This window comes from Lissotriton vulgaris, chromosome 3_1 (assembly GCF_964263255.1).
Source record: "Lissotriton vulgaris chromosome 3_1, aLisVul1.2, whole genome shotgun sequence".
NCBI classification, from domain to species: Eukaryota; Metazoa; Chordata; class Amphibia; order Caudata; family Salamandridae; genus Lissotriton; species Lissotriton vulgaris.
Window position 1 is genome coordinate 345,821,669 of NC_141689.1, and position 72,089 is coordinate 345,893,757.

Here is a 72,089-nt window from a genome sequence, read left to right on the forward strand (position 1 = left end):
AGAAAGAGGTTTTTTAACTTCTCGTGGCGCCAAGATACAGCATGGTCCCCTCATTCAAGCTCTGTTAGAAGCAATACACTTACCTACATCCATTGCCATCATGAAGTGCAAAGCACATACGAAAGTCACAGACACTATTTCCCAGGGTAACGACCTGGCAGATCGAACAGCTAAACTCACAGCTCAGACTCAAACAGACACTCCAACGGACACAACAAAGACTGAAGTATCAACACAGACACATTGTATGACAGTGAAGGATCCCACTCTAGATGTACTCGACTTACAGACACATGCCACTCCAGACGAAATCAAGAAATGGACTGAACAAGGAGGGATCCAGACAAATCAGGGATGGATGACGAAGGGAAGAGCCACATGGTTCCTCCCCGACTCTATGGTTCAAATTATCATTAATACAGCACATAGTCCAGCACACTTAGGAGAAAAAGCAATGTTAGACAGCATTCAAAACCTCTGGTTCAACAAGCATTTACGTGCAGCAGCAAAACAGAAAGTGCGTACCTGTATGATCTGTTGTCAGTTCAATCCAAGCAAAGGCATTCCAGTGGAACAAGGTGGATTTCATCCTCCTGACCACCCTTTCGAAGTCCTCCAGATGGATTATATCCAGATGGACCGATGTAGAGGATTTAAATATGTCCTCGTAGTTGTATGTGCCCTTTCCAGATGGACAGAAGCATATCCAGTCCCAGATTACACTGCCGCGACCACTGCCAAGCAGTTGGTTCGTGAATTCTTCCCGCGATACGGCTTGCCCCGTGTCGTGTACTCAGATAATGGACAGCCATTCTCGTCCAAACTTATGAAACAGGTATCACTCCTGTTAGGTTACCAGTGGAAATTTCACTGTGTACGACACCCTGAAGCAGCAGGTCTCGTTGAGAGACATAATCAAACTCTGAAAACACGTTTAGCAAAGGTCTGTGCAGAAAAAGGTGTAGATTGGATAGTAGCCCTGCCAGTTGCCCTCTTCTATATGCGCATGGTAGCTCATTCTAGAACTGGACTATCTCCTTATGAGGTAGTCTTCGGCCGACCTCCCAATATGTGGGGAACGCCTATGCCTCACAAAATCACTGATGTCGACAGTAATATGCTGACAGATTACCTAGCTTCCTTGATGTCTGCACTACTATCTTGTCGTTCACAGGTCGCGGCTGCCTTCCCGGACAACACCCAAGTAAAACCGCATGAAATCGTTCCTGGGAATTTTGTTTATGTCCGCAACTTCGACCGCTCAAGCCCTCTGGAGCCAAGGTGGAAGCAGCCAAAGCTGGTGTTGATGACAACGAGGACCGCAGTAAAGCTGGAAGGTCGCAAGGGGTGGCTCCACTCTAGCCACATGAAACGGTTTTATGGATTGTGTCCAGAGACTGAAATAAAAGACTGCCCCCGCTCAGACACTGACTCTAAACTCCCCCGTTAGAAAAAACTCCACAACAGGAGTACAGAGCTAAACTGAGGTCTAGTAAGTCATACAGCGTTTAATTGTTTAAGTCCCCCTCGGGTGAAGCGGTTAGACAGATTTCTGACATGAATAAGATAGACCCAAGTAGTCAGAGAGATAGGCGAATCGAAAAGAGAGAACAATATTGCAAAAACTTGCATAGTAGATGCATCATAACGTTAATTTTCATGTTTATTCTGAGCATTTCGATTATATGTATAAGTCTCATGTTACATGATTTCTTTCCTTCTTTTGGTTCACATGCACATAATTCCTCTAATGACTCTGTGGAGCACACTTTCAGTGACTTGCCCCCTCATGAATTATCCTATCGATTAGCAATGCGCAACAATACATTCATTCGTATGTTACACCATACTCACCAAACCAGCAATGCCACCAATTGCTGGGTATGTGGCCGACTCCCTCCTTATCAGAAATACAAGGGAGCTCTGCCCCTCTTTCCCTACCCGTTTACACATAATGGTTCATGTGGAGCATGGTTTGCTTTAATGTCTTCTTTAGACAGTAAGTCCAAAGTTTCCCAAGGCAATTGGATATGGGGGAATCTGAATACAGTCATGAATAAAGCATGTTTCCCAGACGCAGATGGTCTTCCCCAAAGGAGAGGGACTGATCTAGAAAATGAAGTGTATGAATTAGGTAACTTTTCCCTCAATCTCATGATCCTGAACGTCCAGTCCGAGACTAATTCGAACTTGCCGTTTATAACAGTTTTGCCAGTGAAGGGCGAATTATGCGTTAAAAAGAATGGTTCAGTACATCTAGGACACAGTGATTGTAATACTGTGGTCGAATTCAGCGATAAAGGAAAGTATACTTTCAACGCCTCTCGTCATTCTTATTTTATTTGTGGTCATACCGCTTATGTACATCTGCCCCCTGATTGGGATGGGACGTGTTACATTGCGTTCCTATTACCACCTGTTTTCCTAGCCCCACCTGATTATCATCGAAATTCACGCCTTGTGCATGTAAGACATAGAAGGGAGATCAAGTCCCCAATTGTCGATCAGACTGAGACAACATGGGAACAATATACAGATTTCAATAAAGGATTCTTTTTCTTTGTAGGTCCTGTCCAAAACAATAAATTGATACACAGGTTAACAAGAACTCTTGAAGCGGTAGTGAACGAAACTGCTTCTGCTTTAGGTAACCTGACTGAAGAGCAATCTGCTATGAGAATTGTTGTTCTTCAAAATCGCCTTGTCCTTGACGTCATCCTGGCCGATAGGGGCGGGGCTTGTAGAGTGATCGGATCCAGTTGTTCCGTGTTTATTCCTAATAACGCGCCATCCGTGTATAAGGCCATAACACGGCTTTACGAAATTGCTCACCTGATACACCAGAATCCAGGCACCTGGACTTGGTCCGGTTGGCTCTGGAGTGTAATGTCCGCCTGGGGATGGAATTGCTATAATTCCTAGGAATAATACTACTTATCCTATTCAGTTGTTGTCTCTGTCTGCAATGTGGGCCAGCGATTTGCGGCTTGTGCGCCACAGCTTGTATTCCCAGTCCAAGTTCCCGTTCCCGAATGATAAAAGATGAACAAATGATGTTATATGAACAGATAGATGGTCTTATGAAAATAGATATATCGTGAATGGGTGTAGTAGGGGCCAAGGAGGGAATGAGGAAATAGAGATTTTTAGGTAAAGCTATGTGTCCCCCACTCGCACCCTATCTATACACACGTGTCCCATATATGTCGTGTAATTCCTTTGCCGTGCCTGCTAGAAAGACGCATATGCATTTGCGTCCAGCGTTAACATGTCAGTTATACAGTTCTTCAAGAAAATCACGTTAATTAGGCTTCTAGGCCTATGGTGCCAACGTCTTTACATAGTACACTTTTGATTCTCGCACACGTTTTCTCCATGTTTTCTGGCCCAGTCGAGCCAGACCCTTAATCGAGGCTCCGAGTTCTTTTCTGTCTCTACAAGCTGCAGTTTAGTTATGCATCCCTGACCTCTGCCTTACATCCTGCTTGGACGAGCGGTGCCCGGCTCGGCCTGGTCTGCTTGCCAAGACGATGTTTTACCTACAAGTTATCTGCTCAGCCTCCTCGAAAACACATTCCAGTCTAGTGAAATAGGTAAACATGTTTCCGGCTGCAGAGCAACGGGCCCTGCCTTCCCGTCTCCATGCAAGTAATTTACTGCTCCCGTTACCATGGTAGGCCCATGGCCCCCGCACTCTACATGAAGATCCATATGCACGCACTAGCATTCAGTGATGAACGGCCTCTGCCCAAAAGACCTTTTACTCCAGACACTACATCCTCAAATCACAAGATAACAGATATGCCATAAGTGCAGGTCGTTCTGACACCCCAGACATTAGTCTCCTCTACTAGTGCTAAAGTCAAAGCCCCCAGCTCTCCCCAGTTACACGTCATGCTCAGTTGCGCGCGCATGTATACCAAAAGTTATCTGCTGATTCTGCAAACTTTCTCTAAGCATCCACCCACATGTGACGTTTCTTGTGATGATTCTCTGACATGTCAAGTACACGCCCATGTGTACGCCTTCTTACACGCCTCCTGTTCGCACATGTGTTCTTATCTCTCTCTTTTCACCTGTTACGCCTACTGTATTCATTTCAATTATACTGTTTTACTATATATAATGTGTGGTGTTAATAAAATGTTGAATGTCCCTTCCTGAACCTTAGTGGTGATGGAACCCGATGTCCCATGCCTCGAGGCATTTCATTAAAGCCCGTATGACTCTGATACCACGGACTCTGCCTCTCACTTGATTGAGCTATCCTTATTGTTATTTAATGTAATCAAAAATTGCCCGGTAATTTATTTACCACATAATAATGAAAACATGTTAACATATTTGTCTCCCCATATTAACTCTTTCGTGGCCATAGGGATGTGCTGTGCCACCTTCTCCCGCCTCGAGGGTAATGAACCCTCCCCCGCCATTGGCAAAGCGAGCTTACCCGGTTCAGCCGTTGTTCCTGCCGTCTTCTCGTGACCAACTGCAGGTCCTACCGCTGCCTACTGTGGGGAAACAAGAGGAACATTCGCCTTTGCGGCATCTCTTGACTGCCGCAATTGCTCGATTAGTAGTCTGGCCTCTTTGGCCGGGTCTCCAGGGGCCACTGCGCCCCCTGCCTTCTTCTTGAGCCATGCTGCCAACTGGATGGCCAATTCGGGAGGCATTTCCTCATCATTAGCGGGAGTAATCACAACCGGGATCGGCTGACCCGCATCTGGGTTTGGTACCGGGTTGTCTGCCGGCGTGACGGGGGCGACTGGGGATACCTCAGGAACCGGGACCTCCCCAGAAACCGCCCTCCTCTTGACCCGCTTCCCCCTACCCTCGGGAACGACTCCCGGCAAGGCCGGGCCTATTACCTTCTTAGGGCGACCTGAATTGCTCAGGGCCGCCAACTGTTTCTTGACCTCCGACAAACCTCGACCGATCAAATCAACTTTTCCGAGCTTTCGGTCCATGCCAGCCATTCGGTTCGACAACAGGCGTAATACCTTCTCCATCTCAGGGCCCTTTCCTGCTTTCTTGCCAGCCATGGTTTCGAGTATTCTGCTCTTGGTCGATCACGAGGTCCTGGATCCTTTGTACTCCAAATAACTGAAAGAGAAACAACAAGATTACAAGTTCTCAAAATTGCTGCTTGTTCCGTCGAGGGCTCACGAGCAACGAGTGGGTGCAGCCTTCAGAGCACAGGAACAAGAGGACGCTTCTTCGGATTCCCACTCTATTTATCCTTCTGCGGGAGGGTGTGTAAGGTGTAGGTGTCTAGGACAACCCCTCTTGGGCGGGAAAAGGCGTGCCCCGGCTACGCCGCTTCGGGCATACCAGCCGAGCCACACCCCCCGCCCAAAATGGTTTCCCGGGGGGATCGGGGCACCCAGCCATACGTTCGGGGGGACCGAGTGGTCGCCCCTTTCCATTAACTCCCGCACTATAGTTCAGAAAATATCTGCCATTTTGTGGGAAATCTGATGTGGTCATAAGACATTCAGAATTACATTTAGTGCAGAGTATGCAATTACAGGTGTATTACCACACTGTTATGAGTTTCCATCAATGGGATGCAGGATAACTGCAGGAATCGGTGTTGCCACCGGTTTTTCCCAGTTATATTCCACCAGGTTTTCACTGGAAATATGTTGTTGGGGAAAATATAAGAATTGCAATTTTTCCACACAACTCATAACTCATTTGGGCACAGGGGATGGGGAGGAGGAGGGTGCAAGATGTTACACCCCCTATTAAATGTATTCTATAGCAATAGTTGGGTACAGGTACTTTAACACCTTGGCTGCTAGGCGTTTTCCCCCTCCTGTGCTTGGAATTACCATTTTGCTGTTTCCATGACAAGCTCAGCTCGTTATCAGCACACGACACCCGTGGGTGATGACGAGCTGAGCTCGTCATCAGCATTGAAAGGGTTAAGGTGGGTATAGTGAGGTGTTTGTTGGATTCCAATTGGGATTTATACACACACACCCACACACACCGTCCCACACACGCTCACACATACGCACACACGCACACACGCACATACAAACCTTACAAAATTTTGAGTTTTAAGTACCCCTCACGATCCTCACTCCTCTCCCTTCTTACTTCTCCCTAAGCCTCCCTCCTGCCGTGTTTCACATATAATTTATTTTAACCAGCAGGATTATTGTTAAATATGAGTTTTCCACCCATCTACTGACCAAGCTACAAAGTGAAGTAAATACATCAGAAGTGCAATTTCCAGGAGCAAATCACACTGCCGAAAAAGTCAGTGGGTGTTGTTGGTGTCCTCCCAAAAGAATAGCATGTAACTTCTGCAGCGATTACCTTATTTCGGTGAGCACTTCGACCTCCGTGACTATTTTAGTAATTCACCCTTATGTACTTCAGAATTTACGAAATGATGATACGTGTCACAATAGATGCATGCAGCCTGATCATGATGGTTGCTTTAATTAAGGACGGGTCTTCTTACAAACTCTGCTCGTTTACCGTTAAGGAAATTGCTTTTCAAACGCTTCCTGTGCAGGAGAGAGCAGCCCACTGGTTCGTTAGATTCCACTGCACTCTCTTAATTTCCTAAATGAAAGTCAGCTGAATGAATCATTTTTTTCATGTTAAATTTCCCATGCATATAAATCCCATTTATTTATTGTCTGAGCTTCCCGATAGAACAGAGTGCTGCTCAAGCTGTGGGAAATGTCAACCCCTCTGCATCCTGTTACAGTTGCCTTCAGGGCACCTTCCAAATCTGAGCTGCCCGAACCAAGAGCGCGCGCTTCTGAAAATCCATGTCACCTTTCAATGACTTACCTAGGAAAATAAAAGAGAACATACACACTGTCTCGGTGTAGGACATCAATGCTGGGAACGAATAAGCTCTTTACCCCATATTAGAATCTCATATCAATTCGCTATGTTCAATTTCAGGAGGAAGGTCTTGTAACTAAATACCACAGATAAATACTTAAAATCAACCTTGAAAAATAAATCCAATTCACAATTGTCCGAATCACATTTTAATACAATTCGTTCAAATGTTAAACATCTCTAGGAGCACTGAAAGGATGTTTATAGGCCTTGGATGCTGCAACAACAGTGAATGTATTACTTTCATTTATTTATTTACATACCTTTTTTTTCGCATTTATAGAAAACCCTCAGGGCGTCAGAGTATTTTAAAGGCAGTAGATCTAGGTACACCGTTAAAAAAAAACACGAGTGCAGCTAAAAAAAATTAAAAAATGAAACTGTAAATCACATTGAGGTCAAGAGAAGGAACTATACACAACATAAGCAAAACAGATTTAGGTACAGAATAAAAGGTTTGGAAGGAGATGAGGGGTGTGTGTGCAGGGGCGGCGCTGTAAATAGCACAGCAGGTGCAGTGGCACTGGGGCCCTGGAGTCCCAATTAGTGGCAGTTGTTAGTTTTCAAACTACGAGATTGGTACCCAAATTCCTTGCTTTTATTACGGTGCTGAGACTTTTGCTTCTGTGCTGAATGTATGAAGGGATTTCTGCACAGCGAGGTGGAAATACTGCTGTATAAATCATCCAAAACCATATTCAAGTATATTATGAGAACTTGGGAAGACTTGTAATGGAGGAAAGATATATACACAAAGTGGTTGGTTCAGCTAATCAGCTGTCAGGCAAGGAGGGTCTACGGGGAGGCGGGGAGGTGCCAGTGAAGGTAATCCACGTTTACTACTAATCTTTTTTTCCGCTGACTTTGACTCCGCATACCATAACTCCACGAGGTCATTGACCCCGCATACCATCACTCCGCATTTTTTCACAACACGTGTGCATTTACCACGTATGCCTTTACAACGAATTACGTTGTAAAGGCATGTATGGTAAATGCACACGTGCTGTGAAAAAAAACAGACTTCATGAAGAAGGAACCAGGAGGAGAGGGGAACCACGACGAGAGAGAGGTAAGGGGGTTTGGGTTAATTTTTTTAGGGGTGGGGTTTCATGCCGAGGTAGTGATTGTGTAGCGTAGGGTAGTGTTTGTGTAGTGTAGTGTAGTGTTGTGGTGGTTGTGTAGTGTAGGGTCGTGCTGGGGGTAGTGTTATAGGGTTTAGGGTAGTGTTGTGGTGATTGTGTAGTGTAGGGTGTAGGGTAGTGTTTTAGGGTTTAATGTAGTGTAGGGGACGTGCAGGGTAGTATTTTAGGGTTAAGGGAATTGTTGTAGTGATTGTGTAGTGTAGGGTTTAGGGTAGTGTTGTGGTGATTGTGTAGTGTAGGGTGGAGGGTAGTGTAGGGTAGTGTTTTAGGGTTTAAGGTAGCGTCGGGGTTGTGCAGGGTAGTGTTTTAGGGTGAAGGGAATTGTTGTAGTAATTGTGTAGTGTAGGGTTGTGTTGGGGTAGTGTGTTAGGGTTTTGGGTAGTGTTGCAGTGTTTGTGTAGTGTAGGGTCATGCTTGGGTAGTGTTTTAGGGTTTAGGGTAGTGTTGCGGTGTTTGTGTAGTGTAGGGTTCTGCTGGGGGTAGTGCTTTAGGGTTTAGGGTAGTGTTGTAGTGTTTGTGTAGTGTTTTAGGGTTCAGGGTAGTTGTGGTGTTTGTGTAGTGTAGGGCCATGCTGGGGGTAGTGTTTTAGAGCTTAGGGTAGTGTTTGCGTAGAGTAGTGATGTGGTGTTTGTATTAAGGTGTAGTGTATTAAGGTAGTGTTGTAGTGTTTGTGTAGGGAAGATAAGTGGTGTAGGGTAGTTTTGGGGGGTCGTGCTGATTAGTGTAAATGTAGGGAAAGGACTGGGTGTCGAGGGTGGGTTGTGCAGGGGTTCTACATTAGGGTGTAGGGTAGGGTAGGGTAGGGTAGTGTACTCTCACTTACCTTTAAAACGTTTACAATGAGTATACCTTTAACATGCATGCCTTTGCGTTGTAATGGCATGCGTGGTAAAGGCATAGTCGTTGTAAAAGTTTGCGTTGTGATAATTTGGGGGGTGATTGTACTTGCGGTATAATAATTGCGGAGTGATGGTATGTGGGGTAATTGTTTGCGGGAAAACGTCATATATTCACCAGTGAAGGAAGAATATCCTGGGAGCTTCAGCCCTTTCAGCTTTCAATAGTAGGAGGTGATCTACTCGAGAGCTGCATTACACCCAGTCATTTCTTTATGGCTTAATACATCATACTAAATTTGATGCCCAAACAGGCATTGCCAAAAGATAGTTAGGCAGGTAGCTAATCAGGTAACCTATCGACAATCCACATTCAGATTTCACATATCGATTCTTATATGCCCAAAGTCTAGGAATAGCATGGGTCCCATTTCTCTGTGAACATGTTTTTGTCGGTTTGGCCTACAGATAACTTTAGTTGTCTTGCAAACCTCATATTTTAAAACAATACATAGATAAAGGGAGGCTTTTAGTCAACCCTCTTGACCCAATAGGTGTTTTAAATGACACACAAATTATGCTGTCTTATACCATTATATACAGTATGGAACAAGGCATCTGCCCACTTCATCCATTGGATGATTTTACTTTGAGTGACAACATTTTCCTCTGCACACACATCCACTTAAAAAAGAATCCCCCTAGGTCAGACACTTGAATACACTTGTATTTACCAGTTACGACTAGTAACTCTGTATAGTCAGGTGTCATCACTTAGTTCCAAAATAATGAAGATATTCAGCAAAAGCTGCAATGTGGACTCATCATCACCAGCCAACTTTGGCAGATTCATTTACACAATATAAAACAAGCACAAAACATTAAAATATCAAAAGTGTATTTACAAATGTATTTGTTGAAGCCAAAATCCCCTGCTTTGTCAAGGACATTTAAAGCAGTTGCTTTTGATTCAAGAGGGATGTCTATTAACAACTTGAGGTTCTACAGCTTTGTTAGGACTTCAAGCAGCCAGCTCTGGCTCAAGATGGACATCAGGTAGACAGGTAAATACTGCAACAGTGTGAAATACTTTTAAGGCTGCTGTATCTGACTCGAGAGGGATCTGTAGTAGACAACGTGGGGTGCTGAAAGTTTGTGACTATTTTGCAAGCAGTTGTATCTGACTTGGAAGAGCTAGCTAGTAACATCTTGCACCACAACAGCTAATTTTAAGGTAGTTTATTTTTACTTGAGAGGGACATCAGGTAACCACTTTAAGTTGTGCAGCTTTGTGAAATATTTTTAAGCTCACTGCATGTGACTCGAATGAGACCTCTAGTAACTACTTGAGGTACTGCAGGTATATGGATGTCTTGCAATCTTCAAGGTTTCTAATAGAAAATCGTATTGAAAATTCATAAAAATGTATCAAAAGAATGCCTTTCTATACATTTATTTTCCTATTAGTTATCCAGCTGACATTGACATTTGTCCTCTTCCTACAACAACACAGAACAATGGATCAGCACAATTCAAACATGGGGTGGCCTCTCTTTAAATAACTGCATTCTTTGTCTTGCACACTTGTGTAGCACCAGTTAGAAATGTGTCCTGAAAATATGGGTGATCTGAGTCAAGATGGACAGATAATACTATCTTTCAGTACTGAAGTTCCGCAGGACTTCGAATGCAGTTGTTTTTGAGCTGAGAGGCATCATAACCACTTTAAGTAGTGCAACTTTGTGAAAGACTTAGGGGCATATTTACAAGCTCCTTTTGCCACCAGAGTGTCACTTTTTTAAGCGCTCCAGAGGCGTAGAATTATTTTACATATTTACTAGGTGGTGCTAAGCCACTTAACGTGTCTTAACTTCACCTTATAAATATGCCCCTAACTGCCACAATCTCCTGTGACAATAGGGCAGGCAATCGGTGTTGCTGTGGGCGTTCCACCACAAAACCCATTGCTTTTTGACGTTGCTCCAGATTTACAAGGCTTGGGCAGTGCCAAAAGCTAAGGCCAGGTACTACCTGGTCTTGGAATGGCATGCGAGGAGAAATCATACATTTCTTATTGTTTCATGCTCTTTCCATGTGTACTGCCCTTCCTGCACATAAAAAATTACCCCTGCAGCGCAGGCATCCTTGTAACATGGTGCAGGGGTACCTGTGCTGACACTAGGCAGCTTTTTAAGTGCCAGCATTGGGGGAAATGCAGGAGTGCACCATATTTGTGTCAATACAGTGCATCCCAGCGTTTTAAAAATGTTGGAACGTGCCGTTCCAAACTCAGCATTTTTTTGTAAATATGCCCCTTAAAGTTTGCAAATGTCTTCTAAGCTTTAAAGTTTTTTCTGAAAAATCATAAAGAAAATACATACAAAAACATGAATGGAAGGTCTTTTGATGACATCTCTTTAGCCATTAGTTTATTTAACTGACATGAACAGCTTGCTTCCTCCTATCAAATTACACAAAAATGAAAGAGAACAATTCAGACACCAGGTAAATTCACCATCAGTTACTGCAGCTCTTACTTGCACACGCACAGCACCCAGCAAAAAGAAACTGATTGAAAATAAGATGCAGGCACTTGAAATTACCAGTGACTACTTGTGCCAGTGTATGCTAGGGTGTAAATAGCACCTACTTTCATAACAAACAAGACATTCACAAAGGCGTGTAACAGTATGTAAAAGAACATTTGTGGATGGTTATAGACTACTTTTAAATTAAATTCTTAATGAATTAAAAGTTTGTCCTATAGGCTACAATATTGCAGTATTTTGTTATGTTAATTTAGCCGACAACATGTTACATCCTTTTGCATTTCTGTGCACTCTTTGCTAGAGCAATGAACTAATAGTGGTCTTTTATTTTCTTATGAATTGAATTTTTTGAATATTGACCTTTCAAAAATGCATATACTACATCCCTTGCCCATAATACACAACGATGGGGCTTTTCCTCACCGCAGATCCTTCATCTTTGGAATAATGTCACTGACTAAATTCTATGTTTCACAGCTGCAGTAAATGAAAACATACATTTAGTTATTGAATTGTACATGCCACTAGCCCGCAACCTATTCAGTTACCCACTGTACACCTCACAGAACTCTGTCTTTGAGGGAATTACAGTGCATGTTTCTGGAAATTGTTTGCCGAAGAAGATGGAAATTCAGTGTAATGTTCCATTTTTTTTGTGAACTCCAATAGCAGAAGAATGATCCCCTCAAATATTTTCTTCACAAGGTGGTCTTGATAGTGTTAAATGTGATATCAACTTGGTACAGAGACAGGATTTAATAAGCATCAGTAAAACCAGACAAATCACAATTTCCACTGAGCCTGATTGCTTACATCTTTAACAGTACGACAATATTAAAGACTATTAATAGCATTAAGATTTGCTTTTTGTTACTCAGAATATCATCGTTGTGGTTGAAGCAAATTACTCACCCACTTTGAGCAAAATAACCTACATAATAAATATCTTCACTTTGAGGATAAATAAATCCCTATTACTTGCAGTTTCAAGAATGCATATGTGACAGATAAAAGGGACAATCTTGCTATCGGATATATTTTTCTTGGCAGCGGCGACTCCTCCGCTAAGACGGAGGAGCATTTCCCCACTGCTCACAGATCAGTGGAAAAAGGAAAAAAAATAATAATAATGTTATTATTATTTTTGTTCTAGTTCAGGCTACTGGGCCAGGTTAGGGTGAGGGTCACAGGGAGGAGGAGTGGTTAGTGCACCATAAGTGCACATGACAGTTTGGGCGGCCGTCTTGACCCGCCCAACAGTCATGCACACTTAGCATTTCTCTACCTGGCTGTTTTGCAAAGCTACCAGGCACTGTTTGAGTGGTCAAACAAGCCCCCCAGACCAGTCATGACGCTGCTGTCATGCTAGTGACAAATGCAAAAATAATAGTTGATGGACAGAATGCAGAACAATGTCATACATTCACCCCAGTACAGAGATCTGGGCCTAAATCCATCGTTTTTTTGCACTCCACACCACTCCAGTTCAGACATTGCCATATGCAAATCAGACTTGACCCTCTGCCTCATGGGAACAGTCCAGCCCGAAGTGCCAAGCCATGTCTTTCCTGGACCGGAATCAAGCATCCTAGGACCGGTTCCTGGCTATCAGCCTTCTTCAGCCAGGATAGCTTGACTCCAGTGGTGTGGAGAGCATGGGGCTCACGTCTGAGCATACCCATCTCCCTTGGGGTGACAAATGCAAAAATATCAGTTGATGGACAGAATGCAGAACAATGTCATACATTCACCCCAGTACAGAGATCTGGGCCTAAATCCATCGTTTTTTTGCACTCCACACCACTCCAGTTCAGACATGGCCATATGCAAATCAGCCTTGACCCTGTGCCTCATGGGAACAGTCCAGCCCGCACTGCCAAGCCATGTCTTTCCTGGACCGGAATCAAGCATCCTAGGACAGGTTTCTGGCTATCAGCCTTCTTCAGCCAGGATAGCTTGACTCCAGTGGTGTGGAAAGCATGGGACTCACGTCTGAGCATAACCATCCCACTTGGGGTGACAAATGCAAAAATAAGAGTTGATGGACAGAATGCAGAACAATGTCATACATTCACCCCAGTACAGAGATCTGGGCCTAAATCCATTGTTTTTTTTGCACTCCACACCACTCCAGTTCAGACATGGCCATATGCAAATCAGCCATGACCCTGTGCCTCATGGGAACAGTCCAGCCTCAACTGCCAAGCCATGTCTTTCCTGGACCGGAATCAAGCATCCTAGGACCGGTTTATGGCTATCAGCCTTCTTCAGCCAGGATAGCTTGACTCCAGTGGTGTGGAGAGCAAGGGACTCACGTCTGAGCATACCCATACCACTCGGAGTGAGAAATGCAAAAATAACAATTGATGGACAGAATGCAGAACAATGTCATACATTCACCCCAGTACAGAGATCTGGGCCTAAATCCATTGTTTTTTTGCACTCCACATCACTCCAGTTCAGACATGGCCATATGCAAATCAGCCTTGACCCTGTGCCTCATGGGAACAGTCCAGCCCGAACTGCCAAGCCATGTCTTTCCTGGACTGGAATCAAGCATCCTAGGACCGGTTTCTGGCTATCAGCCTTCTTCAGCCAGGATAGCTTGACTCCAGTGGTGTGGAGAGCATGGGACTCACGTCTGAGCATACCCATCCCACTCGGGGTGACAAATGCAAAAATAACAGTTGATGGACAGAATGCAGAACAATGTCATACATTCACCCCAGTACAGAGATCTGGGCCTAAATCCATTGTTTTTTTTGCACTCCACACCACTCCAGTTCAGACATGGCCATATGCAAATCAGCCATGACCCTGTGCCTCATGGGAACAGTCCAGCCTCAACTGCCAAGCCATGTCTTTCCTGGACCGGAATCAAGCATCCTAGGACCAGTTTCTGGCTATCAGCCTTCTTCAGCCAGGATAGCTTGACTCCAGTGGTGTGGAGAGCATGGGACTCACGTCTGAGCATACCCATCCCACTCTGGGTGATGAATGCAAAAATAACAGTTGATGGACAGAATGCAGAACAATGTAATACATTCACCCCAGTACAGAGATCTGGGCCTAAATCCATCGTAAAGCATAACCACTCTTCTTCTGCAATGGAGATAGAGGTTAGAGAAAACATTAATCAAATGAAATACCTTGCATGCACCTCCAATGAACCATGTGACTCAGTTTTGAGGGAGATTTCCCAAAACATGTCTATGCATGTAGCTAGTTCTGTGCCCACAATCCCTAATTTAAAAAGAATTATTCATAGGAAAAAACAGGCAAGTAACCCCAACATGTAACCGCAACTAATGAAACCTTTCTGTTGCACAAAAACAGAAACCCTCAAAAAAGAATACTAATCTTTGGCACCCCCCTAACCTTCTAAAATTGGAGAGAAGTGATATTTGGATGATGGATGGGACGTTTAAATCCACAACCCAACCATTCAGCCAAACATACACTATTTATGCCTACATTAATAATACTGTAGTTCACTAAGGGGGACATTAGGATGACGGGCGGACAAATCGGGAAAAGGGACCGTCCGCCATAAGGGCGGGGGTCCTGTGAGGGCATTTAGGATGCGCCCCCCACAGTGGTGGTCGCATCCTGCATTCCTGTCATTGTGGCCGGCGGTGCACTCAGCACCACCCGCCACAATGCCAGGAAGGCATGTCATGTACTTCCATGCACCACATGGCAGGCACCGCGCGGTGCCTGCCATGTGGTGCATGGAACTGCAGGGGGGTACCATAGGTACCTCCCATGTGTACCCTTCAACCCCCCAGAGTCCCTGGGGACCTGCAACGGGTCCCTGCAGTCTATTCACACATGCCTTTCTGTGGCGGCAATGCCGCCACGGAAAGGCATCTTACCGCTCCCATGGTAATATGGCTGGCGATGTCTAACAGACACCGCCACCATATTAAACCCTTTTCTGCCCGGTCAACGAGTTAACCGAGCGGAAAAGCGGCGGATGGTCTTTCCATCCGCCGCGGTCCCCCCGCCATAGTAATATGGCGGGGGAAATAGGTGGCGGGGGTTGGATCACGGGCGGATCGCCACCGCCATGAGGGCGGTTGAGATCCGCCCGTGATCCTAAAGGCCCCGTAGTGTACAGTTTACTCCCTGATAAGCAAACCTCAACATACACTGAACTTTTAACAGTACTAAAATCGAACACACAGAGCAAAAGTTCTAGAAAAGTAATAATTGATTTCAAATTATCAATGATTAACATCATTACTAAAATGTATCCAGAAACCCAAATTCAATAATGTTTTTTTCACTTTTCACAGGTATATTGGTGAACAATTAAAAAAACATCCTTAGTTGAGGATTACATATTAGACAGTAAACTGCAATTTGAATTTAAAAACCTAACAGCATTGTGCTTTTATCCTCCTGACTGTGTGGATGAATACCACACATCAAATACTGAATCTGACTATTTTACTACAAATGAAGACAGATTGGGCAACCTACTAAATTACTTTGAAGCCACTTGGATTGGCCAGCTAAGCAAGTCGGGTCACTGCCCGAATCCGAAGTTTCCTGTTAAGTGCTGTAACTGTTATACGACCTGCTTAGAGGTAGGAACAAATACCAATAATGCCATAGAGGAACGGCCCAACTCGTGCAATAAATCCATTGGAAATCCATATCTTAACTTTTATAATTTTTGGGAAATTTTGAAGGAGCAAAGTTTCCAAGAAATGAGAATAGCACAATCATTGACTGGTAGTCTAAACCCACATGTTTCAAAAAGAAATGTCCAAGAGACTATTGGGTCAAATCCAACAGTTTTCTTTGATGGTGGCTTCAGACTACTTAGACAATATTGCACACACACTACATTTACTATCACTAACACCTATTCTATCTTACTTGCCTGCTTTGCGATTTTTTAATAAAATTTTTTTTCCAAAAACAATTTTTTACAAACATTAGAAAAACTGGATTCTACCTTTAGTTGTCTTCCTTCTTTGACTCTTGTTCCTCTATGAAAATCCACGGTCCAGCAAGAGTCTGCACCTCCCCAGATATCCAAACTGTGTAACCATAATCCACAATTTGATTAAAAGCACGTGATCAACTATCAAAAAATTCAAAGATTGACGTAACCATTTTTATTTGCAAATCAAATGCTACAAAAAAATCTGTGATAATTTTAAAAAACGCATTCCCAAAAACATCCAGAGAAATCAAAATTGATTACCAAAAACAGTGACAGCAAATCCAGCATTGCAATCCTCTTTCCATCGATGTTCTTTCCACTGTGCGTGAGAAATCAAAGCAAAAAAACATTAACAAAAACGCTCTAAAATTACCATAGGTTTCGTTCTGGCGAATCATCCCATCTGCGTAGTTCAAAATTCCACGTGGTTAAAGATCCATGAATACGCTTGCCTTTAAAAAAAATGTGTTAAAATGTTTTGTTTCTTTTACACTTTGGTTTAAAAGAAATAGAAATACTTCTGTCCACAGAGTTCCCTTTTTTAAACCAACAGTACAAAAAAAATAAAAATTCACTCCGACATGAACGTACAAATGCTACCTGCATAGGAATAACATTGTTATTAAAAACATAAAAACACACTCGAAATACTTACATCTAACTAACTACCCCCCTCCATTCTCCTTGCAATAAAGTGCCTGCCACAATGTCTTTGCAAGATCTAAAAACACCTGTCAAAACCACCTTATCATCTCTCGATTATATTAAGGATGTGCCTCCCAGAATTGCACCTCACTCCACTATAAATTGCTATTCATGCTTTTAAGCCGAAGTCAACAAGATTTCACCTACAAACATTAAACAAATTCAAGACATTCTATCTTTGCATGATCTAAAAACAGCTGTTGATACCTTAGTTATCTCTTGATTAGTCTAAGGATTTACCTACCCCACTAAAAGCTGTGCTGCACACAACAGCCTGCTTTTTAACTTACACCAGAAAAGGTGAGCATATGACCCCTATCCTAACAAGTTATAATTGGTTGCCATTGAAGCCTATGACTCTTCATACCAGCTTTCCCAACCTATATAGCCCTTCACCTAAACAACTAAACAAAAAAACTCAATGTCTGGGGTGGATCCAGAAGACATAAGTCATGATTATAAGTCAGCCAGATAATTCCGACACCTGCGCAAACCCTTGTTTGCTATTGGGTCGGGACTGAAATTAGGTATGTTAAGTTTAGTACACCTGATGATTGCGGAAAGATACTGAGTTTGATAAAATTTGCATCTCTGCTATTTTCACTAAGTTAATCCAGTTTCACCAGCTGAAGTCTGAGCTCCAAATTATCAGATTTTAAACTGGCACTATAATTATTATGTCTGGGACTGCTGTGCTCGTAATCGAGGCCTTAACAACAGAAAAAAGTAGCTGCAACCCCATATTTCAGAACAAGTCTCAGAATTTAGAATACTATCCTAGCCCACATCAGGAATGAGTCATCTTATAAAACACAAATCATCTTATAAAACACAACTGAAAACCTCCTCAAAAACAAGTATGCACATGCTGATCATTATTAGACATCACATTCAAGCCCCAGAACACCTACCTGTGTAGACTGTTATGGCCTGACTAGGACGATGCTGTTAGTCCCATCGATATTCCCCTATTGAGAGGGATAATTGCACTGCAAACAGCTGTGGCCCATGCAGGTAAGAGAAGTTGGGTAAGGTGGAGGGGATTTCAAGGGACAAAGACAAGGGAAAACTTAATAAATAATTCATTTTCCCTCAACAACGTCCATTGAAATCCTCCCCACCTGGCCCCATCGCTCTCACCTGCACGAACTGTGGCTGACTGCAATCAAAATTATCTCTGAGACGACATGATACAATGAATGATGATGTCATTTTGTGAATAGGACTTAAAAAAATAGCAAAGTGTTGAGGTATATTGCACCTTAAACTTTAAGCAAAAGCACACAAGCTCCCCTGAGCCTAGACGAAATGGTGGACTGCTGGAGTGTCTCTTTCACCGATGGTTTCCCTCACCCACCCGTAGGTGGCATGCTTCATCATAGGGTAACCTCCTCGCATTGTGCTCATAAAATTGCATTTTTTCCTATGTTATGTATTTGTCGCTAATAAAACAAAAATCTGTGTTTCTTGTTGCTGCATTACGTAGTGTAAACCCGAATTAGATGATTGCAGTGCTTTACAAGATCACGCTCCATGGTGCTCGTAAGAGATGTTTTAACCTCCTTTATCTGTTGGGACAGTTTCTGTATAACATTACAGCGCCAGACAACTCCTGTAGAGTCTGGGATTGTAAACACGGTCATGTGCCTGTTCTAAAAGTATTTCTCGAGTTTTGTGATTGCAGCCTGTTCCTTCTACTGGCCAGGAAGGAAGGCTGTATAGTTTCAAGAATAGTAAATTCGAAAATTCCAGCTGCTGAGCATTGTTGTCGCATAGCATCAAAGCTTGTCTTTGTGAGCAAGCGTGTTTGGTGAGTTTATGAGACTAGTGCTGCTGTTCTTTTTTTGGACGTTATCTATTATTTTGGAATACTTTAAAATAAATAAAAAACGTTTTTTTTTTCTTTTTTGGTGTGAGTTCTCCACTTTTTAACACCAAACACTTAGTAAGCAGGAAGGTAATAAGACTGGCTTTTTTTCGAACTGACCTTTAATGTGCAGATTGTATTGTTCTAGCACCAAAAACATGTTATATGGTTTTTGTATTTTCCACTGGCCATATGAATAAGCCACTTGATAAATGATCGATACTCTGTAAACTGAAGGAGGACTTATTTACTAATAGTGAGAAGTTTGCAGTTCATATTTACATGGATGTTAAATGCGTTCATATTTATTTGCATACTTTTAACACATGGTATTTTAGCTTAATAATTGCTAAAAGGGGTGTTAGTCCTCCAAAGTAAATGAAACAATCTCCTGTATTTTCGTTGTTATATACTATAAAGAACATCAACTGCACATTCTTACAACAGGCAAATGATTTGTCTAATTTGGCTCACTGTACGCCTGGTATTTTAGCTCATTAATTGCTAAAAAGAGTTTTAGTTATCCAAGGTAATTTAAACAGCCTCCTGCATTTTCATTGTTATATAATATAAAGAACACCAACTGCACCAAGTGCCCATTCTTAAAATAGTCAACATGCACCTACCTAGCAGGCACTAGGTTCATGATTGCAATGATGCAGCAGGTGCCAGGACTTACTGTAACTAATTTGTTACAACATAGAAACTTCAAAGTATATAGCACAATAATTGAAAATATCACAGTGTACTGTTTAAATAAAGGAAAAGTGTAAGCAATAATTAACACAATGCCAATGTCAATGCAAGTGCAAATATTTACTATATGTCTATGCTTATGTTCATGTTTAATTTTTTTTCCCAATAATAAAGAAACTGTGATGCAAAATAAAAGAAAGTTGGTAAGAGAAGTCTGTAATAAAAAAAACTTGCCCATCTCAATAAAATAAAAGTCTCACTTTCAGTGTGTTTCTTTCACTTATATTGCACAACTGCACCCAGTTCCCATGGCAGTTACAATGGAGGCTATTCTGTTTGCTATTTTGTATTACATGGTGATAGTCTTCCCAAGAGCATCTTGAATAGTTTGCAGTTGTACAATAGGAAATACCTTACACTGTATCTTGTGCTTTTACTCACATCCCTTAATTCTGATGCCATCTCATTTTATTTTAAATGAATACTCCAAAATAGTCTTGCTCATTTACTGTGCTGTAGGAAAGAAACGACATACACTTGTTTAGACTCTTTTTATGGTATGGCAAAACAATTATGGTATGGCAAAACAATTATGTGAGCATCATTAGGAAAGGGTCCATGGCTCTGCCCACATGTTGGGAGCCTGGAGTACATGTTTTGATTGTGCAGAAGTTGTGTGCTTCCACAAAAGGTGCCTCTTCTCCACACAGCTGTGATCATTTTGGGCATGATAGTGGGACCGCACCAACATTTTTTCCGCTCACCACATTTGGATGGCGGGCATACGTGTGGCGGTTATAAAGACCTACCCCCACGGATCCGTCCGTTGGAGTAATGCCTACAATGGTGGTGGTGCCTGCCAGGCACAGCTGTAGGCATTACGATGTTCCTTTTCATCAGACTTTTCATGGAGGTGAACCCGCCATGAAAAGGCATGCAGAAAAGGACATTGGGGCGCCATAGCTGTCACCCCTTGCCCCCCTGGGTCTCAGTTTTTTGTTTACCAAAGGTGGCCCCCTACATCTACCTGCACCACATAGTGCAGGGATATGTTTCAGGCATATTTTATGCTCTGCAGCGGGTGCTGCATCCTGCAGCACCTACCACAATACATAAAAAAGACATTGGGACCCCCATGGGGGCAGTCGGATCATTATTTGGACTGTGAGACCACCGACTTGTAGTAGGGCGGTCCCTTTTACAAATGGATGGAGGTCGCACTAAATTCCGACCGCCATCCTAATGAGGCCCTTTGTTTGTTTATCCAATTGATTAAGCTTTAACGTTTAGGCGCACACACATGCCATTACAATGATATTAAAGTGTCTTAAATTAATAGATTATTTACATCCTGTTTCTCTGACAGTGACACAGATGAGAAGAGGATAGTCATTAACGTGGAAAACAACCATTACAGCACAGTCATTACAATGCACTACATTTACAATGCAGTCATTACAATGCAACAGCCTTTACATCGCATGCCATTACAATGCAGCCATTACAACGCATGTCACTACAACGCATGCCAGTACAACACATGTCACTACAACGCATGCCATTACAACGCATTATAAGGTAAGTAATGGGGAATAGTAATTTTTAACTATACACTATCCAACACTTACCCTACACATTGGAGTCGGAATAGTAATTTTTACTGCTACACTAGCCAACACTTGCCCTACTATTGCACATACTGGAGTGGGAATAGTAATTTTTACCCCAACACTATCCAACACTTACCCTATTGTTGCCCTAAAAGTGTTATGCATTTTAATGGAATGCGTTGTAATGGTATGCATTGTAATGGAATGCGTTGTAAATGTAGTTTCTAAAAATGCATTGTGATGGCACGCGTTGTAAAATCATGCGTTGTAACGGATGTTGCAATGCAAATACTGCGTAGTAAAGGCATGCTTTGTAAATGTTTGCATTCTAACGTGTCCTATTCCATTAACATACATGGATTTGTAGGTATGTTTTGATAGGGAATTGATTTGCCAGACCTATTGGCATTACCAATGCTTATTTTTGCACTGAAAGCCACTTGTCATAGTATATTTCCACAAACATATATAACATATCTATTTTCTGGTTACGTCTATAAATATGTGGTGCTGTTTGAACAGAAATATTATTTTAAGCCTTCATGCAGAGAAGCGCTTTCGCAGTTGTCTAATCCTGGTACATAGTCAATGTGACAGCACACATACCAGCTCCAGTGTCAGTAATGCAGCCGCTGTGGACATCACTACTCCACTTAACCTGCATATCTGTCAAATAAATATCATTGCGGTTGGCAACAATGACATCTGACTCAGCTGCATCAACTAGGAGCAGCATTATTGGCAAACGAGTGCAGTGTTGATGAAGTGAAATGTTAGTGACCTAACCTCCACAAAAGGACTCCACTGTCCTGTCTCTTAATAGAGCATTGGGGATCAAATCACAAACATTATTAGCTGACTCTATGTCATGTCAGAAGGCAGTGTTTGATGCAAACACATCTTTTACCACTGTATTATGAAAGCTGATTTGCAACGGTCGTAATGTGTGAAAAGAATAATTGTGCATATTTAAGTAGATACAGCAACAGCACAGCTCCATATCACAATAGCACAACACAATAACACCAATAGAGTAGAAAACATAACACAATAATTCTTAAACAACACAGCAATGAATACATAAAACAAGGAAAGGATGCAATAAAACACCCCAACATAATGCAGCACATCGATGCAACACAGCATACAGAAACAACACAGCGACAGTATGCTACACCAACAGAAAATTACACAAAAGAATACGTTTGCAATTGAGTTCTGCTATATTGTGTTTTTATGTTCTGTTACTATGGTGTGATATTATATGTTTTTGTGTTTTGGTGTCATAGTGCTGTTTTAAAAGTGTGCTATGGTATTATTGTGGTGTATTGTGTTGCTGTACTTGGTATGTCACTGTGTTCTATTGTCATTACCTTTTGGTTTTTAGTGTGTTACCATGTTATTGTGTGGTGTGCCACTATGTTGTCCTTATGTGGCATTTATTGTTGTATTTTTAGGCTGTTTTGCTAAGATGGATGGTTGTTTTGTGTCAACGTGTCATGTAGTTATACATATTAAGTATGCACAGTTTATTGTCTGATTTAGAACATTTTTACACACTCAGATGCAAATTGAGCAATGAAAAATGCACTATCAAAAACATTAAGTACACTAAAATTGTTGAAAATTGACCAATTTACTAGTGGGAAAAGATGAGTGTAGAGGAGTCCATGCAAATGAATGGGAAATGTACAACTTCCTACATTTTAGGGATTCACAAACGTTTAACATGGACATTCCACCCTGGAAGCACTCATTAAATTGACCCTAAGGGTAAAATAACTTTAAGAATTCATGAAGGTATGTAGCATAAGAAGTGAAAAGTTGAAGGTGCAAATACACATTTCTGCTGACTTACTGTTGTGGAATTTTCATATAATAGAAAATTTGCAAGAGTAAATGTTGAACTACAACAGTAATATTGGAAATATGCAACTATATTTATAGTAGTGCCTCTGTCATTTACCCCCCAAATATTTGGGGTCATACCCAGTAGATTTCCAATGCCCGAATAGGAAACTATGACCTCTTCGTGGGAAAAAAGGAAAACTGGCAACTGTCTTTCACTCCTGCACTAATAGGTAAAACCCCTATCAGGTGGGTGTGTTAGAACTCAGTAAAAAATCTGTCTAAGAAACTCACATCTACAGGTGTATATAGAACCACATACTCCAAAAGCACACACAGTTATTGGTATTTTACCTCATATGGTACTTTATTATACACTATTCTACTGAATATGATGTGCATTATAATGCATTATAATGACTGTATTATAATCAGCTCAATAATTATTACATGTATTAGGATATAATATTTCTTCACACATCCCTATTTAGTTAGTCTCTATCCCTACCTATATTTTTGACTAGCTGTTTAACAGCATCATTGTGTAGTTTGTCTAAATATGCTATATTATGTATAGACTCCTTGTGTACCTTATTGGTACTTTAGACCTGAAGCCAAAATTCTGTATTTCAGCATCCCTCCAGTAAGAGTACAATACCACCCTACTTTATATCTTAGAGCCAGAACACTGTGTTATGGTGTCCCTCCAGCACCGTCCGCCTGGTCGGTTAGTAACAGCACCTTCTCATATATCTTCCTTATGCAAGGTGTTCTATGAGGGAGGAGAAGCCAGCTCATGCTTGGCTTCTTGTTCAAAATATAACAGTACACAGAAACCTATTGGTACTTTTCTCCCTTCTTTCTACGTAAAATAATTCACAAGGTTATATTCTCCTTGTAGGTAAATTTCAGCTGTCTTGCTAATAAAATGATCATTAGAGAATAGGAATTGGCTTTCTCCAACATCTTAACGTGAGTATCAGATTAACATGGCAATCAAGCATTTATTTAGCTGCACCATTTAAACCAGAAAGCTTGTTTTCTAGGCCCTGTATGCACATTATGCACTTTAATGCAGTAAGCACACATACAATGACCATGTTAGCGTCCAATCAGACATGTATTGAAGGAAGCATATACAAAGTGCATGTAGAAGTCTTGTCACACATGCCAATCCTGCACATTCTTGTGATACCTGCTCCAAATGTAAGGGATTTAAATTCTGACTTCCAAATGTAGGGCATTTGAATCCGGCCTTTACGGTGTACTTGCATCCAATATCATTGTGGATTGCAGGTATTAAAGTTCTCTCCCTTTGTACCAATGAGGCAGATTTCAAGAATTATTTATGCAACCAATCTTATTTCTCATCAATAGCACCTGATGTGCCTATTGACTATTTGTGATATGTTGGACAGCAAAGATTAGATTTATTTTGAGGTGTCAATCCAGTGAAAAGTCATAATCACTTTAATTTACCCAATATTGGACAATCAACAATCAAAAACAAAAAGAATTGCAGAATGTTTTTGATTTGATGCACTTGGCTGAGATTTGTAATATTTTGGTTCATCGTTCGGTAGATGGTTTAAACATTTCTTCTCTTCAAAGATTTGACGAGTAAGGTGATGAACACTCTGTTACTCTGTTATTGTTAAAATTGCAATTGACTGTTGAAAACTATAGCTCACATCCACACATCAAATATATATATCTCAGTAGTCACTATTATCATGAGTTTGATCGCACATTGGGGTAAGGGTTTTGCAGTAGCATGCAGATTATGTCTGCCACAAGAAAAGCGGTTCAAAAACATGTTATCTCTCATATGGTTCCCAAATACTTGGGACAGAGATCTAAAGCACTACCAAGTTGGCATGATGATCTTGAAATAAAGATGTCATGCCCAACATTTTATTCTGTTTGCAACCAGTGAGTGGAAGACCATGTCTTGCCCAAGGTTTAGAATAATAGCATGAATGAAGCTGTTGCTGGATGCATGCACTGATCAGTTTGAAAGAAATCTTAAAGCGAACAGGTTCTTCAATGTTAGGTGAAGTGTGTGTCAGTTGAAGGGGAGGTCATGATCCGATAATGTTTACTATGTTACTCAACTTAGATCACATGGACACTAGCACAATTGCTAAACACTTGTGCTGGATTTAGGCCAAAGGTGAGTCTCTTTGGCTCCCTCCTGCAAACTTTGAATACTGCCAGTGACGTTGCTAAATAGAGCGTGGAGATAGGCATTATGTGGGACTACTTCCCAAGTGAAGCCTTTTTGTAAAATCCATGCTCTTTCCAAGAGCAGCATCTTCAGTAAAACATGTGCTGGCACAATGGCGCGCTGATCCAGTCATTTCAGAACTAAAGCACAAAAGCAGCTGAGACATGCAGACAAGATGTCAAAAAACTATTATTGTTTAATTCCAGAGTAAAACTACTTCTACTACTGCCTGCCGAACAGGACATTAGAAATTCTTAAGCGTGTACACTATACTGTACATTCCATAATGTACAGTATGTCTGATTTTAATAATTCTGATCTGAGATGCTTTGACTTCTTTTATGGTTGAAAGACAATTCACACCCAGTGTTGTCTCGCTTATCTCGAGTGTTCGAGCGTCGCCCGAGGTTGCTATTTTGTACTTGCCTGGTACAGCGCCGCTGCTATCACGCGCTGATTAGTCCTTCCAGCCACTTCAGTCGCCATATTACTTAGGGGAAGGCTGGCGGTCTAGTTGATCGTCCCTCCCGCCCTCCCAGGTTACTTAAGGGCGTGCCTACAATTGCTCTGTGATATTTGCATTTCTGTTCTTTTCACCTCTGAGGCGGAAGCCGGAGGTTCTTTGCACGCTCTGGTGCAACTCTCATTGAATGCTGAAGAATTGTCATGTTATTGAGGTACTAATAACGTTTTAAACAAACTTTGCAAATATTTTAAATAGCTCATTTTTAAATTGCAGTTCCAACCTGGGTGCGAGACTTGCGTCGCCCGAGGTTGCTATTTTGTACTTGCCTGGTACAGCGCCGCTGCTATCACGCGCTGATTAGTCCTTTCAGCCACTTCAGTCGCCATATTACTTAGGGGAAGGCTGGCGGTCTAGTTGATCGTCCCTCCCACCCTCCTCCCACTCAGCTAATCATGGATAAAAACAATAGATCCTCTCGCCCGCGCAGCGGGCGCGCCGGTGGCGCGCCGGCGGCGCGCCAAAGGCAAGCCCGTCTGCGCCCGTCCGCGCCGGGACCGGGCCTAGGGCCACGACCTATGGCCCAAAACATAATACTCAGCATACTGTTTATTCACGCTCATTTCTGCTGGATCTACGACCACCCCTGGCACCAGGCTGTACCCAACACGACCTGACATTAATTCCAAAGGACGCAGTGCTGCATTGCGCACATTGTAATGAAGTGATAACAAAAGACATGGTGAGACAGCAAGCTAAGATACATATTAAAGATAGAGATATACCCGTAGCTATGGCCCTTATCAATGCTCGCTCTCTCTGCAAACACAGACAGGAAATAGCTGACCTTATAACTGATTATAATCTAGACCTTCTGTTTATAACCGAAACATGGACTGACAATGCTTCTGAACCGGACTTAGTGGTCGCTACACCTAATGGTTATAAAATCTACAGACAGGATAGAATTAGAAAAAAAGGAGGAGGGTTAGCAATCATAGCAAGAGAAAGGTTTGCTATCACAATCTCACATATTCCAGACACATCATGTGAAGCATTACAGTTCAGAGTTAAACTCAGCGCCCTATATAATTTTAAAGGGATACTCCTCTATCGACCCCCAGGGGGTAGGGCAGCTTTTCTATCTGGCCTAAGTACTATACTGGAATAGCTGGCCATCGAGGATTCCTTTACGGTCCTAGGTGATCTAAACTTCCATCTGGAAGACAAGAACCAGAGTGACACCCGTGCCTTGCTCTCGGATATGGACATATTGGGGCTTAGACAACTGGTGGCCTCACCCACCCATGTGGCAGGACAAACACTAGACGGTATATTCTTCAATGTAAAGGGCCTCCAGATCTCAGATATTTTACCTATGCCATGGACTGATCACTACGCCGTCTTCAGTACCATGACAATCACAGCTCCCGAGTATAAGAAAGGCAATACCCAGGCCCCTATTTCTTTCAAAGTCTGGAAGAATATAGATCAGTCAAAACTGAAAAATCAGTTAGATAGTACGCGACCACTGATCTCATCCGAACCAAACATGGCAACATCTCAGTTTTATGACTGGCTTGACCATGCCACTAATCTCCTAGCTCCCACAAGGTTTACATCTAAAAATAGATCTAGGCCAACAGCCCCATGGTATACAGACGAACTGAAAAAGCAAAAACAACACAGTAGGAACTGTGAAAGGCAGTGGAGGAAAACATATGATGCGGTAAGCAGAAAGTGATATAAAGACTCACACACTGTTTATAAAGGAATGATAGTAACAGCCAAAAAGTCTTTTTATTCTGCCCAAATTGAGCAAGCTCAACACTCTAGTAAAAAACTATATGAAAAAACTAAAACATTGTCAGGCAATGTTCCCGACCTCATTCCACCTCCATCATAAGCAATGTGCGATGAGCTCGCTAGCTTCTTCTTTTCCAAAGTAGATGACATTTATCAAGCTTTCGCATCTAATTCCATTACAACTAATCCTACTCTCCTTAATATACATCCCACTAGCTTTAACAGTTTCAATCCTTTACCAATGACCATGTAAGAACCATTGTCACCACAATTAAATCAGGATCGGCATTGGATCCCTGCCCTCTCTCGGCGTTTCGTCCGGTGATGGATGCCATAATACCTATCATCACCCATGTATGCAACTCCATTCTGAGTTCAGGCACATATCACACTGTTTTAAAAAAGACACTATTGAAACCTCTCTTAAAGAAGCCAGGTCTGGATAAAAGCGAACTAAAAAACTATAGGCCCAAAGCCAGTCTCCCTTTTATAGCAAAAGTGGTCGAGAAGGCTATGAACTTACAATTGTCGGAGTATATCGAGAACCACAGTTTGCTGGATGACACACAATTCGGATTCCGAAAATACCATGGGACCGAAACCGCCTTAATTAAAGCGGCAGACGATGTGCGAGCAATCCGAGACCAGGGTGGGACAGCAGTCTTGGTGTTGCTGGACCTGTCTGCGGCTTTCGATACGGTCGACCATAAGATCTTGGTCGACCGTGTCGGTAAAATGGGTGTTGGACAAACAGTAATAAAACTGTTGGCTTCGTTTCTCAAGGACAGAACCCAGGCTGTCGCCTTGGGGACATACCAATCTGCCCAGTTGTCTCTGCCATGCGGAGTACCTCAAGGCTCATCCCTAAGTCCGACACTATTTAACATCTATGTGTCGGACCTTGCTAGTGTCATCAAAAGCCACAGGATGAGCCTAACTTCGTATGCAGATGACACGCAATTGGTACTGGCCATTAAAGGCGACGGTCTGGAGGTGGCCCAACGCTTTCAGAAAGGAATGCTGGACATAGGAGAGTGGATGGCAATAAACTGCCTAAAACTTAACTCGGAAAAAACCGAGGTGGTAATTTTTGGACCACTTCTACCATCTTGGTCTTTAGTGTGGTGGCCTTCTACATTTGGTGCACCTCCTACTCCAGTGGCCAAGGTCAGAAACCTAGGAGTCACCTTTGACGAGGGCCTCACTTTCATGGACCATGCAAATAAAGTGGCATCAACAGCTCACTACAAATTACGCATGATCAGAAAAATAAGTCCGTTCCTGCCAGCAGCTGCCACTAAAACGCTGGTTAGCTCCTTAGTACTCTCGGCACTTGATTACTGTAATGGTTTATTTCTAAACACCCAGGTCAGGGTTTTAAAAAAGTTGCAGTCGATTCAAAATGCGGCAGCACGTCTACTCTCAGGAATTCCAAAATTTGCAGCCATATCTGGAACAATAAAACAATTACACTGGTTGACCATCCAGAATAGGATCGCTATGCATAGTGTACAAATCCTTAAACAACAAAGGCCACCAATTTCTAAAGGACCAGATGGTTCGATATCTCCCACCTAGACAGCTGCGGTCATCTAACCATAACCAGCTAGTGATTCCCCGGTCCAAAACAGTATCTTGGGGTGATCGTCGCTTCTTAACCACAGCACCCAAACTATGGAACACTCTGCCGCAGGACATTAGGCTAAGCCCGTCTCTCCTGCAGTTTCGTAAGAAACGAAAAACCTGGTTGTTTAACCAATAGTTTCTGTCCTGAATGTTTCTGAACGCTGCTAGCCGCAATGAGCAACACTTATGCAAATATTCCTTAGCGCCGAGACGCCCGCGGGTATTTGTCGCGCTTTACAAATGGCAATAAATAAATAAATTCACAGTGATTAAACAATAAGCAGAAATGAATGCACTGTCTGGGTTTCAAATTGGTCAACACTCCACTCATTTAAATTATAATATTGTCACCTTTCTCTATTTTCTTACCTTTACTGAAACCCCAAAACTTGACATCTGTATAAAAAAGGTTTTCATTCATGCTTTTACCCAATACAGGTTTACAGACTTTAAGTTAGGAAATTACAATGCAGTATATTTTCTCAGATTTATGAGTGCAATTGTTCATATCAAAATAAAGGAGCGCGTCGACTGGCAAATTGTGAAATCAAGAGCCAAATACTTTATTCAATCCCAAAATAATTCACATACTGGTTCTCCTCTGCACAAACAGCGTTACATATGAAGGTTAGGTCTCATCATTGTTTCATTTAATGCTTAATATGTACATTCTGCTGCATTATGAAGTAGTGGATCTGGGGATAACAGAGCCTGTTTGGGTGAAATAATGATTAATGATCTGTGCTGGTTCAGTAGACTCTGCCAAGCATCAGTAGATGCACGACATGCTATATATTGCTTGGGTAAGAGCAATGTCACAGTACAAGGTCAAAGCTTTCAAGTACTGTTTCTCATTTTTTCATATTTGTTCCTCTCGTTGCCTAGAAGTAACGTTGGGCACAGTCTTCATTATTAGGTCAAAGACTCAAACAAGACAGCTTTTGCATTCTGGTCAGTCTCAAGTGATAAAAAAATACATATATAAATACATATAGAAATACACATACATACAGTGGTGTTGACCCGTTGGCCCTGCCCTCTTCATCTGTTTGTCTGCTCAATAGTCGGTCACATGTTGTTTGTGCCCACCACAGCTTACAGCATAGGTCAATGGATCAGCCGACTTCAGCCAATGGCACTTGTCTCATCACATTTGATAGCTGCCTAAAAATAGGTGCACTTTAGTGTCAGGGCTGGGAATATGCACTTTTCTTTATAATACTTTTTTCTTCATAGTCTTTATACATGCTTATTTTTTTTTTTCGTAAACCTTGTACATTTAAACTACGGAACCACTCAGAAATCGTATTTAAGTCCTTTTTGTAGCACCACAACAGTGCTAAAACGTTTTACAAAATGCTATTCACAAACGTACACTTGAAGGTTTCCCCTCCACCTCTCCTATCTTTTTCTGTTGAGTGATCTCCAGCCCAGCTGCAAAGTCTGTGCATGTGTACGTATTCATTGTAGTAGTAAATGTGGAAGTGACAGAGAGGAGTGGATTAGAGGATGGACAAATTAAGATTAGGGAGGGGCATTAGGGTACCTGAACCCACCCACAAAAGAGTAAGGGGCAGAACTACTAACATGTGATACAGTGCAATGCAGAAAGACAATTTGCTGCACTGAGTCAAATAGAAAAGCAGGAATGTGCCATAACTAATAAGATAGGGCACACTCCTGCTCTCTCTCTCTGCACTGGCACATTAGTGGCTGCCTAACACCAATGCATGGTGCAAGGTGGGTTGCATTGTAGGCAGGATTGTTTTGGTGCAGGAAGGGATGCCTTACTGTACAAAAACAATCCCCTGATGCTTTTTCCTCTTTCTATGTAGGCAGCAGAATGCAGCACGTGTAGAAAAGAGGGAGAAACGAGGAAAAACAAACATATTTCTACTCGTTACACCTCCCTGGGGAAGGTATAGAATGTTGACGCCTTTCGGGTTTACTATTGTTACGAATGCATCAAAAACCATGATTGGATGAGTTGGAATGCCCACGCTCCACCCATGGAAAGCCTTTCCAGAGTAATGCAAGACAGCAACTTGCACAGCCTTGAGCAACTCCAGATTTACTATGCCACACAGAACCATGCAAGGTGGTACTGCATGGCATAGTACATCTCACTTAAGGGCTTGCGTTGCTCTTCTGTGAACTTGTGTGACACTAGGGCAATGCAAGCCCTTAGTAAATCTGGGCCTAAACATATTGCTATTCACAAACTGCACTTCTAAAGTTACTACAGTCAATAAATGACAAAAAACCATAATCTATTACTCCAGCTCAGAGCTGAAATAAGTCTATCACCACAAATGGCAACCACTGGAGCTGCAACACAATTTAGTTGAAAATAATTGAGGTAGGGACTTAAAATTAAAGCCCATAGAAAATAATGTTAAATTAGATGATTTTATATTAAATAGATAAAATGCAAAAAAATATAATTTAAAGTAAAAAAAATCTACAAATAATATACATTTATTTATTTGATTAATGCGCTGTAATAGAACACTGACAACTGTGTCATGGGATTCAACCCAAGATTTTTGCCTTGAGCCAGCCCCTATCAGCCCTATGGGTGAAACACATGTTGGCTGTCCTTCAACTACACTGATCATCAGATTGTCATTCTGAAAAGAGCAGTAAAATATAATTGGGGCAACATACATACGGACAAGAGCATGTTTTATTAATAACACGGGAGATACTGCTATGTTTCTTTGAACAAGACATACAATGGGGGAATTAAGGGTCGATACCCCTTTGGAGTGAACACACGCCAAAAAGAAGGTATTTGAAATGGCAGGCAGAGGGTGTAGGACCCATAATCAGTGTGTTTGCATGAACTAAAAATTAACCTTGTTGAATATAAAAAATTAGTTAACAATCATGTTCAATAAAACATAATTACCTTATTTTAAATACTTCTATATGTGACTAAATCATTCTCAACGCACAGTAAAACATGTCTTAGTGGGAATTGCATTTTTGATTTAAACTTTTTTATCCAATTAATCCAATTAATATCCAATTAATATATATATATATATATATATATCCAACAACAACTCCAGCATGCATATATATATATTATATTTAAAATGTGGAACAAAAGGAAACATTGCTGCAGGAATATTAACTCAATTTTGAATTGGATTTATAATTCATTTAAATTATAAATACAATTCAAAATTGAGTTAATATTCCTGCAGCAATGTTTCCTTTTGTTCCACATTTTAAATATAATATATATATATATGCATGCTGGAGTTGTTGTTGGATATATATATATATATATATATATATATATATATATATATATATATATATATATATATATATATATATATATATATATATATATATATATATATACATATATGTATATATATATATATATTCACTGAAAAAAAACATAGGTTTCACACCAGTTATAGTTAGAAACTAGCATTTAAAAAACATATTAAATTCACTGAAAAAACCATAGGTTTCACACCAGTTATAGTTAGCTGGAAATTTTACTGACATAAAACCATAGAAATTCCAACGTTATAGTTAGTTGGACTCACTATAACAAGCGCGCCTGCAATGCACTGCTGATGATGTCACATATTACATCACTCATGACATCATCAGTGACATCATTCATGACATCACTGATGACACCAGCCAGTGAATGTGTGTCTTTCTGAAAAATCAATATGTTTTATATATGTATTTGTAAAGGTTGATGGCAGAAAAAATGGTTAAATAAGTGTGTAAATGGATGTTTTTAAAAAAAAAAATTATTGGTTAACTGCCTTATTAAGTGTATCTTATTGAATACATATATTAGCGAGTAACTTTTAAATATTGAAATATATGTATCAGTGTTTCACTTTGTGTATAAGTGGCTGCATGGGTTGGTGACTGACTCACTGCTTGTATGTGTTTTTAAGACAGCATATGTGCAGGACTGTATGGGTGGATGAGTGTGTATATGTGTGTGTTAGTGAGTGAATGACTGTCTCACTATCGTCTTTTTTAGTAACAACATATATTTTAATGTAGTGTATTTGAGATTTGATGTATATAAGTGAGTATATGTGAGAGTAAGAGATTGTAAGAGTTCCTGTTTAAATAAGTATGTGTTTCTATAAGTGATTGTTTAAGAGAGTAAGTATGTGTAAGTTTCCTTAGAAGTAAGGAGGTAGTGTGTGTATAGTTGTATTTGCAAATAAATGTATGTTCAATAGTTTATTTGCATGTGTGAGTATGTGTGTGAGTAACTTTTGGATGACTGTCGGTGTATAACAGGATGTATAGATGTATCACTACATATGATGAGTGAGTATATGTATGAGTGACTATATAGAACTGTTGGTGAATGAGTGGATGTGTATATAGATGGTGGAATAACTGAATTGGTTGTTGTAACTGCTATGGGTATCTCCCTTTTTTTGAAAATGTTAGTTTCTATTTTTGAATATGTGTTTCAAGGGTTACATTACACTAAAAGGAGGTCTGTCACTCTGTCACAAGGATGGTGTCATAAGTGATGTCATGAGTGATGTCACTGACGATGTCATGAGTGATGTAATATGTGACATCATCAGCAGTGCATTGCAGGCGCGCTTGTTATAGTGAGTCCAACTAACTGTAACGTTGGAATTTCTATGGTTTTATGTCAGTAAAATTTCCAGCTAACTATAACTGGTGTGAAACCTATGGTTTTTTCAGTGAATTTAATAGGTTTTTTAAATGCTAATTCCTAACGATAACTGGTGTGAAACCTATGTTTTTTTCAGTGAATTTCATAGGTTTTTTAAATGCTAATTCCTAACTATATATAGGGCCTCAAACCTATGAAATTTAATATTTTTTATAATGAATCCTATATTGTATATTTATATAATACTATATTTATTTATTATTTTTTTTTTTGCCCTGGTGCGCTCCCGGTGTGCGCCTCGGTGTGCGCACCGGAAAGCGCAGTGTTCCGGCGCGCCCCGGGGCGCGCACCGGTGAGCATCCCATTAGCGCTATAGCCGCGAACGAAAACATCATCGTGACGTATCGCGTAGCCGCCTCCGCGTGATACGCACAGCGTAAGCGCACCCGGAAGCACTCAAGCGAATTCGATCGCGCAACGTTAGCATCCGACGCGCTTACGCGGCGCGTCCCGGGGCGCGTCGCGTAAGCGCGTCGGGTCATGTGAAAATAACACTTTTTATTGGTTCAGGACAGTTTTGTTTTCCAAATGATGAAAGCCCCCACCTTTTTTCCTTATTCTGACTTTGTCCTTCGACTGAGGAAGACCTGTTTGGAGATCTTTGAGTAATATTTTGTACTTTATTTTTTATAATGAATCCTATATTGTATATTTATATAATACTATATTTATTTATAATTTTATTTTTTTGCCCTGGTGCGCTCCCGGTGTGCGCCCCGGTGTGCGCACCGGAAAGCGCAGTGTTCCGGCGTGCCCCGGGGCGCGCACCGGTGAGCATCCCATTAGCGCTATAGCCGCGAACGAAAACATCATCGTGACGTATCGCGTAGCCGCCTCCGCGTGATACGCACAGCGTAAGCGCACCCTGAAGCACTCAAGCGAATTCGATCGCGCAACGTAATCATCCGACGCGCTTACGCGGCGCGTCCCGGTGCGCGTTGCGTAAGCGCGTCGGGTCATGTGAAAATAACACTTTTTATTGGTTCAGGACAGTTTTGTTTTCCAAATGATGAAAGCCCCCACCTTTTTTCCTTATTCTGACTTTGTCCTTCGACTGAGGAAGACCTGTTTGGAGATCTTTGAGTAATATTTTGTACTTTAAAATGGCTACAGTAGCAGCAGCAGCTGGAGCATCTGCACCACCACCACCACCAATAGGACCACCACAACATCACATTGGTGGTCAAGAAGAAGAGGAGGAGGAGGAGGAGGGGAGGAGGTGGCTTCCAGAAGACAATACCCCATACAGGCCAAAGCAGCACATTGTATGGGAGTTTTTTTCTATCCCAGAGGGCAAGAAGAAAGTGAATGTGCCAAAGGTGACTTGCCAAATCTGTGGCATTGAACTTTCAAGGGGGAACCCTAATAAGAAATATTCATTTGGTAATAACACCATGATTCGGCACATGCAGCTCAAGCATCCCAACAACTATGCTGCAGCAGAGGTGAGAGAACTGGCCAGTAACCCTCCTCAATCTTTACCCAGCACCTCCAAAAGAAAGCACTCCATCGGGACCAGAGACAAGGGAGATGGTCCCAAACATTCAATCAAAGTTTGGGCAATACAAGATCTCTTGTATTTTTTGTGGTAAGACCATCACCTATGGTGAGCAAAGCATAACGCTCATCAACCGTGCTGGTGACAACCACAAATGCCCCATAAGTCCATAATTTTTTCCTGATCTTTTTTTGCTCCAGTTGAGCCGTTTTAAATTCCCTGTTTTTTGTTTCTCCCCATAAAAATAACAAAAAAAATATAAAATAGTTCATAAAAGCCAAAAAAAGTACAAAATGTTCAAAAAAACATTAAAAAAATATAAAACAATAAAAAGAAGAAAAAAACAGTTCTTTTTAGAACTACCTCCAAATTATAAAAAAAGGCTACATACAAATCTCTATCATTCTTTTTTCCCCATGGTACGCTCCCCAGTACGCACCGCTGTGCGCATACTCGGCGCTCCCTCCGCGCAAATCGGAAAAAAAGAAATAATTTTTGTTGCCCCGCAGGGCCCTTTTATAGCCCCCACATCAAACCTAGGGGGCAGGGGGGGTCTACTCTGCCCCCTTACGGTCAGTTCCCCCTTTTTTTTTGCCACTTCTTGTGTCTCGATCCTACCGAGACACAAGATGGCGTCCGCTCCGGACTGTTTGGAATGTTGACAGACACCCGAGAGCCAATCAGCTTTCCGCGCGCGAACTCGCGTAGTGCGCTGGTTAGCGCCCCGGGGCGTGTACCGGGGCGCGCTTATAGATATATATATTTTTTTAACCTAAATTACTCAAAATCCACTGGAGCACATATCTTGATACATAGCAAAGGCACATCGGGCTACCAGTCCCTACAATTTTGCCAAGTTTTGTGGGAATCCATTCAGCCGTTCTGGCTAAAAGTGAGGTCGACCGCCCCATGGAAATTAAAATGGGGAAAACACGATTTGGGACCCCTTTTATCTCGGCCCCTGCTTGACGAATCCCCCCCAAACTTTCAGGGAAGGACCGGAGCACCACGAGGCAAATTTGGAAAAAGTTTCAGGCAGATTCCTCAACCGGCGCCAAAGTTATTCACAATAGAATGTTGAGCTTTTCTATTGAAAATAATCCTAACTATAACTACCTCCTGGCGCCCGCCAGTAGGTAAAATATATATTGAAATCACAGGAAAGGATGACTGCACTCGCAGGGGGTTAAATCCAAGATGGATTTATTTAACACAGAAGTATATATATATTTTATGTTTAAAGGAAATATATTTTAACGAAAAAAACAGCACGCATCCGACATCGTCAAGCAGACGGAACGATGCTAAGGATATTGGAATGGAGCAAGAGTAAGCAGAAAGCAGTGAGGACAACAAGGAAGGGTTACCAAGACCAAATTTCCGTCTTTCGTAACGGACCACGAAACACTCAAGAAACAAGATGGCGCCGGGTGGAGATATCGCTGAGTAAAGAACAAGGAGGCAAATGCACCGCTGGAAAAAGCCATAAGACGCACAGAAGATCAGTGGGCATTCAGATGCTTTAGACGCATAGCAAAGGCTAGAGTTAACGTGCCGCACTCCCCTGCTAAACCAAAACAAGCACACCGAGCACCACTGAGCAAAACCGAAAGCGAAAACACATCCTGGCAATATTGAAAGAGGCAAAAAGAAAAGAGGAACGCTCAGTTCACCGCCATCAGAAGACAGCAGCGGACTAACAGATAGTAAACGCAGACATAGCCAAAACACACAAGAAGCACAGAGATCAAAAAGGGTAAGTAGGCGCTAACAACAACGCGATAAGGGCCAACCCCCGACCGAACGAGGCGCATGATAACCGGAAGAGCCTCCATCTTACAGGAGGGGCATAGGACACTGGTGGCCCGGGACTCCAGCGAAACAAACTGCGCGCGGTCAACATAGCGGAGCAGGCGACACTGAGCTAGGGATAGCGGAACGGAGTAGGAGCGGGAAGAAAGCAGCAAGAGGACGCCGGGAGGAGAAACCTCTGAATAACGAACAAAGGGGCTAAAATATTGTTGGAAAAAACAAAAAGTGGCACCTATACGCTTAACAACGCTAACGTAAGCATTTCCCCTCCAACACGCCGAACACCGCTAAGCAAAAACGAAAGTAGAATTACACCCCGGGCACGGCCATATAGGTAGAGGCAGCCCCGCCCTAGCAAAGCAAAAGGAAACTGGTGCATCAATTAACGAAACTGAAACCCACAATCACAGGGACGACGTCATCTTGGAAAAGGGGAAATCATAACAGAGCAAAACAGTAAGACCCAAAGGCCAACACCAATGCAAACATAAGGCCAGTCACCAAAAGCATTAGACTGTCCCACGCACAGCGCAAAGAAAAACAGCAAGCCCAAGCGCTCGCAATTGTAAACAAAAGCAACATTGGGCAGCGCCATTTTGTTCTGAAGGAGAGAAAGAACGGCATACACCTTGAATCAGCTGAGGCAAACAACAGAAGAAAGGGGGCCCAAAAGGGGAAAATCACAGCAAAATACAGTAATTAACAAGCGAAAACATACAAGGAATGTACTAGCCGAGTACAGGCCAACAACGGGGAGCGAAGGAGGCCACAGGTGAAACGAAGGAAGAGAAGGCAGCCAAACAACACTGATCACCCGGTCGGACAACACAACAGGGCAAAAAGAAGCAGTCAGAATGGGGGGAAGGGAAGACAAACTGGCCCAACAACTAAAGAAAAACAGACCAGAGAATGGTGCAGAATCACCCATAAAACTAAAGTCAGACATTAGTAGCACTTTAGACAGTATCCTCAAAAAGCTGGCTGAGGTACACGACCTCGCGAAGTCCACAAAAAAGACAACATACAAGATCGAATTAGAACTGGCAGCAATAAGGACAGACATCCATGCAACGAACAATAAAGTTTAAGCGGCGGAACAAAGAGTAAGCGACATTGAGGACAGATCCCTTCTCACAGGGAAGGCCATAGGCAACATCACCAAAGCAATGGCCGAACTATGCAGACAAGCTGCAGAGCTTGAAGATCGAAACAGAAAAGGCAACATAAGAATTCTAGGAGTTCCAGAAGGAGAAGGAGACAATGCCGGATCATGCGTTACTCTAATACAGAAACTCATACACGAACTCACAAAACTCCAATTCGACAGCCCCTTCGAGCTGGACAAGGCATACAGAGTCCCAGCCAACAGACAAGCCAACAGACAAGCCAGCAGAGGAGGTCCCATTCCTATTATATGCAAGCCGATCAGATCGCATCAAACGGACGCCATCTTTGGAGTAGCGAGGAAGAATCCCAATCTGCTACGGAACGGTCACAAAATCATCCTCAAGCAAGACTACTTGAAACCGACAGTGAACATTAGAAAATGATTTCTAGCCCAGAGAGACAAACTGAGAAGAGAAAACATAACAGGCTCCACAAGATTCAAAATATTCAACAAGGGGGCCACACTAACCTTCGAGGATCCAGGAGAACTGTCACAAACACAATACCTACAGGGACCACCGTCACTGGACATGGAAACCTCGGTACCTCGGTTCCCTATGGCCAAGAGAGGTGAATCACCGAACCCTCACACGGACTAAGGCCCAGCGGCCGAAAAGAAAAAGGAGGAACACAATCAATCAAGACGCTCCAACTACCTTTTGATCCGGACTATCCAAGCCAAAGACATGCAACAAAATAGACCTCAGACCGAGGGGACTATTCCTTCAGAGCTATATATCCTTTTAGCGTTTCACATTAAGAGTTTTATGTCAGATCGTAACACTCTTCCTCAGACTCAATATCCCGGGGTAATAACGGGGCAGAGGAGACCTTGCTGTTGCACGCCCAAAATACAATGCAGTAGTATGGGGGTAGGGGGAGGGGAGGGAGAAGGGTCTCGAAGGACGGGGGAGGGGAGATGTCCGTCCTGTTTGTCATGTCTTGTCAAGTCTTGTCCGTCAATTATTATTATTATTATTAGGGAGTTTTGTAAAGCGCCTGGTTTACGCCCAAGGCGTGTCCCCGCGCTGTGGTAGGTAGGGTGTCCGTGAGCAGCCAACAGTAGTTAGCGTCTAAAGAGATAGGTCTTAAGTTTTCGCCTGAACAGGGTTTCCGAAAACTCCATGCGTAGTTCCATCGGCAGATCATTCCACCGCTTAGCGGCCAGGTATCTGAATGATCTACCCCCCATTCGTGTTTTCTTTATTTTGGGGACTTTCAGAAGAATCTCAAATTTCAAGTATCTCCAGTCTATGTCCTTGGCGTAGCCACTACTAATATTGTGGTCAGCTCACCGTCAACACTGAGTACACCAGAGCACACACATGCAGCGAGCCCAAACAACAGACCAGTTAGCTTTAAGATACCTGCAAAGAGAACACACACAGCACACAGCAGTATTAAAAATTATGCAGTCTAATAACAACACACTATCATCAGACCTTAAGATCATCTCCCTCAACGTCAAGGGTCTCAACCATCCTATCAAAAGAAAAAAGATATTAGATTACTTAGCCAAGACCAAAGGGGACATAATCCTGCTACAAGAAACCAAACTTTCCACTGAGGAAGCAAGCAAACTCAGAGCATAATGGATCGGTAAGGTAGCCTGCCCGCCGGCGATCGGCAAAAAGAGAGGGGTCATTACTCTGACCAGCAGTAAATCAAACATTAAGATAGAGAAGGTAGAACACGATAATGAAGGCAGACTTCTGACCACACAGCTTAAAAGAGGTGATGAGACAATACTAGTGATAAACATCTATGCACCAAACACCGACGACACACCATTCTGGGAGGGGGTAGCGAAGAAACTAGAGACCAACAACACGAATAGCATGACGGTTGTAGCGGGTGACTTGAACTTGGCGCTAGACCAAGCGCTCGACAATCAAAAACACAAGCACGCACACCGACGTCCCACAAGACACTAATGAACATATGCAGCAGATTCAACATAGCAGACCCATGGCTGTTACAACACCCCGACACCAGAGACTACACCTTCTATTCGAACCCTCACAACTCATACAGCAGAATAGACTACATCCTCATATCAGGAACAAACACGCACCTAATAGAACACACAGACATCGCTGCCAGAACTATATCCGACCTTGCCTGCATTAGCCTACATCTCACAGGAAGACACAACCAACACACAACCCGAGAATGGCGACTCAACCTAACTACTATCGCCAAGCAATAAGATAAGAACAAAGTACTGAACGCCATTAACAATTACATCAAAAACAATGACACACCAGAGATAGACCCCAAGACCCTGTGGGAAGCACTCAAGGCAACCATCAGAGGTGTATTAATGGAAGTTGAGGCCAGAAGGGACAGGGAGGCGAAGGCCAAACTGTCTGAGCTGGAAAAAGAAATCAAGAGGCTAAAGGCACGACACATAGAGGACACCGCTAACCAAAACACACTGACGGAACTCACAAAGAAGAAATATGAATTCAACAGGATTCTAAGCGAAAGAGCAGGGCTATGGATAAGGAAGTACAAGGAGATAAATCTGTGCGAGGCAAACAAGGCAGGCAAAACGCTAGCATCATACCTCAAGCACAAGCAGAGACAGCACTATATCACAACAATCACGGACACCAACAAGAAGACCCACACCCGCCACAAAGACATCATACACACATTCACAGAATTTTACAAAGGGCTGTACAACAAAGATGAGGACATAGATAATAGAGGAACAAAGACCTACCTTGAAAATCTAAACTTACCCAAGATAACGAACGAAGAAGCACTAGTGATGGGAGGCGCTAGAGGGCGCACACACGGAATGGCTGCCTAGCTGAGTAGCTCCCGTTCCTTGGCCCATAATCCTTCAACTATCCTTTGCCACTGGCGAGTAAAGCCCCACTGAAACTAACCACCTGATGCGGAAAGTCGCCCTCTGCACTCGACCCGAATCTTAGACCGCTGGCGACTTCTGAGCCGGACAAAACTGCCTCGGAGGCCGGTGCTTGCCACGAGGCGGTAGGCCCAACCTGCGCCCTTGTCCTCGGTGCCCGGGACGAGCCTGGTTCCGGTCCATCTTACCAGCGCTGGCTGCGGACATCGCCGTGGACTGCCTGCTGCCCACGCAGGCTTGCCCCGTGTCATTGGCTCATTGCTGGCGGGATCGTTGCCTGGGGAGTGCGCCTCTTACCCCTACACGGTCCGCGTTGTGGGGCAACCCTCGGGAGGGGTGCTGATGCCGCTGCCATGTCCCCCGGTGACACCGAGCAGTGTCGGACATTTGACGCTCCCCCTGCTGCGCTGCACAAGGAACTGGCAGCGTTCGTTTTTATTTTTGGCGTCTAGCCGGTGGCCGGCGGGGAGTGGAGGCGCGGTCCCCGGGACCCTTGCTGAAGGTGGCGCTGCGACATAACCAGGCCTGCACACATCCTGGCCCTCCGGCTATACCTGGGCCCTTGAACACTTGGCAACTCGCCGGACAACCTAAAAAGTGGTCGACACCACACTACTCTGCGCTGCCATTTGATGTTGGGGCTGATGATTGCGCTGACCACATTCCCGCTACGGCGAGGGTGCAGAGTCTACCGCTGAACAGCCTGCACGCTGATAGAGGCGCCCATGGTTGATCGCCAGAGACTCGGAGCTGGTGCTGCCACATAGCACCACTATGATCAGAGCAAATCGCAGGCTGAACGCCAATAGACAATAACGACTATCGACAGCCGTCTGTGTCTACCCCCTACACGTTTCAGCTACACGAACATTGGCTGGCGACTCGGGTGCCCCATAGTGCAACTCTCGATCGCTGTGAAGATCGCTTCCAGCATTAAAAACTACTGAGTGTGTAGGCGAAGGGGCATTTGCCTCAGAAGGTGCCTACTGTCGTGGCTATACCACCCGGCGCTTGGAGCCGTGCGAAACTGCAGTGGTAGAAATCGGGGTGACGGAGAGAGAGCGACCAGAGAGCAAGATGGTGCGCCCTGAGAACCGCCAGACAAAAATAAGCTTTGACAGTGCAAAAAGGGGTACAAAATCGTTGCCTGCTGAACCAGGGCCCAGTGATACAAACTTGACTGCCAATGCCTCTCCCACCAAAGAACTGGACCTGCACCACCTATTCCAGGAGATGAGACAGTGAGGTTCCGTGACAATTGTTAGTGGTGTTTTCGACTCGCACGAATATGGTCGAGTCTGGTATCTATGAACCGCAAATGACGAGTTTAGTAAGTGTGCGCAGTTTCGCTGTACTAACTCAAACCGTTCGTTTGTTATGTGGGTTTTTCATCTGTACCCACGGGTTCCATCTTAGATACGTCATCCATTTTGTCTCTTGCCCTCAAGTAGCCAGCGAACGGACGTTGTCCGCTTCGCGACCCTGGGACTCCCAAGATATTTGCGGAAGACACATGTCTTTTGTAAGTGTCTTTATGATGAGGGGGATGATACTGTAAGGCAGATGGCCCCGCTCGAGGCTCATCTCGCCGTGCTGGTTTATTGTCTTAGCCGTGCATCTCATTAGGCACGTCCCTTTGATGCCTGTATCTCGTGTCTCTCGATACCTCCCTTTTACACCCTTTCCGATTTCCCCACTGTCTCCGTCTTCCGCTACACCTGTTCTTGTTCCTATTTTGATTTGTTTTATTGCCGATTGGAATGCACTAATGTTGGGAAGATGGGTTTTTACGGTTGGGAACCGCCAAATGTTTCCGCACTTATGTTCCGGGCCTTGTGTGTATCAAAGTGACCAAAGCGACCCCTCTGGGGGATAATTATGGGAACCGGGTCATAAACTTTTGTGTTCAATGTAACTCTATGGGATAACCATGTATAAAAGGAGCGATCCGCAGAACCAATTTGAAGCAGACGCTCTGAACTACACTTGTTGTACTTCCGTGATTTCTGTGTTACCCTGCAGCAAATAAACCTTGAATCTTTGACGCCGAAGGAAGTGTCCCGTGTCTCTGTGATTCGTACGCCGGAGCAGGTTACCCACGAAGGTTTCAGGTGTTGTGCCCTGGCACCGCTGGGTTCTAAATAACCCAGTCCTTCAGTTGGCGCCCCACGTGGGGCTGCATCAGTGGTACCGGTCCAAGCCCGACGATCGTGAGGAACTTCGTGTGAAATCTCCGAGGGAAGGTGCACCCCGCTTCATCGATCCTGTTGTCGAAATAAGTGGCCCGAAGACTTTTCCCGCGAAGATTCCCGCCTCCTGACGGCTGCGACGGATTGCTGCCCTGACTGTAGACCTGTTTTGGCGCCTGGCGTAGACCTTGGTAGAGCGAGACGATTGACGGGCCTTCCTGGTGACGCCATCGATCTTTGAGTTAAGTATTTGTGGGTCGCTCCCAGAGTCCGTAGTTGTTGACACTTTAGCGAGTGTTTTTGTTGTTGACGCTGTGAGAGTGTTTTTGTCGATGACACTTTGCTAGCGTATTTTTGTTGTGTTGTTTGACGACTGCAGCCGCCAAAAACCGAGGGTTTTTGCTCTTTGCTGGGACTTGGTAAATCCCGTAACCCTTGAAGTTTGTGAAACTCGGCTAGTGTGCAAGATGCCTAGTCGTAGTACTTTGTTTAGTTGTTTCAGACCTTGCGGTGTGGATTCCCGACTGGAGGACTCGTGTCCGATACCTCCGGTTGGAACTCCGACTTATGAACTGTACAGTAAACATGGGCTAGGCCCGATTACTTTTAATGAATACTGGATTAAATATACGAAGAAGGACGGTGTCCTTAGTTGGCCACCTCATGGTAGTTTTGAGACCCAGATTTTAGACAACCTGGAAGTTAAATTGTTCGAAAGAAAGTCAAGGCCGGCCATGTTTGATGCCTTTCGGTTGTGGCGTAAAGAAGCCAAACAGAAAGAAATCAGACAGACTAAACGAAATCAGCGAGATAATGTTGCTACCATTGTAAAGAAAGCAGAGCAGTTTCAGCGTGATAAGGAGGTTAAGGAAAAGGAAGTGTTTGATAGGCTACAGCGTATGTCTGTAGATAAATGCTATCCTGCTTTGCCTACGGAGTCGGATAAGAAGGAAGAACCAGTTGAAGATCCTTTAATGTCCTATCTTATGAAGTCGCCACCTCCGTATGTACAGGGTACCACAGCTCCTGTGCTTCCCCCTGTACCTGTTCCTGCACCTATTCTTCCTTTGCCTGTTCCTCAACCTGCACCCGTCCTTCCGACTGTTCCTGCTCCTTTGCCTGTCGCAATCCCTACTGCTCCTCCGCTTCCACATACTCCTGCTCCCGCTACTGCACCTGCTCTGTTAACTCCTGTCGTTGCTTCTGTTTCTACTCCTTCACTTGTTAGTCCTGTGTCCTATACTTCTCCCTCTACTCGTAGTCGTAATTCTCCTCTTGCGGCTAGCTTCTTTCATTCGCTCGGACCTGTTCTTGGGTCTGCTGGTTCGGATGGTCCACAGAGACGTAGTCAGCTTCCTGGTAACAGAGAACGCGCTTCGCTATATAATATGGCGATGGGTTGGATGATGCATCCTCTTCGAAATCCACCACGTGTTGTACTCTACACATTTTGTCGATTCAATATACCAACTCAAAGATTTGTGTTCGAGGAAATGTGTAAGGTCCTACGCGATCAGATATCGGCCGACGCACCTGACGAGGTGCTGACCGCTTTGTCTGATCTACAGCTTCAGTTCTCAACTGGACTGATAGTGGATACCAACGTTCGACGTGCTGTTGAGCGGTTGCTATCTTTCCGTCCCACTCCCATACCTCAAGCCTTGTTTGTTGAGGATGTTGAAAGACAGCCAGATGAGTCTGGTCAATTTCCTATGCGCGAAGTTCCACCAGTGTGGATGCCAGGTAATCCTGCAGCTGCTCCCCCGATTCCGCCATTCTTTCAGAGAGTATGGATACATCTCCCATGGAAACGCTCAGAAGTGTTGCAGGTGAAGCAATCTTTGCCTGACCCTCGCAAAAATCCTGCAGGGTACTACAAGGAATTATCGCAGCTCGTAGACGCTACGATAATGAATCTTGCCGATATTGATATGTTGTTTGGCAATGTTGTACCGCAACCGGTATGGGCCAAGATTTGTCAGGAAAACCATCCGAATGAATTAGGTGGTGCTTGGGCTGCCATAGTAGCGGCGGATGCCCGACAAACTGGTGGTGCTAAACCCGAGCAGCTGATTGCTGATCTTCCTCAAAGAATAATAACGTTAATGAAAACTCTTATGCCAGCTATGAGGGTAAATTGGGACAAATTATCAGCTTGTAAACAAAAGAAGGACGAGAGTGTCTCCGACTTCTTTACGAGGTTTGAGGAGGCATTCATTGATCATAGTGGTCAGGATATGAGCACTGAGGGTGGTCAAAGGTTGTTCGTGGACAAATTTGTTTCCAACTTATTGCCCGATTTGAGCAATAAATTAAAGAATTCAGAGAGTGCGTGGGCCGTTTCTACTTCGGCTCAGATATTGGCCACGGCACAATATTATGAGAACAGAGAGAAAGAAGAGAACGACCGCGCTGATAAGAAGACGAAAGAGCTTAAAACTAAAGTGTTGCTTCAGCAAGCATATCCTCCACGTTCGAATCAGAATACTTCGCAACAAAATAGATCACAGCCGCAATCGAACCGATCACAATCTCGTAATGACTCCTCTTTTCAAAGATCGTCATTAGGGTACAATCAATGTGCTTATTGTAGACAGGAGGGACACATTAAATTCAATTGCCCTGTTTTGAACGATCGTAATAGTGGTAATTCGTCTAAAGGAGGTCGCGGTGGTTCGCATCAGGTATCACGCGGTAGGGGTCGTGGTGCTCAGAATGATCGTTCTGATAACTCATCTAATTCTAACAACTGTTTTGATCAACGCGGATCTTCGCAAGGACGATCTGCGCAGTACAATGTAGACGATTATTACGTCGATCAGGGGAATGACGACAGTAATTACTAGGACAGCCAAAGACAAGGAGAGGGAGTGGTATCAGTTCCGGTTGATCAGAGAGGGCCTTACGTCGCAGTTGCTACATCGGGCGTCGTTGAGCCTTTTCTGTTGGACACTGGTGCAGCGAAAAGTTCTATTATGCATTCAAAACTCCCTGGCGCACCTTTGTCTGGCTTAACAAATGTTTCAGTTGGATTCTCTGGCGCCCCCGTTAGCAATCCAGTTTCGCGCCCTTTGCCCCTTAAAATTGGGACTTGTGAGCTAGAAGCACCGTTGATTTTGACTACTGGGTGTGGTGAAAATCTTTTGGGTCTGGATTTGCTTAAACGTTTGTATGCAACTCTGTACTGCTCTCCCGCGGGCGTAAAGCTTACGTTGGGAGAGAGAGTTGTCTCACCTATGTATTTGTCCCTCGTAAAGCTTCCACCGGAATTGAGTTCTCTTCCTGCGTCTTTGTGGGCGACAGGTCCCAATGATGTGGGCCTGCTTGACATTTCCCCTTATGTTGTTCAGCTGAAATCTAACGTGCGATTGCCACGTATTCCCCAGTACCGTATCTCTCTTGACGGTGAACGAGCACTGTTAGCGATCATTTATGATCTGATTGAGAAAGACGTTATTGAAGAGACTCGGGGAAACGTGTGCAACAGCCCTGTACTGCCCATTTTAAAACGTACTGATCCTTCGAAACCACCTGTTTATCGTTTTGTTATCGATTTACGGGAGGTTAATAAAATTGTGATTCCTCAGTTCCCCGTTGTGCCTGACATCACGGCACTACTGACTCTGATTCCAGCTTCTGCATCGTGGTTCTCGGTGATTGACTTGAAGAATGCGTTCTTCAGCATCCCGATTGCCGAAGAGAGTAGAGACCTTTTCGGTTTCTCCCTCGGTGGATGCAGCTTCCGGTTTAAACGCGCTCCTCAGGGCTACTGTGAAAGTCCATCGATTTACAGTCAAGCCTTGAAGGGTCAACTGGATGCGTTCAAGTTGCCGGCTGGTGCGGCTTTAATCCAATACGTCGATGACTTATTGGTGGCTGCTGATACTCAGGACATTTGCAAAATTGCTACGGTGTCGTTGCTGCAACATCTCTGCGAGTTAAATCACAAGGTGTCACCTTCTAAACTCCAATATTGTTGTCAAGAAGTAACCTATTTAGGTCACTTATTGTCAAAGGAGGGAAGGCGGTTGACCCCAGAGAGAATTGCTGCAATTGCACGAATGGCTGTGCCAAAAACCCAAAGAGATGTGCGTGCCTTTCTAGGTATCACGTCGTACTGCAGGCAATGGATTCCTAATTTTTCATTGCTAGCAAAACCATTAGTGGCTCTTACGTGCAAGGATGTTTCGACTCCTTTACCATGGACGGAGGAATGTCAGAAAAGTTTTTCTGAATTACGTGCTTCATTGTGTTCGGCTCCTGTGTTAGGTACTCCTGACTATAGCAAGCCGTTTACATTATATGTTCACGAGAGAGAAGGCTGTGCGTTGAGTGTCTTAACGCAACCTTTTGGTGGTAAGCAACGTCCATGTGCATATTTTTCCTCGACCTTGGACCCAGTAGCTAGAGCATTGCCGAGTTGCTTGAGAGCAACAGCGGCAGCTGCGGTGTCCATCCGACAATCAGCAGGATTGGTCATGGATAATATGCTTACGGTGATGGTTCCGCATGCAGTCGACACTCTTTTGAATCGTACAAAAACTCAGCACTTGACGAGTGCGAGGTTGTCTGGGTACGAGTTGACGCTGTTGGCAAGCCACATTCAAATAAAACGTTGTAATGTCCTGAACCCGGCAACTTTGTTACCAATTAGCTCAGAGTCAGATGAAATAACAGAACACGATTGTTATTTGAGGACAGAGGAGGAAACAAAAGGTCGAGTGGACCTTAAAAACACCCCATTGGAAGACCCAGATGGAACACTGTATGTGGATGGTTCGTGTTTTAAGTTGCCGAATGGCGATGTGACTACTGCTTATGCTGTTGTAACGTTGAATACTGTTGTTGAGACTGCAAGATTGAATCAGAATTCTGCCCAAGCTGCAGAGCTGATCGCTCTCACTAGAGCGTGTGTACTAGCAAAAGGGAAACGTGTCAATGTGTTTACCGATAGCCAATACGCGTTTGGTGTTGCCCATAGTTTTGGACGACTGTGGAGAGAGAGAGGTTTTCTGACCTCGCATGGTACGAAGATTCAGCATGGCCAGCTTGTGAATGATCTCTTAGATGCACTTACGTTGCCTAAGCAGGTAGCGATTGTTAAATGCAGTGCGCATCGTAAGGTGACGGATGATGTTGGTCGTGGTAATGCGTTTGCGGATGAGATTGCTAAGGAGACTGCCCGGAACCTTAGCACTCGAATGTATGTGACGAGTCCGGTTAGGTGGCCTGCAGAGTCGGGTATGTGTGAAGACACTATTGAGAGTGTGAAAGAAATTCAGAAAGAGGCCACCGAGACTGAGAAGACGAAGTGGAAAGAGAGTACGGGAAAGCTGGATGCAAGTGGTTGTTGGATTGATTTATCGGATCAGAAAAGATGGATGTTGCCTGATGCGTATGTACTGGCCGTTGTGACAATGGCACATGGGTTAGCACATATTAGCGCGAAAGGTATTTGTAAACTACTGTTCCCTGTGTGGAAGAATGACGGTATCGCGAAATGTGCTGAACGTCTGGTCAAAAATTGTATGGTGTGTATGATGTACAATCCTGGCAAAGGAACCCCAACTCCTCCTGGCAGTTTTGCTCCTCCTTCATGTCCCTTTGAGGTGATTTAATTGGACTTCATCCATATGGAGCGATGCAATAACCTGAAATACGTTTTAGTAGTGGTTTGCGCATTCTCCCGATGGATCGAGGCCTATCCTCTCAAAGACAATACTGCTTTGTCTACTGCGAAAATCCTACTGAAGGAATACTTTCCTCGGTACGGAATGCCTAGAGTCGTGTGGTCAGATAACGGAAGTGAGTTTGTGGGAAGTGTGATGAAGAGTGTGTGTAAGGGCCTTGGAATTAATCAGAAATTCCATAGTGCCAATCATCCCCAGTCAGCTGGTTTGGTTGAAGGGTATAACGGCACCCTTAAACTGAAACTAGCAAAGATTCAGGCTACGACTGGTCTTTCGTGGCCTGACGCTTTACCTTTAGCATTACTGTCAACTAGGGCGACTGTACACTCCCGATTAGGGCTTAGCCCCTATGAAATAGTGTTCGGTCGTCCTGCTAATGTTTGGGGGGTTCCTAGGCCAGGTATGTTCTGTGATCTTGAGTATCCAATGCTGATCGATTATCTTCATGACTTGACTGCTAAACTGAGGTTAATTCACCAACAGGTTTACGACGCACTGCCGACGCAGACGGAGGGTCCAGGCCACCAGCTCCAGCCCGGAGATTGGGTGGTGACGCGCAACTTTTCGCGCAAGAACAATTTGGATCCGAGGTTCACTGGACCCTACCAGGTTCTCCTTGCCACGAGGACTGCTGTTCGTCTTGAGGGGCGGAAAAACTGGGTGCACGCCACCCACACCAAAAAGGTCCCTATCCCTTTGCCGGCAGACCCGTGGGTGAGGAGAGGCATTGCATCAACTGAAACCGAAGGATTGCCGGCGTTTGTACCTTTTAGCGACGCACAGCCTGTCGGAGAATCCTCAGTGCAGCAGAAAGACACTGTTGAACATTTGTCATCAAAAGACTCAAGACCAGAACATTCAACTGATCAGCAGGACGTTGTCTCTTCAAAGGATCCTTTGTTTGACGAGCAGACACGTCCTGGGAAAACCCGATACTTTTTGCGATCTAGCACTAAAGACTAATAAAAGATCCTGCTTTGCTTTATTGACAACTGCTCTAATCCCGTTTTCCGTGATCAGTTTGAACATTTGTATTATTGTGATTATTTTTGTATATATTCATTGAGCTTCGTTCCTTACACCTTTTTGCTTCCACAGCCGAGAGACATTGTTTTTGCATACATATATATTTGTACAATAAAGGCCGTAGGGCCGCGCGCGTACTTCCTTCTGGTTGGTAGGTCTTGACGCTAGGTTAAAGACCGTCGGTTCCTGGGAACTCCTAGGGATTGACTACTGCTACACAGAACGAAGTGCGTCAAGAAACGTTGCGGACGGTCGTAGGGAATGGCATTTTCGAAGCTGATGGATGTGGAAGAAGCTCAAGCTCGAAGATTCAAGCTGCAGCAACTTAGCCGTACGAAATGTTTTATATTCCAAGTATTTGTATTATTTTTGACTGTTTCTGCATTATTGGCGGGTGGGGTGTATTACATGATATCTTACTTCTTACCTTCTGCCATACCTACTCCTACCCCTGACCCTAAACTCACCTCCACTGCTTCTCCTCATTCTTTTCAAGTCTTACCTGAACACGAGCAGGCTAGACGTGCAGAATTCCGCAATAATTCCTTTATTCAGCTCCTTCACCAGCATCAGTTAGTGGTTAACACTACTAATTGTTGGGTGTGTGGGTTGATGCCACATACTATGGATAAGGGAATTCCATATCTGGTGTTACCGTACAGTTCCCAAGGGTCTGCTCGAGCATTTCAAACAATGTTTCGAAGCGTGCTAGGTTTCCACCCCATTCGAGAACCACGCTCTCCCTACTCTGGTCCTACTTCGTATCAAAAACCTTTGTCTATAGCAATAGAGGATTTAGATAGTGATATCTATGATCCCTCGCTTATTCCTGAAGAAGAGGTACAAGCTTACAGGGTCCTGAGTAGAGGCGAGTATAGTGTGTTCACTAGTGAAAAGCGGCTTAAAAGCTCACCTCCGATATGGGTCTTACCCCACATTGGTAATTTTTGTCTAATGGGTCGTGGTCGAAGATCGAAAACCCGACTTGGAGAGAGTGCTTGCACTGAAAATTACATTCTGCCGATGGTCTCGTCCCCTGTGTTTCTGGCTGCCAAGGGTACATACTTTATCTGCCATGATCGTGCATACGCATGGTTGCCCGCTGACTTCATGGGCTCATGCTTCATCGCAAATTTGTTGCCTCCGACGTTTACCGTAGATGCAGATTATCACAAGACTAGAGTTGTGAGAGGCGTAATTAGCGAAGAGGACACTGCCGGTCAAGAGGCAGGAGACTTTTTCAAGGGTTTCCTCCCGTTTTGGGGAAGAATGGTTAATAGTAGGAACCTGAGACAGTTGACTCGAGTGGTAGAATCGACAGCTAACATTACTGCCAGTGCCCTTGGTAATATCACCACAGAACTTCAGGCGGATAGACTCATGACGTTACAAAACCGTATGGTTTTAGACGTGATCTTAGCAGATCGTGGTGGGGTATGTAAGGTGATCCATTCGAGCTGCTGCATTTTCATTCCTGATAACGCTCCGACCGTTTATCAAGCCATCTCGAAGTTGCATAAGATCTCCGAATCCATACACGTGGATGTAGGGGATTGGACGCTACTTGGGTGGTTTTGGGGCCTGATGTCGACTTGGGGTTGGAAGATTCTGATGATCGTCGGGGTTGTTGTGGCGTTCCTGTTCACGTGTTGCCTTTGTGTGCAATGCGGCCCTGCCTTATGTGGCCTTTGTGCTACAACGTGTATGAGACAGCCGCATGTTACCAAGGGAACTCGGTCGGACAGAGCTATGCTACAGCAACATCTAGATGGTCTGATGAATATCGAGTATGATTCCGACTAGCGCTTGCCTACATGAGGGCAAAAGGAGCGTCTGAGGTTCCGTGACAATTGTTAGTGGTGTTTTCGACTCGCACGAATATGGTCGAGTCTGGTATCTATGAACCGCAAATGACGAGTTTAGTAAGTGTGCGCAGTTTCGCTGTACTAACTCAAACCGTTCGTTTGTTATGTGGGTTTTTCATCTGTACCCACGGGTTCCATCTTAGATACGTCATCCATTTTGTCTCTTGCCCTCAAGTAGCCAGCGAACGGACGTTGTCCGCTTCGCGACCCTGGGACTCCCAAGATATTTGCGGAAGACACATGTCTTTTGTAAGTGTCTTTATGATGAGGGGGATGATACTGTAAGGCAGATGGCCCCGCTCGAGGCTCATCTCGCCGTGCCGGTTTATTGTCTTAGCCGTGCATCTCATTAGGCACGTCCCTTTGATGCCTGTATCTCGTGTCTCTCGATACCTCCCTTTTACACCCTTTCCGATTTCCCCACTGTCTCCGTCTTCCTCTACACCTGTTCTTGTTCCTATTTTTATTTGTTTTATTGCCGATTGGAATGCACTAATGTTGGGAAGATGGGTTTTTACGGTTGGGAACCGCCAAATGTTTCCGCACTTATGTTCCGGGCCTTGTGTGTATCAAAGTGACCAAAGCGACCCCTCTGGGGGATAATTATGGGAACCGGGTCATAAACTTTTGTGTTCAATGTAACTCTATGGGATAACCATGTATAAAAGGAGCGATCCGCAGAACCAATTTGAAGCAGACGCTCTGAACTACACTTGTTGTACTTCCGTGATTTCTGTGTTTCCCTGCAGCAAATAAACCTTGAATCTTTGACGCCGAAGGAAGTGTCCCGTGTCTCTGTGATTCGTACGCCGGAGCAAGTTACCCACGAAGGTTTCAGGTGTTGTGCCCTGGCACCGCTGGGTTCTAAATAACCCAGTCCTTCAACAGGGCTTCGCCACTGTGGTGGAAAAAGTAGACGGGATGACATCTAGGCTGGATGCCCTAGTACATAAGGTAGACCGGCACGAAGAACGTATAACGTCAACGGAACAGCGAATCTCAGATAATGACGACATCACCTCATCCCACACCACGCAATTAGCCCGCATGGACAACCTGCTCCGACTCATAGCAGCTAAGAATGAGGACTTGGAAGCCCGTAGCCGAAGCAACAACATACGCATCACGGGCATTCCGGAATCCACAGACACGGGCAAAATGGAACTCTATGTGGAGAAGCTCCTCAAAGGATCGGTGGGGGAGGATGCGTTTTCACCTCAATTCATTATCGAGCAGGCGCACAGATCATTGGCTCCTGTCCCCAAGCCCGGAATGCCGCCTAGACCAATTATCGCCAAATTATTGAACTATCGTGACTGAGATGTAGCACTGAGAGCAGTCCGGACTCAACAAATCCTACACTACAATGGTATTACGTTCTCCATATATCCTGACTTAACTCCTCTAGTGCAGGAGGAGCGACGCAAGTTCCAAAAGTGCGGAGACTTAATTGACAGGGAAGGGCGCTACGCCCTATTATGGGGGCGGCTGGGCCTTGACACATTTACATTCATTAATTGCTATGCTCCTAACCTTGATATGCCTGCATTCTTTACTACACTCTGGGGCAAAATCTTGGACGTTGCATATGCGTATTCCTGGGTGGGATAGCCCTAGGCCGCAATGGAGGCTACAGCCGGCGGCACTATTGGACAATTTGTTCCGCGTCGAACTAGGAGAGGAAATAGCAGCTTTCTTCCCCAGGAACAAGGGATCAGTAGAATCGGTCGAACACATCTGGGAGGCTTTTAAAGTCACTATAAGGGGATACTGCATATCCAAAAGTTTTGGGGTTCCACAAGACATTCAAAACACTATTCACACACTAGACAGGGAACTGAGGGCTTTGGAACTTCGGATGGTGGATGACGATAGTCCTGACATACACGTGGAGTTCAGAGACAAATTGTCAAAATACGAAGAAGAAGCAAATAGGGAAACAAAATTCCGGGGAAAACACTGGCAGGCTAGAAAGTACTGTGAGGGTGACAGACCAGGAAAGGCGCTTGCGGTGCTGACGCGTGCTCCACGTGACCGCAACATGGTTCTAGAACTCACTGACTGTCAGGGGCACGCAATTAGGGACTCGGAATAACTGCTCAAAGCCTTTACGTCTCATTATCATACACTTTACACCACTGACACTGCTGCCGACGTACCATACGCTGACTTTCTGGGCGATGTAGCACTCTGCTGGCTCAGTGATTGTGATAGAGCCTTTCTAGCAGCCCCCTTCGAACTAGAGGAAATTCGCGAGGCCATCATGTCGCTGAAGAACGGTAAAGCGCCTGGACTGGATGGAATCCCCGCCGAATTTTATAAAGCGTACATAGACATCATGGCCCCTGTCCTCCGAGAGGTTTACCAGGAGTTGTTAAACGATGGCATCCTCCCTGGCTCCATGCGGGAGGAGGTCATTACCTCGCTCTTGAAACCTGGCAAGGATCCTAGCTTCTGCAGCTCTTACCGCCCACTCTCCCTCTTAAACTGTGATGTCAAAATCCTTGCGAAAGTTTTAGCCACTCAGCTGTCCCTCCTGATGACTAGGATTGTCTTGCCTGATCAATCTGGATTTGTTTCGGGTCGGTCTACCTCTCATAACCTACGCACCTTGTTTTCCCTGCTTCGTACGGTTCACCCTGACTTACCAGTAGCGGCGGTCTTCCTAGATGCCACCAAGGCATTCGACTCGGTCGAATGGCCTTACCTGTTTTCAGTCCTGGCGAGCATGGGTTTCCCAAAGCTCTTTATCTCCTGGGTCCAACTACTCTACACGCAGCCAATGGCGAAAGTCCTCATTAACGGTCGCCTTTCACACTCCATTGTCATCACCATAGGCACACGTCAGGGGTGCCCATTATCTCCCCTCTTCTGTGCGATTGCGGTCGAGCCCCTTGCCTGTAAACTTCGTCAGCTGCATCGAGATGGTGCGATACAATGCTTTCAGCGTCAGATCGATGTGTCTTTATACCCTGACGACATAACGCTCTATTTCAAACACCCTGATCTAAACCTTCATCCCCTGCTGCGAGAGTTTGTAGTATTCGGAAGAATGTCGGGAGTGCACAAAAATTGGTCCAAGTCGCAATTCTACCCCCTCACTGATGTGGTCACCGACTTTCCCCTCGATTACCCTCTTGAGTGGTGTTGGACGGATCTCCGATACCTAGGTATACAGATCTCTCGCGACAAAGATGAAACTCTGCGCTCTAATTATGGAGTAGCAATCACGAAACTCACAGCTGCAGTGGACCGCTGGATCACCCTACCACTCTCCATGGCGGGCAGGGCGTCCCTTATCAAAATGATAGTTCTACCCCGATTCCTATACCTCTTTCTCAATATCCCCTACTTTCCGGGAGCTTTTTTCTTTAAAACCTTAAAGTCGGAACTATGTCGATTATTCTGGGGAGGTAAGGGTCCGTGGTTAAAATGGTCCACGCTGATCCAGCCATACGATAAGGGTGGCTTCGATATCCCTGACCTTGAGGCATATTATCAATGTGCGCAGGCACATTATACTTATCATTGGCTGGTCCCCACACCCTTCATGCCTCAACTTGCAGTGGAGGATTGGATCGTGCATCCCATACCGCTTAATGGCCTACTCCATTGTCCGGAATCATTGATACTGACGTCGAAAACCTCCGTCTCCTGCACACTGGATGCATGGCGCCGCATAGCCAAGAGGATGTCCTGCTGCCTACCGTACTCACCTAAACTGCCACTGACGTATCACCCTAAACTTGCACTACTGCAGGAACGAGGCTTTCGCATGCTTTGTGAATGCGTGCAAATCACCTGTTGGGGCGGTCTCTTCTCGAACGGCAAGTTCAGACCTGCCGAGCTGTTCTTTGCCTCCCACGATCGCACTCCCCTCGATGTGTTTTACTATCTACGCCTACGCCAGGGGATGTAGGACATCCTGCCTGAGTTCCCTGATGAACCTGAAATCCTGCCCCCACTTCACTTTCTGCTATGCTCACAAGATGGGGCACACTTAGTCTCTGGCCTATATCGCCAGCTCAGGACTAATGCTCCGATGCCTGAGGCAGGAGCTCGAGCACACTGGAGCGCTGACCTGGCCACCGAGCTCAATGACGAACAATGGCAATATTGCTGCACTCTTACGGCCCGAATATCAGCCAGCAGTAGACTCAAGATAATACACTACAAATTCCTGCAGTGATTGTACTATACCCAGGTAAAAAAACACAGATTTCGGTTGGCTGATAACGACAGGTGTGAGCGCTGCCATGCCGAGCACGCGGGCTTCCTGCACCTTACGTGGGAGTGCCCTCCTGTCCATCTCTACTGGCAACAGGTGGCTGACGCACTCACTGCAATGACTAAAGAACCCATACCTATGGAGCCACTACTTATGCTACTTGGGCACACGCCACACATCCCAAAATCCTGCAAAAAATTAGTAGATACTTCATTGCTCTTGGCAAAAAGACGAGTGGCATGTCGTTGGGGCCGAGGCAGAGCACCTAAATTCAAGGACTGGCTGGCGGACATGACTTACTGTCAGGAACAGCATATCACCTTCACTGAATTGTTACCGATCCCGAATCAACCTAAAGATATTTGGGGCCCGTTGGTCGGCTATCTGCTTGCCTAGGCAGATGGCGACAATAATCCGGAGGGAGGACTTATTAGCGATTAACGATACTGTTGACATTCAGAGACAAGAGACAATGCCTGTCGACACATACACCTCTTACCTTCTACGGACCCAGTACGCCACCCCAAACATCTCACTATATTTCGCTAGCTTGCACAAGGCACCTTTACATGCTATCAATGGACACTGCATTCACAAAAACTACTGCTGGGCCCTCATACACTACATGGTTCCATTGCGGTGCTCATACCATACATCCGCATCACCATACTTGATGATGCCCCATAGTGCCGCACTTTGTGCTCTGACTATTAAGGTATCACTGTATGTCAATGAAGATCATTGATACATACACTAATCTGTCGACTCGAAACTCCACTTCCAAGTGTGTTTACAAGACCTCACAGTTTTGTTTAATGTTGGAGAATGATAAAAACGAAAAAGTTGTTCTACTGCTGTGACTTATCAGGTATACTTTTGCACTAGATACAGGACACTTACCAAATGATAATATCATACGCCACCGGGATCTCCGGGATGCCGGTACAAAGGCTGTGTCATACCATCTACAACATCTTTATCAATACGAATAACACGCTGCCGGCCCCAGGGTTATAGGCGCATAAAGCAGTGTACTGTATGAAAAATGCAATAAAGCAGTTCGAACACCAAGAAGCACTAGTGATAGGCTAGGACATCAAAACACTAGAAGTAACGACAGCCATCAAGAGCCTTAAAGACCACAAAGGACCGGGACCAGACGGGTATACTGCACCATTCTATAAATCCTTCCAAGACCAACTAGCACCAATATTAACGAAAGTCTTTAACCACTTCGGAATGAAAGGGGAAGTCACTGAGACTTTGTCTCAGGCCAACATCATAGTCATCCCCAAAGAAGGCAAAGACGCACAATGGCCAAAAAACTACCGGCCAATTTCACTGATTAACCTAGACTGCAAAATATACGCCAAAATACTAGCTACAAGATTGCTCCCTCAGCTAATAGGAAACACACAGGTAGGATACATGAAAACACGAATGTCAAGCGACAATACAAGACTCCTCTGTCAAATCACAGAGCACTGCTCGAACTCACATAACTCGGCAGTCGCAATAACGCTAGATGCAGAAAAGGCCTTCAACAGAGTCTCCTGGCACTTCCTAGAACAATGCATGCAGGCATACAAGCTGGGAGACAATTTCATAAAGAAGGTCATGGCCCTTTAGAAAAACCGCAAAGCACAGATCGCTATTAACGGCACAACCTTAACCCCTTTCAACCTACAGAGAGGGACCAGGCAGTCTGCCCACTATCCCCACTGCTGTTCCTATTAGCATTAGAACCACTGATCATAGACATCATCACGAACAAGAACATAGCGGGCATAACAATATACAAAACCACAGCCAAATTAGCCGCCTATGCAGATGATTTACTAATCACAACAGAGAACCCAGCCAAGTCAATACCCACTCTCATTATTTATTTATTTATTTAAAATATTTATAGAGCGCGACTGTCACCTGGCAGGTATCCTGGCGCTGTTGGCTACTCCTAGAGGTTCTTAGACGGGGGTTGAACTGTGGTTGGGGGTTTAAAGGGACGGAGGAAAGAGCCAGGTTTTAATTCGTTTTCTGAAGGGAAGGAGGTGAGGGATTTGACGAATATCGACAGGCAGACTGTTCCACAGCTTGGCAGCAGCTACTCTGAACGATCTTCCCCCAGTCCTGGCCTTCTTACATCTGGGCACTTTCACAAGGCAGGCAGTTGTGGACCTACGTGTTCTGGTGGGAGTATACCACGAGAACAGACGTTGGAGAGGCCTGGGTCCGGCACCGTGTAGTGCCTTAAAGACCAGGCAAAGGGCTTTAAAGGCAATGCGTTGCTTTAACGGCAGCCAGTGCAGCTCGGCCAGTGCTGCAGTGGCCGAGGATCTCCTGGTCCACCCAAGGGCCAATTTGGCTGCTGCCGACTGAACTCGTTGGAGTCTGTCCAATAGTGTCACAGGGGATTCAAACAGCAGCGCATTACAATAGTCTAGGCGACTAAGAATAGTGCACCTGACTATCAGTGCTCGAGCAGAAGGTGGTAGTAGAGGCAGGACTTTGCGCAATGAGCGCATAAGGCCTGAGCAGGTAGCGACTGTTCTTGAAACCTGCGTTTCCATGCTTAGTTGGTGGTTAAGCATGACGCCCAGGTTGCGAACACTGGTGACCGGTGGCGGGTTGTTAGAGTTTTCCGGGGGCCAGAACTCAGCAGGCAGAGGGCGCGGTATACGGCTCGCAGGGCAGAACAGAACCTCGGTTTTCGAGGAGCTAAACTGGAGGGAGTTTCTGTGCAGCCAGCTTGCGGTGTCTCCTAGACAGTTGTGGAAAGCTTCTAAGGGGATGGAATCTTCGCCCTCCCAAGAAAGAAGGAGCTGAGTGTCGTCCGCGTAGTTTACTGTGGTCATGTTGTGTGATTTAATTAGAGTGACCAAAGGTTTCAAGTAAACATTAAATAATATCAGGCTGATGGAGGAGCCCTGAGGAACACCGTGAGGGACAGGGGAGAAGGCCGATTGGAAAGGGGGGAGGGATACAGCCTGTTTTCTGTCACTGAGGTAAGAGTGGAACCAGATCAGGGCCGTACCGTCGATCCCTGCCTCTCTCAGCCGCTCGAGCAGAATCCCATGGTTGACAGTATCGAATGCGGCAGACAGGTCTAATAGGATCAAGGCCACAGCTTGGCCCCTGTCTGCGCGCATTCGAAGCTCCTCCATGGTGGTGAGCACAGCGGTTTCGGTGCCATGGGCTGGGCGAAAACCAAATTGGAATTCGTCCAGAATGTGGTGCTGCTCGAGATGGGTTGAGAGGCAATTACTGACCCAACGTTCATGCACACCATAGACACCTACGCATCTGACTCCGGGTATAAACTAAACAGAAAAAAGTCAGAGTGTATGCCCCTAAACATACACACAACGAAAGAGGTACTAGGTAACTCAGGGCTAGCATGGCAAGCTAGATCTATCAAATACCTAGGCAGCAGCTTCGGGAGGAACCTAAAAAGCACCCCAGAACAGAATGAGAAAAACACCCTAGACAAGATAAAGGGACTGCTCGAAAAATGGTCGCCCAAATACATCACCTGGTTGGGAAGAATAGAAACGGTCAAGATGATGATCACCCCAATTTTCAACTACTTAGTCAGCATGCTCCCACTAGAACTAACCAATGACTTCCACAAACAGACCAAATTCTTAACAAATTCATCTGGAGAGACAAAAAACCGAGGATAAGCCTAGCAAAACTGAGATTAAAGAAAGAGGAAGGGGGCCTTAACGTAGCAGAACCTAGAACTTTCCAGTTGGCCGCTGTAGCCAGGCAGGGGGGCACTGGGTGCTCAACAATCAACAATACACCCCGACTTAGCTACTGTTAGAAAAAGCCGTCCTCTGCAACACCAATCCACTCACTCTCCTAACCACCAACAAAAAAAGCACTAAAAGGGAACCCGATCTTCAAACTAACAAAACAAGCTCTACTCAAGGTAGACCAAAAACTAGAGATAAGCATCAGAAACTCTCTATGGGTAGCACTATGGATGAATCCCAAAATCAAATACAGAGGCAGACCCCTCGACATAACAACATGGAAAGACACAGGGCTCTCGCACCCTGCTTAGATGGAAGAGAAGGGATTGCCCCTCACGTTCAACAACATGAATGCTTTCCCAGACCTAGAGCTATACAACTTCCTGGCGATTAGAGCAGCCATCACCAAAGCAAACTTGGACAGGCGGACCCCATCAAAATTCCAATACATGGAAAACATAAACAAGACCGGCCACCAGGTATCACAGCTGTACAAACTCCTCCGCTCAACATCCACAAAACTCAATGCCAAAAACACAGAATATTGGGAAACACAGACAGGCTTGAAACTGACAGAACAAGAATTACAGACCATATGAAGGGCCCCTACATGCAACATAATATCACCAGTACTTGCCCAAACAAAATTCTGGCTGCTTCAACAAGCATGTTGGACACCAGCCAAATTAGCAAAGCAAGGCCTAAGAGACAACAACCGATGCTGGAACTGCGACAAAGAAACAGGAGACCTAGCCCACCTCATCTTCCACTGCAGCAAGGTCAGCAAATTCTGGAAGAAGGTGTTTGACTATATCAATAAGGTCCTAGGCTGTACCCTAAAACAAGAATTATGCACTTTAACCACAGCACACATCTTCACAGACCTTCACTCACAACATGACAGAGACTTCCTTCTCACTAGCGCAACAAAAACAGTACTAGCCAAGTGGAAGGATACTTTCAAAGCCACCTTTAAACAATGGCTGAACTGGGTGACGTACCTAAGAGGGGCAGACACAACTGCACTAAGGCACACACCCTGGAGAAAAAGTAACAAAGAGATGTGGTCATCCTTAGATAACTTCCTAGACCCACACATACCTCCGTAGACAGAAGAGAGAAAGCAAACACCGACAACTACCCGCAGTGCATGACGGTCGATCCACAACCACCAGCCGATCGCCTATTTGTTATATGTTTTCGTTATCTATGTTACAACCAACCTCACGACTGTAACGCGTTGAACAATTCGAACGAAGACCAAGAACATACCACCAAACGCTTTCTATGTAATACGGGCATGCCCAGTGTATCAGTGAAACGCTCTAAATGTTATATGTATATCTGTATTCTGTCAAGAAAATCAATAAAAATATACTTTAAAAAAAAGAAAGCTACAGGGAAAAGCAAAAATGTTTGATAACCTTGTGAAGTGTTTGTAAAAATATTTTGTATGTTAAATATTATTATCACTTATTTTAAATGTGCAATAAAAGAAAAATTGCTACAGCACTAATAATTTAATTTTGAATAGAATGAGTAATTTATTAACAATGATTTTTCAGAAGTTTAAATGAAAAAATATCCTACCTGAGTAAAATATATTTTTATGATGGATTTATAATTAGTACAGGTGATGTATAGAATTAATTCAATGTAATTTAAATATACTTTACTAAAATGTAATGTTACTATCAATATTTAAATAAAAGAACATTTGTTAACATGTTTTATAATTAAATATAAATATGCTTTATTTTGATATATTTTGTAATATTAACTGATATTGATTTATAGTTTAAAATATTTTAAATAATAGAATTTAAATCAACATTGCTTCCTATTGTTTTTTTTTAAATCCATACCTCTGTAATGTTTTATGGGAGGGCGTTGCAATGTCAGTGATTGGATATGTGCAGAGCTGAACCTTCTGCTGTTTCTTTTTGGCAGTCCTAACTTTTGAGTAACTTTATACTTTGAATTTGTGAATAGCGAAAGAAGTAAAGTTACTCAAAAGTGTAAGAGTAAATTACTGACAAGTGTGTGTTACCTTCGTGAATACCCCAATAAACTGCAGGTTCACAATAGTGAAAGTTATCTCATTCTATATAAATAGTTGATGAGATAATCAGCAGCCTTTAGTGTCTCCATGGTGTGCCATTTGAGCATGAGCTCATTCATATTTCTTTATATTAGCATCAGCATGATACTGGCTGTTCTTTCTGCCATCACCAAATTTTATAAGTAAATACCTAACACACATTTATTGCAAGAAACAAAAGTCACCTTAGTATCTGATACATGTAGTGCACATTGTAGCTGTTATGGTGGTAATATGTATGCCACTATGTTAACACAAATACAAAAAGAGCAATTGATGGGCAGAATGCAGAACAATATCATTCATTCACCCCAGTACAGAGAGTTGGGCCTAAATCCATCGTATTTTTGCTACCCATGCCATTCCAGTTTGAACGCAGCCATATACAAATCAGTCTTGACCCTGCTCCCAATGGGGGCAGTCCAGCCTGAATTACCAGGCCAGGTCCTCCTTGGACTGGAAACAATCATCCTAGGACCGGTTTCAGGGTTTCATTCCTCATCAGCCAGGGTAGCTTGACTCCAGTGGTATGGCGAGCACAGGGCCAACGTCAGGGCATACCCGTCCCACCCAGGGTGACCAGGATGCTTGTTTCTGGTCAAGGTGGACCTGGCTTGGCAGTTTGATCTGGACTGTTCCTATGAGGCACAGGGTTGTGACTGATTTGCATATGGCTGGGTCCAAACTGGGTGGTGTGGTGAGCAAATGAAGAATGGGTTTAACCCAGATCTATTGACTGGGTGAGAATGTTTGATTTCTGCTGCTTTCCGTCCATTATCTGTGTGTCTTTTAATATGTTAACACAAGCCACTTCTCCTTAAGCATCAGATGTGCTCTATGCACTCAAGCAGTTGAATATTGATTCACCTTATTAATAGCGTAGTGCATTTCCAAACAAATCTCTGGGTATATATTAAGTACCTCTTTTTTCAAAATAGGGATAGTCAATTTCACTTCAAGCCCAGGCAAACTGAACTCACCAGGGGATGTGGATTAACATTTCATGGAATGTTGCATCATCCAGCGCAACAGATGTGGCACCCAGTGTTTTGTGGCCAAGGGAACAGTCGCCTAATCTAAACATAAGGAAAACCGTTCATGGCATGGATGTTAAAAAAGACTCAATAGGCCAGTAAAGCTTTTCTTTCAAAGAATAAACAACCAATGTTTAGTAATTCAGAGCAGCAATTACATATGAGCTACTTAGCACAGAACAATGTGTCATTCAGGGTATCCATGTCCCTTAAGCACAAGCTCTTCTGAGTAACCGCAAATGTTCCTCCATGTTAGTTCATGTAATGTTGATGTAATGATTGTAAGCCATGTTAGAACACAGTAATGCTGAGAGCTCCATTGAAGTAAATTGGTTAGCTCTGCGCTTATAATGGCTGTTATAAGCTTGGAGCTCCAACTTTCCAATGTTTGTCTTTCCGTTTTTCCCTTTTTAATTGAGAATATTCTACCCTCAGTGGGTGAATGTTCTAATAGCTTGACAGCCCTTATGCCTCAGACTATATATGTTGCTAATCGCTCTCAATGTTATTGTGGCTCGGGCCTATAACACTGGTTCAGGGACTAGGGTATAGCCCTTGGCAGTGGGCTATAAGGCAACAATAAAATTTCAGCATTAATGAGAGAGCAGATTTCCCTAAACTGTTACTGAAACTCCGTAAGCCCTGTAAATCCAAATTTCTGCTTCTTTGTAAATAAATTGATGCGGAATAGCAAACTAAGGTCTGTCTACTGTTCAGCCTCTATAGTTTTACAAGTGAGTTCATTCATACAGATGGAAAGGTGATCATCCAATAAAGTAATTTTAAGGAATACCAAAATATTTGAGATTTAAGTGTAAATATATTTTCTAGATCATAATTCTTTCTGTTTATTCATGTTCTTTTCTATTTGTGGAGGACTAGTCATGTTGTGTGCCGCAAGATTCTTAAACCTTATCTGTAACAGCAACTTTTCATGTTCATGTTTGTGAACTCCATTTGTGAAGGTAAAAAATAAACTTGTGTCATGGAAAATATGTATGAAATATGACTGACATAAGAATCTGGTCCTTGACAAAACTGTCCATTTGTAGATTGGAGTTTTAGTAAAATCATCAAAGTTAAATAGTATTTAAAAAAACGTCAGGCTCTGTTCAAAAGATATTCGATCCCCGTGATTAATTTAACAACTTTATTATCAAGCATTCTTCCACTGGCTGGTATTACACAATGTTCGGACCTAGCTGTTAATTGGGCTGCAATGGGGTTTTCAAAAGTTGCAGATTTCCTGAGAAATGGGAATTGGATTACCCGGGGGAAATGTCTCGATTAATTACTAGAAATTTCATTTTATTAGGATCATACAACATAGTGTATAAATTCCTTGTCCAACTGGATAGTTCTCATTTAGATCAACAAAACCAATTAATAAATGAATTATTAGTTTTAGTACTTGATAGGATACCGAGGGGCATGGAAGCGCCATCTTGCCCAATGTAAGAAACTGGATCTTAGTCAAAAGGCGAGTAAAAAATGGCGAGATCAGGAAAATCAGGCTATGCCCTCTAATGTTTGGTTATTGGTTAATACATTTAATTTTAGCACATTACGAGGGGCGAATTGGCGGAGAATGCTATTTTTTAGGAAGTGGTTACTCTACAAAACCCCTTTTTCTATTTTTACGATTTATCCTAACCACTCTCCGCATTGTTTCAGATGTATTCATCATTCTCCAGCTAATTGGTCGCATGTCATGTTTCACTGTGCCAAGATTTCTAAATTTTGGAAAGAGATTTTTTGCTATCTTCAGAATGAATGTGGTATTAAGATCGCAGTAAATGAGAAATTAAGTTTGTACGGTTTTGATCCTGATCTTCTCTTTCCTGACCAGATGGCTAAATTGCTATATATCGCTATAGCAGTGGCTAGATCTCTTTTGCCACAACATTGGCGTACAAAGCAGATTCCATCTATATATGAATGGCTACATAAGATGAAAAGGGTTAAAAGCAGTGAGCGGGCTTTCTCTCTACGAATGGGGGGGTATTAGAAAATTTGATAAGATCTGGGGGGCATTTTTTGATTAAACGAGAGAGGAATTTTTGTTATATCTGGATGTAGCCGTTTTTTTAAAGCTTTATAGCACATTACAGGTTTATATTGTTATGCTAATTTATTCCCTGTTTTTGGATTGCTTGGCGTATGGTATATGATCTATTTAGTAGGCTTCTGTAAATGTTTTCTATGTTAAAAGAGTTTAGAAATGTTAATAGGCTGTATATTATTTATAATTTTGTTTTGTTATGAAGGACTTCAATAAAAAATGTATAAAAAAAAGTTAAAAGTCCTAACTTAATAATACAAGCAACTCTCCGGGAAAAATATAAGTGTTAAAGATGAAGGTCATCAGGACACATAACTAGAGCGCATCATTTTTTTTTAAGTTTAAGGTGGGTCATCTCACTTGCATATGTAGAAGTGTCAAGAATCATAGGGTAAATGTGGTGATTGAGGATTTCACCCAGTTTGTTCTTTTGGTAGGCAAAGTTATAATTTACTGGTACAGGGCTGCAGCCAGGGATTTTAAAGTGTTATGACATGTCATAGAGTTTGACATTTATAGCACAGTGTTGACGGTTATGGTCAATTTGGGGTAAAGGATAACAATTGTCTCTTAAAAGACATTCATACTTATATATGGGAAGTGGCAACATTTGTTTTTTTCTCTGAACTTTTAACGGCTATGGAATAAACAATGTTAGGATAAATACTTCATACCCAGATGTTGATAAAAGGGCACGGTATTATAGTTGAATTTTATGTGGCCAGGAAAGCCATTATATTCCACTACAGCTCCACCAGTATGACATCAGTATGGTCCATAAATTAGGGACACCGGAATATGTTGTGTACATTTTGGAGAAAGGAGGGTTCAACAGAGTTGTGAACAAGTAGTTTTTAAGAAGTGAGCTCATAAGGATTTTATACAGAAGATCAATGTGAAGAGTGATGTGAACTGAAGGCAGTGAATCACATCTAAGGATAACATTTTCAATCTCGTGGAGGAACTGGCACACATGTTTAAGCGATGTACCAGGATGGGCAAAAGAGTCCATTGAACCATCTCTATGGGTTGGACAAATTATCACTGCTCAAAGAATTAGAAAGATGTTAGCCAATATATTGGTCTTCACAGTCTCAATTACTTGATTTGTGAGGACAGTCATTCTTTGGAGAGGCGTGTTGAACTAATTGTCAATCCTGGCAATTCATTTTAGTAATGTAGAAAGCAGTTCAGGCTTGTGACCTGCACACTAGCATTTCATTGGTGTTTTATCTTTTTAAAGGTGTGAAAGGAGAGACTGTTTCCCAGGAGGACATCCTTAAACCATAAAGAATAGCATGCTACCATTCTAGGCTGTCATCTGCCTGTGCTTTCACTCGCATGTCATGTATTTGAATCCCTTTAAGTACGCTACAAGCCTTCTATCATACCGAGAGCGGTAAAAGGAGTATCATCAACTTGAGTAAAATTAGCATCTGCTACAATTCCAGCATGTGAATGGGAAGGGAAATGGATGACCCCAAGATTTATTGGGGGTGTAGATAGAGGATGTTTACTACGTGAGGAAAGAGTTTTCTCTGTGGAGTAAAAAGAAAGGTATAATAGCAATGGTTGTATGTTGTTTTTAATTAAAAGAAAAACCTTGTAAGTTTCTATCACGCGGGAAGCTATCCGCCCTACTCACAACGCTGGCGTTGTTACTGGACACGTGATGTGACTGTTGTGAGGAGTGCTCCCCTGCGTGGGCCCAAAGTTTAAGTATTTTCTGGGCTGACAATCTCACAGCCCTGGGCCTGTGAGGTCATCAGCCCAGCAAAGCCCAGTCTCCACCCCTAGATGGCATGGAGATAAAGTTAGCCCTAAGCGTTTTAGATACAAGCCCGGTATTGCCAAGCCTCCACGGAGTGGAGCACACTGTCACCATACCCTTTCACAACTCGTTACAGGATGTTAGGTGGGACATCACCCTGTGACGAGTAGGGAAAGGGTACGGCGGCCGAGAAGAAATCAAGTCTGCTCAGACTCTAATTATAGTGAGGCTGCTTCCCTGGCCTCGCGTGAGTCTGTCAATCCTGAAGTGGACACCATTTTAAGGACACTGCATGTGTGTCTGTGTTGAGCCAGCCATGTAATCTACTGCAATGCCAACAGCGAGTCCTAATGACTGCTTGGGCATAGCAGTGCAAGTTGCTGTCAGGAATAGTGGACGTCGTGTGTTCACCTACCCAGGTAAGGTTAAAGAAAAATTGACAGACAGGTATTATCTGGTTACAGTTGGTCAAGCTCTCTGAAGTCAGACAGGATACTACAGTACCTTTGACGTTATTAACAAGCTGACAAATGCTAACACATTGATTATTCAGTATTTTGCATAGGACCTCTTTTCTCTGCACCTTTATCCATTCAGCACAAGAGAAACCCCTTGCGAGCGCTTCGTAATAAGGGGTGGACCGTGCACGGCTATATTTTTACAAACTGGATTAATTAACAGCCAAACCACCTTGCGGCGGGTGGGTTGGGATAAGTTTAAAGTTATTCTTGCTTACAGTTGGAAACATGACAATGAGATATGCAACTTGTTTGATAAAAATTGTACGATAAGAAGAGAAGTAAATAATAATCTATGATAAGTGAAATTTTATCCTCGTCGGTTGGAAACGAGAATATTGTAATTATTATGATACACCTTTAGGATAATGTACTGTTATTACGCAAACGCTAATAAACACTTATATAAAAAAAATGTAATTAAAAAAACAGCCAAACCACCATGAGGGTGTCGGGCACAGCTCTACTTTTGCAGAAGAGGGGTGACCTGTGTGTGTTCATGGTTCTGTGTCTGCAAAGTTTACACTTCTTCTCACACGTATTCAAAATCGTACACCCTCAGTGAGCAGTTGCACTTTAATTTTGCCATCATTTACCATACATTTGCAATTAAATTATGTACTAAGTTGTTATCCTCTTTTGTAAAGACATTACATGCCATACATGTTCTCTACTCAGTGTTGAGCACTCTGTTAAATGGTGAACTTTCACTGAGACAGTAAAAGGGCGCTTTCAAACATGCTTACAAGATAACTTCTTCAGACATTCTTTACTTTCAGTCATTTTTAAACTCAGTTATAATCTCATATGTCATTTACACATGTCATATACACGCACTTTGCATATTTCTCTGTGAAAGAGTGTTCAATATATTCCTTCCATTTACATAGCACTCAGGAGGTTGCTTCAGGGCACTGAAAAAAGATATGTTCACCACAAGCCTATAACACGCCACGGTTGTCTTTAATGTATCCCTGCCATCGCTTTGGTGAGTTTGAATTTCAAAACAAAAAAGTCTAATTTCTTAAAGGATCCGCTCCTTTCCTGAAGCTGTGTGTTGGGTGATTTGGGGCACAGGGTGGTGGTTCTGTCATCTGAGATAGGTTAGCATTTATGGAGAAGGATGTCTTTTGGAATTCATCAGGTCACCACATATGCATAAAATAATGTGTTACTTTATGTGCACACACTAGAGAGGTGGCAGTCGGATGGGGCTCGCTGGGGCACTTTGTCAAGGGCAGTAAAAACCTTAGGGCTGCTGACTGTCGGGTCCCACAGGTCAGCCGTTTTGTCTGTGCCTCACTTCAGTTTCTTGTCTAGGCTGGGCTTTTGCTGAAGGGCGCTGTAGCTGTTGCCCTGCCTCCTTAAAAAAACCAACAGCCGACCCCACGATCATGAGCAATTTCCGCCCCATCTCCCTCCTCCCTTACCTTAGTAAGGTGCTCGAGACCCATGTCACCAACACCTTGAGCTCGTTTGTTGAGCAGTCTCACTTCCTCGACTCCCAACAGGCCGGGTTCAGACCCGCTCACTCCACAGAGACGGTCATCCTCTCTGTAATGGAAGAACTGCGCAGGGGAGCCGACTCCAACACCAGTCAGGCTCTGGTGCTCCTGGATCTGTCGGCCACCTTTGACACGGTCGACCATGTCATCCTGGTCGACTGTGTCAGGCAGGCTGGGATAGGGGCCTCAGCCCTTGACTGGGTCCGCTCGTTCCTCACCAACCGCCAACTTGCTGTCAGACTATCCCAGTTCTCCGCGGATCGGGTAGGGTTAACCTGTGGCGTGCCACAGGGCTCCTCTCTATATCCACTCCTTTTTAACCTATACCTCACCCCTCTGATCAGCTCCCTTTGAGACAAGAATGTCACCGCATTTAACTACGCGGATGACATCCAGCTAGTCTTCAACATCGACTCCTCGGACCAGTCAGTCGCCGACTTTCAAGCCACCCTCCGCTCCGCTCTTGACAACTACCGCCCTATTTCCTTATTGCCCTTCCTAGGGAAGGTACTAGAGCGCCATGTCACCCGTACGCTCAGCACCTTTGTGGAGGAGAGCGGAGTATTAGCCCCCCGGCAGGCTGGGTTCCGCCCCGCACACTCCACGGAGTCCGTGGTGCTATCCGTCCTTGACAACCTCAGAGAGGGTTTGGACACCAACCATCCCCAGGCCCTGGTCCTCCTCGACCTCTCCGCCGCCTTTGACACGGTCGATCATTCCATCTTACTTTCTCGTGTCAGGGCGGCGGGGATCGGAGGTTCAGCCTTGGTCTGGCTGTCCTCCTTCCTGAGGGACCGCATCCAGGCAGTACGCCTGGGCGGCTTCTCGGCGGACTTCCGGAAAGTTCCATGCAGGGTTCCCCAGGGCTCCTCCCTTTCTCCCCTTTTATTTAATTTGTACATCGGCCCTCTCATTTTCGCTCTCCACCAAATGGAAGTCACCGTTCTCAACTATGCGGATGACCTGCAGCTAATTTTCACCCTGTCCCCATCCCCTGAGTCCATGGTGAATTTTCAGTAAACCATGATCTTCATCCGGGACTGGATGAATTACAACCACCTAAAGTTAAATCCAGACAAGACCGAGTTGATTCTGACAGGTGGTTGCTCCAGTCCCTGGACCTCTCTCTTCTGGCCCCCCTCACTATGTCCCCCTCCCTCCCCTTCTTCCTCCGTGAAAACATTAGGGATCAAGCTGAATAATCAACTCACCCTGCACTCCCAGGTCAGTTCGGTGGTGTCCTCCTCCTTCCTCTCACTTCGCACCATCCGCAAAGTTTCCCGGTTTTTTTCGTTCTCTGCCCTAAAACTCATTGTCCTAGCGATGGTGGTCTCCCGCTTGGACTATGGAAATGCTCTATATTGCGGCATGCCCGCCTATAGCACACGACATTTACAGCTGGTCCAAAACCAGGCGGCCCGCCTGGTTTACAACTTGGCTAAATTCCATCACGCTATGCCTCTCCGAAAGTCTCTGCACTGGCTCCCTATTCGAGAACGAGCTCAGTTCAAGATGGGATGTATCACCTTTCAAGCCCAGGCTGATACTGCTCCCGCCTTCATATCTGCGGAAATCAAGGCATACGCCCCCGCCAGGGAACTACGCTCATCTTCCCAACACCTGTTGGTAGTCCCACGCTTCGGGCGTAAAAAGTGGGGGGGCACGAAATTCTCCACACTTGCCCCCGCCTTTTGGAATTCTCTCCCCGCCCACCTCAGATCTTACACTCAATACTCCCACTTCCGAAAAGCCCTAAAGACCTTTCTTTTTTCACAAGCCTTCCCTTCATAACCCTCCCTTCCTCATCCTCCCCGACTTCTCTTTTCCTCTAGGTCTCAGTACCTCATAGCGCCATGAAACCGCCTGGTGTACATGCACTCTACAAATGTTTTAAACTCAAACTTTTTAAACTCAAACCCTTTGCCACATCAGCAACTGGATGGGGGCAAACCACTTGAAACTCAATCCCGACAAGACCGAATTGGTTCTTGTCGGGGGGCCCTCCAATCCTTGGAATTCTAACTTCTGGCCCGCTAGCTTGGGCCTCCCCCCTCGCCCAACTGACTCGGCCAAGAGTCTGGGGGTCATTATTAGTAAATACCTCTCAATAAAACCCCAGATAAATGCCACTGTTTCCTCTTGCTTCTTCTAACTACGCAAAATCCGCAAAATTGCACGCTTCCTTACCACCGAGGCCCTTACCCTGGCTCTCCTGGCATTAGTCGTCTCCAGAATTGACTATGCCAATTCCCTGTACGTTGGCATCCCTGAATACCAACTCAAACGCCTGCAGCTTGTTCAGAACCAGGTGGCCCACCTCATTTTCCATCAACCGAAGCACCACCACACCCGCCCTTTGCTAAAATCCCTGCACTAGCTCCCTGTTTCCACACGCTGCAAATTCAAGTTAGGCTGCCTCGTCTTCAAATCTCTGGCTGGCTCAGGCCCTACATTCATCTCCTCGATCATTCATCCTTATGTCCCCTCCAGTAATCTGCGCTCTGCTCACCTGGCTCTTCTCAAAGTCCCCAGAGTCAAGCGCAAGAAATGGGGAGGTTTAAGATTCTCATTCCTAGCTCCTTCTCTCTGGAACGCCCTCCCCCTGGACATAAGGTCGGCTTCGCTCTACACTCACTTCAGATCCCTCCTTAAGACTCACCTATTTCGTTTAGCCTATAACTAGAATTGAAAATCCTTCCCCTCCCCCCAGTCCCCCTCACTCCTCTTTGTCCTTACTCCTGTGTCTTGCCTTTTTCTCCCCCACTGTGGTGAATAAAGAGGAAGCAGATGAGGAACTGGTAAGTGAAGTTTAATTCACAAAGATTAACTCCACCCGTACATGAGCGTCTGGTCATCGGGAAGCCGGCGGTTACAATGGCTAACCGAATGACTCAGCCGACCATGCACGGGAGTACACACTTTCAAACCACAACAAAGGTATGCACGGGCCGTGGCTCGTGGATAACACATTTAAAGAATAATAACTCCAAACGCGGGCTCCGGCTCGAGAATTCAACACGAGCCAAACCCACGTCATGGAGTCAACACGAACCAAGTCCACGCCGCGAGAT